Raw genomic sequence first — 72,089 nt, forward strand, 5'->3', positions numbered from 1 at the left:
AGTGTGGGAATAGAGGCAAAACCATGGCCTGAGATACAATTGAATATTGTTCATCATTGTAGGTTGAAACAAGCGAAGGACAGAGAGAAAGTTGAGGAAAGAAGGATAGAGGAAGCAAAGCTGGTGCAAAATAAAGTATCAAAATTGACAATAGAGGGGGTGGGTTAAATGTAGAAGAAAATAATGCAGTGCAAGAGGTACAACAGAGGCAGCCAGGCCCAAATGGAAATTCTGCAGAAAGGGGAGAATATAACTATTATCCCCAGGGACGAGGGTTCACACCCAGAGGCAAAGGGTTTGGACTCCCAGAACAACAAGAGGAGTGTTTAATGGGCGCAACCACAATTTGGAGGACCACCACAACAACAGTATTGGACATGCGGGAAAATGGGGCACAGTTCATGTGTATACAGAAGTAGCGGAGGGATGCAACAGAATTGGCAACCAGTAGACACAAGAGGGGGGGCCAACATATCTCCGACGATATAGTGCAGAGCCACCAACATATTATGCCCAAATTCAAATGCAGTATGAGGCACAAGCACCGCAAATACAGCAGACACAACAGGGGAAGCCACCCCAAACACAGCATGTAGCAATGCAAACAAGGCAAGCACCAATGCAAATACAACAAGCGCTGATGCACTCAAAGACACCAGCACAATGGAACGCAGTAGCACCATGGACCACAACATATTGCCACAGGCACCAACAACTAGAATAGGGTGTGTGACAGTAGTGGGAGGGTATCCCTTTACATGGACAGGACTGAATATCTACCCACAATAGGACAGCCCACAGACAAACTTGATGTGTCCCATCCTATCTATCATATGAGACCCACAAGAGGTACCACAGGTTGACGCGACAATAGGTGAAATTTATTCCTTTTTAGTAGATACGGGAGCTACACGATCCTGTGTTAGAGAGCGAAAATTATTAATGTCAGGTATATCCTTGCATGCACAAGAATTTTCAGGGGCGACAACAAAGTTTCCTTTTACAGACAGCTTACCCTTAACCATAGGAGAACACAACATGGCTATGCCATTTTTATATTCCTGTCAGACATCAATGAACATATTGGGCGAGACTTGATCAGCCTTTTGTGGTCAGAAAGCACAGAGGGGGATGCTACTCAACCCAGAAGTGTTCGTTTATGGAGTACACATATTGTTACCATGGCCTCCAAGAATACAAGATAAAATATTGTGGTTACCAGCAGAGTTTGTGTTTTACCCAGACATACTCATGGACGTGGAAGAAGGGTAGATAATTGCAATTGAGCTAGAAGCAGCAATAATAAGGGAAGACAGATTAATTTGACATGGAATAGACAAAAGGGTAAATTGATGCACAGTAATAGCGCTCAACAAGGTGCATAGACTGACTGACTTGACAAAGGAAACATTATTTACAGACAAGGTCTGATGACACAGGGATATTTAGCATTTGTCTCATATACCAGCTGCAAATTGAGAACAGGGAAATTCCCCAGAGAATGTCATTAGTAAAGAAGGTACCGCCCTTTCTGCAAGGAGATTTGGTGTATGTAACAAGCTCAATCTAGAGCAGCAGTCCATATGATGTTGGGCTATTAAAAGGAGTAGGGGACAGTAAAAAGTAAACTAAAGAAAGGGGCTATTTTACCACGCGTAAGAAAGTATCCCATGTCAAAGGAAGATGACAAGGGTATCTCTGAAACCACTGCCGCCTTAGTGTGACAGGGAATATTAGTGCCTTCAGAGTCCACATGCAACATGGCTGTGTACCCAATCAAAAAAGGGACAGGAGGATTGTGGAGATTTATACAGGATTTATGTCCCCTGAACACTATGGTTGAGGTAGAATTCCTTACTGCTAAATGCAGCCACCATATTATGTAAGATCTTGTCCAAAGCAAAATATTTTACAGTGATCGATTTAAAAAATGTGTTCTTTTCAATTCCCTTGCATCCTGATTCACAATAGTTGACGGTGTTTACTTACAGCGGGACTCGACAACAACATACCTATTTAGCCGAGGGGTACTGTGAATCACCCCTGGTCTTCAACCAAGTGTTGCAGATGGACTTAAAAAATATGAAACTTGGTGGTGCGGTCATCCAGTTCGTGGATGAAATATTGATGTGCAGCAACACGGTGGAAGAGTGCAGGAGCGGCTCAGTGAAGCTGATGATAGTATTGGCAGAGAAAGGGTATAAAGTGGACAAAGAGAAAATGCAATATTGTCAGAAAAAGTACTATACATAGGTCACCTGATTTCAAAAGAAGGAAAGCGATTGACACCTGAAAGAGCAAAAGCAATCTTGCAAACATAACATGCAGGCCAGAGACAGCAAAAGAATTACAGAAGTTCCTAGGCCTTTGTAATTACTGTAGGGCAGGTATCTTTGACTACAGCATATATGTCAGACCTCTTTTAAAAGGACTGAACGAAGCGCAGAAATACAAATGTGACATAGCCTGGACAGGAGAAATGATAGACACCTTTGATGAATTGAAGCTAGCAATAAGCACAGCTCCAGTGTTAGTGATCCCTGATTACAATAACAGCTTTTTTTGTTTTCCCATTCAAATGGAGCAGTGATGATGGCTGTCTACCATTAGCATTCTACAGTGTGATGTTAGACCCAGTAATAAGAGGCCACTATCCATGTGAGCAAGCATTGGCTGCAGCAGCTTTTGCAATTGAGAAGTCAGACAGCATAATTATGGGCTGTTCAGTAACATTATATGTTGAGCATGCCTTTTTCGCCATCCTTGAAAAACCCAAAAGCACAATGACCACTGTCACAAATCAACCTGCGGGGTACCAGTGGTCCAGGGATGAATATCAGTTTCTAAACCATCAGTCAGCCCCCCACCTCTAGTACACCAGTATGGATCCGAACAGATTGGAACACAAGTAAATTATAAACCTCCATGTCTAATTTTGGTAACGTGGACCAAACACCAGGCTAATCTCCTCAAGGATGTGGATCACTGATTAGTTGCAACACAGTGAACATATAATTATTACCCAATGATAAAAGGGACTGTCCAGTTAAGGTTGGATACAAATATCTACTTAATTATTATTACAACAGACACTGATACTGACAGGAGTGTAGTCGGTAAAGCAATCAGTCTTAACTGTTCAAGGTTATTTGGTTTCAGCATTAAGGGAGGAAGGGGTTGTAAATGTCACTAGGCACCTTCGGAGAAGGACCAGGGGGACAGAACCACAATGTACCTGTTGCTTGAGATGATCTTAATTCTCGACAGCATCAAGTCAGGTTCCTGGATGCTTTACAGCTCCTGTGACAGAGTTCATGATGGGAAACAGCTGCGGGTATCAGGCAGCAAGTAGTTCGACAAGCGAGGCTAGACAGACAGCTGCAGGCTGCCCTACACAGTGGCTCCGGGTCCAGAATCGTTGTCCCATGCTGGTTGGCGGATCTGGAAAGCTGGTTGAGGCATCTCGGATGGGTTTATTTCCTGTAGCGTGACAACAGTCAGTGGTGCAGCAGGTCACTGTTTGAGGGCTTGACTGTCTCAAAAATGTCCTTAAAAGATGGACTCTGGTTGATGATTGTTGTAGCCCTCTGCCTAGTTTCTTCACAGAGCTTGTGTCATCCATTAAGGTAGACGGCTGTAAGGATCACCTGTTAGCAACAGTAAAGACAGACACAAGTGATCACAGTTCAAGGGTGTGTATTGAACTTTAAAATGGGTGAGATAAATGCCTAACCTAAACCTAAATCTAAGATGAGAGCAAGCTAAAACCATCAAAAAATAATAAGGCAGTCCTAGTGGTGTCTTGTCAAATAAAAAGGGCACATACTAAAAAAACAACCATTATCAATTCCTTACTGCTAAATTACAAAAAGAGTGTGGGATAATGTTCACCAGAAAAGAAAGTGTTCACAAAATGAAAAGTCAAGACGGCATGGTTGGGCCTCCCTTCGCCACGTTTGAAGCACAGGACAATGCTGGACTCTCGAGCACAGCACACTCCTTGGCCTCATCAGCATGAGGTTCCCAGTTCAGTTCAGCGATATCAAAAACCTTCTGAGTCTCCTTCTTGCAAAAGTCTCTTACCTTAGAAGGCTGCCTGAGTCAAAGAAACAAACAGATAAACAAAAAGTTACTTTGGTACTCTTTTACCTTGAGGGATTGCTCTTCAGCCCTTGGATCTCCTTCCACCGGACTCGGATCCTTCTTGCAACTTGGGCCTCCCCCCGTCGGGTTCCCTACAGCCTTTCAAACTTTGCCTGCATGAGTCAAATGTTGTTTTAAACAATTCCCCACTGTGGGTAACCCTCGACCGGGTTTACTCTGGTCGGCACAATGTTCACAGGTGTATAACTCTTGATTCAAATTAATGAAATAAACAAACGTTCTCTCTGTGAATTGCACCTCAGGCAATTGCCTTTCGCCCCTATGATCTTCCTCTGTCGGGCTCGGATCCTCCTTGTAGTTTGGGCCTCCTTCCTCCAGGTTCACTACGGTCTTTCTTTAACACAGTTAATGCATTGCTCATTTTCATCAGAAAGCAAGGTTTTCCTTCTCCTAGCTGTCTTTCAGCATCCGTCTGTCCGGTTTACACTTGCCTTATTTCACACTTCACTATGTTATCAGAAAGTGGGTTTCCCTTCCCCTAGCTTTCCTTTGGCAACGGGTCAAAGACTTTCAATTGTATAATGGATTTCACATAACCCCTATAGGACCACTTTGACGCCTCACGCCACCCCTTCCTATGGCTTCTGGTTCTTGTAGTTTCAAAGAAAGTTTCAAAGAATAGATCTCCCCGTAAGAGTCTTTCGAATTAGCGCCCACGTGGTGCCGGACCCCTCTGCACCTGGGCTTTCTCTAAAGTTCAACAAATACACAAGTTCTTTGTCTTTCAGATTCTTTGCGTTAAAAAATGTTGCCACTTGCAACCTTGGGCTCAACACAGTTCGCTTTACTATCAGATTCTTCCGACTCACCGGCTGTGCAGAACCCGTGGGCTACTTTGTTCTCTGGAGTCAAGGATAGTACCATGGAAGGCAGCTTGCCTCTCCGCCTGCGTTATCAAAGTGGGAGGCCCCCGTGTACCATTGACGTCTGCTGCTTTGTATGCCAGCTGTAGCGCCCGGTCTTACGATTTCCCTTTCTGAGGCTTTGCGGTTCTGCATTGAAAAAGATAAGGGCGATTCCTCCTTCGTCATCCTTCCAGGTCTCACCGCCTTTCTTCTCTGTTTGAACTGTTAGTTTGATGTAGCTGTCTCCTCGTGCGTACAACCTTGCTCGAAGTGTGCTTTCGGGCTCCACCTTTTATCCCTGTGTGGAAAGCAAAGGTTTGTCAGGTGTATGTGATTGTCAATTGCCTGGTTCAGTCTGGCCCTTGGCTTAGGACATGTCAGGTAAACAGTTTAAGTATTAGTCCATTGTTTGTCACATTGTAAGAGAGGGTTTGTGTTAGAAAAGGAGGGGGGTGTGGTGTTTTGTCAAAGAAGCCTGGGAATTTGGGAAATAATAATCAGAGGGACGGGGAGAAAAATAACTGGGAGTATTCTGACACACAATGGGAAAACAGGGATTTTAGGAGATGTAGTTTCCCACTGTAAGATTATACCGGTTCCTACTGGGTTTCATAAACAAGGAAGGGTTGTTGGATTCTGATAAGGGAGAGTGCCTGTGGGGGAGCGGTTTTACTTTGGAATAGCCTATAAAGGTCTCCAGGACTTTGTCCTCCTCTGTGGTGTAATACTGCGCCTCAAATGAGGCATTTACCTGAGCAAAATCCCAGGTTCCCCATCCAGGTGATCCTCCTTTGCTTGACTGCCCCCAGGCTTGGGAATTGAGATTGCCAGCCGTTCCCTGGCCACCTGAATAAGGGATTCTCAGGCTCTGGTCAGGAGAATACCCTCAGGTTTTTCACAAACCCTTCCCCTATGCTGGTTGGACTGCAGTGTTTCGCCTGGAGATTCCACGGTGGAACACCCAGGTTGTTGGTCCAAGCATTCCAACATATAACTGGGACTGCCACTGTTGGGACTTTCCCCCCTTTCCTGGTCAATTAGCGCTTGTGAAGGAGATAATTTCAATAGTTATCTCACCTTTCTTTCTCTTTCCATCATCCTTTCCCTGTCTTGAGCTGCCATCAGCTCTTCCTCTGGGATGTCAGGGCAGTTTCCATAACATGGCCCCACTCACCATGAAATAAACATTGTTCAAGCTTAGAGGCTTTTGAGTCATTTAGAGATATAGTAGTTGTTGATCCTCTCTTATCCTTTTTCAGGGGGCTAAAATATTTTATGGTGACATGCCCATCTTCCGAGTTTTGACCTTTCTCGTTAATATAGGATTCTCCTTGCATCTCCCAGTTTAGGTTTCTCATCTCTTCTCTTATTTGCTTGCCCCTTTTTATTCCCTAGAAAGGATGGGTTTCTGGGACTTTGTTTTCTGTAGAGGGGGTCTCTAGAGCTCCTCCTGATGTTTCATGAGATGATATTTTCCACAAGGTCTCATATATTGGGTTCTCTTTGGGTATTTAATTTTTTATATTCCCCAAATATTCATCTTCCTCTGCCCTAAAGAGGTGCGTACTTGTACTATTTCCTACACCTTTTCTTTTTCCCCGGAATGAATTTGCAAGTAATTTCTCTTACGACAGGGTTTTATACTTCCTATGCCAAGGGAGATGGTGCGTCATTAGAGCTTTCAATTCCTACTTCACGGAATTGGATCTTCTGGGGAGAGGAAGGGATGGTCTATCTGAGACTCATCAAACCCTCCTGGGTTTGTGGTAGTTCCCTTGGATGGAGGATTCCACATGATCTGGTATATAAGGGTTCCCAGTATTTCACCTTGAAAAATATTTTTAGGGGTGGGAGAAAGGTTGAGCAAAACACATTTTTCATCTCCACAAGATAGAAAGGGAAATATCTCTATACCTGTTTTCTGGTGGAGTACCACATAGATAGCTGAGGTGGCAGAACGACCCATCTGTAAGTCCAGAGAGCCCCCCGATTTTATCTCTCCCTGGTATCAGATAGCTTTGGGGACATCGGAGGTAATAACTATTGTCTTCTACTGTTTTCCGTTCGGGTGGAACTGCCTGGGGCTTTAAAGGATGAAAGGTAACACATACTCCAAGAATTGAGCCCTTGTGAGGCTGATTGATTTCCTCAAGGTTAGTTTTATGGAACTCGGGTCTCCAATGTGATAGGGTCCCCGATTTATTTCAGTTGAGCCAGGTCCCACCCCTGACTCCATTTGTAAGGAACTCATGGTGGCAACCGTAAAGTCAGACATAAGTGATCACAGTTTAAGGGTGTTTGTCGAACTTTATAATGGGTGAGAGAAATGGCTAATCTAAATCTAAATCTAAGATGGGAGCAAGCTATGACCATAAAATAATAATAAGACAGTCTTAGTGGCGTTTTGTGAAATAAAAAGGGCACATACTAAAAAAAAAAAAACGATTACCGATTCCTTACTGCTAAATTACAGAAAGAGTGTGGGATAATTTTCACCAGGAAAAAAAGAAGTGTTCACAAAAAGAAAAGTCAGGATGGTATGGCTGGGTCTCCCTTCCCCATGTCTGAAGCACGGGACAAGGCTGGACACTCAAGCACAGCACGCTCCTTGGCCTCATCAGCACAAGGTTCCAAGTTCAGTTCAACAATGGGCCTCATTACGACCCAGGCGGTAACTTACCGCCTGGGTCGTACCTTTACCACCATGGCGTAAACTACGTTTATGCCATGGTGGTTGGCGGACTTACCGCCCCATTCCGAGGTTGGCGGGGCGGTAAGTCCCCAATCCCCATTTACCCTTCCCCATTCCCATTTTTGCCCCATAGGGCATAATGGGAGTGGGGAAGGCGTTAATTACGCCACCGTAAATTACGGTGGCGTAATTAACATCAAGGTCCCTTAGCGCCATGGATTTTAACACCTGCTAAAAGCAGGTGTTAAAACCTCCATGGCGCTAAGGGACCTCGGAATCAGACGGTAAGGGTCGGCGCTGTTTACGCCGCCGTAAACCCCTTACCGCTTGAGTCGTAATGAGGCCCAATATCACAAACCTTCAAAGGCTAAGTCTCCTTCTTGCAAATGTCTCTTGCCTTAGAATGCTGGCTGATTCAAAGAAACAAACAGATAAACAAAAAGTTACCTTGGTACTCGCGTACCTTGGGCGATTGTTCTTCACAACTTGGATCTCCCTCCACTGGGCTCTGATCCTTCTTGCAACTTGGGCCTCCCTCTGTCGGGTTCAATACAGCCTTTCAAATGTTGCCTATATGTGTCAAATGATCTTTTATACAACCCTGCAGACAACCCTCGACCGGCTTTCCTTTGGTCGACACAACGTTCACGGGTGTATGACTCTTGATACAAATTAATCAAATAAACAAAAGTTCTCTCTGTGATCTTGCATCTATTTCTCGATAGAGATGGCAGTTTGTATCTAGACTGGTGATAGGGCAAGTTTTTCTCTGTCTATCCCCTCACCCTAGACAGGCGGAGCAACCAGCACATCCTAGGATTAGAAAGACACAGGGTTTAGCGGAGTATGGTTGAAGGGCAAGAAAGACTAGGGTAACACAAGTTGGTGAAAGCAAATTATAGAAATCATTGACCTGTGGTTTTCTTGGATGCAAAGCTGCCAGGCATGGGGCACGTAAGGGCAGTGTTGAGGGGGTTGAGGGTGCTGTTGTCAACTGGGTAGAGGGTCTGGTAGTCTTTGGGATTCAGGAAAGACTAGGCCGCCAGTCTCAATGGCAGTGGGGTGATTAGCACAGAAGGGAAAGAGGGAAAGAGGCAGAGAAAAGCAGAGTTTTAAAATGTTTCCAGAACTTAAGAACGACAGGCTGGAGTCGGAAAGAGGCAGGGAGGCTGTTCCAAAGAGAGGCACCAGCTGAGGAGCGAGACCTGCCCCCCACTCTCTGCTCTCTGCTTGGAGAAGCGCTTGAGAAGCAGAGATTTGGAGTTAGAAGAGCTGTGGGCTCTTGCAGGGACGTAGTTAGGAAGGGATAGTTGGACAAAGCGTGGTCTCAGGCCCCAGAAAGCCTTGTGGATGATGCAGAAGGTCTTGAATTGGATACTTGCTGCCACAGGGAGCCAATGGAGTGATTTTAGGCCCTGAGAAACACGGTCCCTGGGCTTGAGGTCAAGGATCTGCCCTATTCTGGATTAGCTGAAGGGGGCATAGAGAGGAAAAGGGGAGACTGAGTTAGAGACTGTTGCAGTAGTCCAGCCTAGATAGGACCAGGGCGTGAGATGTTGAGCATCTGCGAAAAGTAAAGAAAGGGAAAATGCCTCTAAGAAGGTGAAGCTGGAAGTGGGCGTTCTTGGCAAGGTCCAAGATGTGAGGGGTGAAGGAGAGAGCAGAGTCAAATATGACCCCAAGATTTTTGGCCTCACAGGATGGGACGGTAGAGGGCCCAAGGAGGGCGGCCAGAGGGTGGGAGATAAACACGGTGCAGGTGTCCCAATGAGAAGGATCTCTGACTTACTGTGATTAAGACAGAGATCATTAGCCGCACACCATGACTGGATGGCAGTCAGACAATCTGAGATGAGAGAGGAGGAGGAGGAGGTGGTGGAGGGAAGTTTGAAGGAAATCTGTGTGAAATCAGCATAACACTGGAAATGAGGGTGTCGGAGAGCCATTTTATTAGGATAAAGTGGTTGGCCATTTCAAAGGCAGAGGAGAGATTGAAGAGAATGAGAACACCAGGAGAGTTAGAGTCAAGATTTGCAAGCATGTCAGGAGAGCAGTTTCTGTGCCTCTGGATGCTCAGAATCTAGGTTGGTGGTCATGGAGGCAACCAACAAGTTCAGTGTGAAGGTTCAGGTGGGTAGGAACAACTTCTCCAAGGGTTTGCCCAGGAAGGGGATAATGGAGATAGCGGGGCAGGAGGGGAAGCAGACAGCTTTTTTTGGAGAGGGTCCATAAGGGAGTGCTTGAGGGAAAGAAGGAACGAGCCAGGGAGTAGTTGCAGAAATTGGCAAGAGCCGGGGCGAGAGAGGAGATGTTGTCCTTAATGGTTATAGAAGAGAAGGGTTGCACCTGTTTGGATGAGACCTTAATAGAGCAAAGAACTTTAGAGACCTCATCGGGTGTTATGGGTAGGAGGGAGGAAAGTGGGGAGAGTGGAGGGAGGGGGGCAATGGAGGCTGGTGAGCTAGAGTGGCAAGCGAATTAGGGAGTGAAGACAGGATGCCCAGAGGTTTAGATGAGAAGTGGGTGACCAGAGCAGTCCAGAGGAAGGAAGGAAGGAAGGAGGAAAAGAGGTAGAGATTGTGGCTGGATTGGCGTGTTGCTTGCAGATTCTGAAAAGTTCAGCCATGTTGTTAGTAGCTCTAGAAATGCAGGCATGGATGTGGTCCCATTTCTTGGAGTGGATAGAGAAATCATATTGCCTTTGGAGCAGGTGACAGGCCAGTTTGTCAGTGGGTGAACCCGAGTTCTGCGACTTCCGTTCAGCAATACTGCACTTGCATTTCAGGGATGCTAGATCAGAGTTATACCAGCTGTTGCATTTGGAGGCAGGTTTCAGGTGGATCCTTATGACAGGGCAAGGATTTCAGGGGTGTTGGAGATGGAGAGGTGGATTTTAGCAAGGAAAGACTCGGGGGGAGTCAGACGCCGGGGAGAGAGGGGGAAGAATGTGGAAGCAAAGGCTGTGACTGATAATCACTTCCTCGGTCGAGTGTTGGTGAAGGAGGCTGGCAGTCTAGGGGGAGGCTCAGACAGAGGGCCAAGAAGCTTCAAGAGGGGGGACAGGAGAGAGTGGTCAGACCAGGAGAGGGGGGTGGTGACTGGATTGGAGATAGGGATGACTTCAGAGATTAAGGCATCAAGAGTGTGTCCCGCTGAGTGGGTCAGACTGGAAGGAAGAATAGTGAGAGAGAGCGAGTAACAGAGGTAACCGAACTGTGAGGTGGCTGATTCTGGGGAGTCGATGTGGATATTGAAGTCCCTGAGTAGGAGGAGTTTGGAAGAAGAGGTCAAGAGGGAGGAGGTGAGTTCAGCCCATTCAGATAGGAAGAGGGCAATAGGGCCGGGTGGACTTTAGATGGTAGCGGAGGTGAGAGGGAGAGTATGCGAGACCCCAAGCCTGCAGACGCGACATTCGAAGGAAGAGTATGATTGAGTAGGTATGATAGAGGCAGCAACTCATTCAAGGAAAATCAGGGCCTCTCTGCCTGTGGGCAGGTTGGACCTGCATTTGGAGAAGATTTTGTAGCCCTCATGAAGGAGAGTGTTAAATGCAGTGACAGAGCTGGCATTGAACCACGGCTCAGTAAGGGCGAGGATGTTGAGGTCAAAGTCTTCAAGGAGGAGACATATGTCAGAGGAGTGTTTGACAGCAGAACAATCATTCAGAGTAGCTAAGTGAAGCTGATTGCCACCTTTAAAAGTTTTCCGAGGAGGGGTACAGGGGCCTGGTACTCCATTGAGAACCTTGGGCTATGATAGTGCCATTGTGGTAGACATTAATGATGCACCTAGAGGATGAGAAGTATGCCAGGAGTACTTCCCACCTAGTGCCACCATTAATGGGTAAGGAGGAGAAAGGGGAAATGATGGAGACCAGATGCGTGGTCCATAGGTCAGGGGAGGAACAGAAAAGAGGATGTCATTAATAGCCTGCCTTGATGTAGCATTGACGTAGGTGTCAGCAATAGGTAGGCCTTAGTTAGAGGACAGGAGAGCTTTTAGCAGCTTTTTTCTTCCAGACCTATTGAGAGGAATAGGATATGTGATAGAGTAGCAGTTAGAATAGATAGGGGAGGTAGATAGTGCCATGGGAGTAGCAGAGGAGAGAGAAAGAGAGAGAGAGAGAGAGAGAGAGAGAGAGAGAGAGAGAGAGAGAGAGACAGACAGCTACACAATGCACAAATAACTCACCAGGTGGCTTAGCAGCCAGGCAGGCACAGATGAAGGAGGTGTGCTGTGGAAGACAAAATGCACAGATTTAAAAGCACACCTAAATTCGAATTTCAAGCAAGGCACTAAAAAAGCAGTACTAATTGGTAAATGCGCAGATTTAAAAGCACCCCTAAATTCGAATTTCAAACAAGGCACTAAAATGCAGCAAAAAACAATTAATGTATGGGTTTGAAGCAGAGCAAGCTACACATTTCAAGTGTAGTTACAGTAGAGAGGCTTTGTGAGTCTGAGTCAGCATTCAGAACATATACAGTGACTTGCAGTTAAGATAGAGGGGAAAGGGCAGAGTGCCCAGGGGAGGGATATAGTCCAGTGGGCACAAGATTTGAGTAAATGATTCATGTGGAGGAGCAGGGTGATCAGAGGTGCTTACCGATGCAAGGAAAAGGCAGTTTTTTCAGTTTTTTCATGGTCATTGAATGTCGTTCCACTGCCAGTTTGCACTTTGAAGAGCGTAGCCTAGGGACAAGTTGATGGAATGGCGGCATGGAGAGGGGCTCCCGCCAGTTCCGGACAGGGCCAGAAAGGGGCCTTAGTCAGGGGGCCGGGTCAGCCTGCCGTCTCCTTAGATTGGCCTTTGAAGAAAACTGAAACCCAATCATGGCTTCATTGGGCTTGCTGATGTGGCACTCCAGTGCCCAAAGTGGTGTCAGCCATATTGAAGAGGGGTCCACCTCTGAATACTGAATTATCCAACTGGGAAGTGGGCTGCTTGCAGTGCACCCAAAGAAGTAATTAGGGCAGAGTACACAAGTGCGGATAATAAGTAGCCCCACTGGGCAAATTATGGAGTGGAAGTCTGCATCGTCAATCAGATAGAAAGGATAGCAGAGAGTCAAGTAGAAAGCAGATAAAGCCCAGATGGGTTTACCTTTGTTGTGAGGGGCTCCTGCCGTGATGTTGAGCCTCATGGCGCGATGCTTTTTGAAGCTGCATCCTGCATCCGATGCCGGCAAGGGAGAGTTTGTTGCCACCATGCAAATTATTTTTCAGAAAATGTCCTTACTCATTGCAGTGTCATGGTTAAAAAGTTGTCCTCTTCAGATACTTTGCTCAGCTGGCAAATTGATTAATGAGCAATATAATTGAACCATGTGCCTATGTTTCTGTCCTAGAGAAAATTGTCATCTTCTGTTCCTTTGCACAGCTGTAATTCCATAACAGACACGTAAGTGGCATGCATACTCAACTTTCCCTTATTAAATAATTTGCATATGCTGCTTTTTGCACGGGTGAGATTTGTTTGATGTCACAATGCATTATATTCAACCGAAATATTAATTTTAGTGTCAGCAAACACTACACTGTCAGCATTTGATACTCTGCCTCACATGTGGATGATGGGTAGATAATATTCAAATCCAATTAAGTTACTACGTTTTAAGTAACAAGTCAATTAATTCAAATACAAAGTTAACTACACAACATCTCTCTATAACGTGCTCTTCAAAGGATCAAACGTATGACCAATGTCTGCCACAAAATATCTTAGAAAATCCCTTTTGGGGAGGGAAGAGGCACCAAATACGTCAGAAAAATATTGGTTATTCCTAACCACTTTTTCAGCACCAGGTGCTTTAAAATGCACTATTTGCCAGTACATGTCAAAAGAATTCTTATGAGGTAAACCCCAAAGCCTTAATGAAGTGACCTGTAAATCCTTCTATATTCTGACCAGTATTACTAGTCTTCTATGCATAGGAATGTACCACTAAAGATAAAAAAAATGTTCGTTGGGCAGAACCCCAAATTATACCTGAATACCATTTGCACTAAATTTCTTGAAAATATTTTGAGGGAGAACCCCGAACCCTTTAGTTCTACCATATTGTTGCACAACTTGACTAGCCCCATCTGTCTAAACATGTCCTACTTGACACTTAATTTCCTGAATATTTCCTGTAAACAACCACTTAGAAGCTTATGTTGAGCTGGTCGTAACGTGCATGAGGCTTTAGGCATTTCATTCACACCATGGCCCATTTTCTTTAATATGTATAGTGGGGAAGAGGGGCGGATCGCAACTCTGATTCCGCCACCCCCTTCCTCTCCACCATGCAAATACTACAACATTTGCGCCAGTATGCATTTTCAAGCTCGTGCAATTGCTGGGGATTCCTATATAGTATGCCTACTTTTTGTGCAAAAATCAGGCAGACATGATAGGAAGCCACTGTAAACGTTCTCTGCCATCGGTGCCAGGCAGCATTTTCTCAATTTGCAGAGAAGAGCACAAAAGGGTAGCATAGAAACATGCACACTTTTTTACCATCCCTTTTGCACTCTGCCATGCAATTGAGGAACAGTAGACAGCAAGGACCTGCTCACACAAAAGTTTCAATGTAAAAGGCCCCTTCCACCTAATTACAACACAGTTCAAAATGCACTCAGTGTCAAATGAAGCTAAAAACCATTGCAAATGTCCTGGTCTAGAATTGTACATGGTCTAGATAATTGTCAGGTACTGAAAATGACTATGTTCTATTAAGTTATAGGTTGTGTTTCAATCATATGTTCTGTGGAAGAATGGGGGTTGTTCACCATTTCATTTGATATGCTAATTTTGCTCATTCCACGCAAAAGGATGGGGACCTCTGCTTTTGGGGATAACTCACACATCACACATTCTCATCTACTTATCACCCACAAGCAAACAACATTTGTGAGCACCTCAACAGACTCATAAAAGAGTGACTTGCCAAACTAAAAGAGAGCCTGAAAAAGAGTTGGTTAGATTGCCCCTTCTAGCCCTATTCACCCTACATAATCAACCGAGCTCTGACCATCATCTGACTCCACATGAGCTGGTGACGGGGCACAGAATGCCTATGCCATTTGTTCCTCCCATACGGGCACATACTGATGCTTTGAATGCTTCTTCTGTATTAGGGAAAGAGATGCACCATTATTTGACAGCTATGAAATAATCTCTTGAATGTATGTCTCGACAGGTGCAGACGCAGCAGGGGGGTACAAGAAACACAGATGAAAATAACAAACGGACCCGGACAATTTTCTAAGATCATCCCTCCTACTGTATCCTGGTAACAGAGTGCTGTATCGTAACTTTATTAGGAAGTGGCAAAAGCCACGCTTGGAAGGCCTGTACATCGTAGAAGTTGTCAGTCCATCTGTGGTCAAGGTTGAAGGAAGAAGAGCCTGGATTCAACTCCACAACGTCATACTGTATCGAGGTGAGAACCGCCCTGTCTGCAGATACTGTACCCGAAGGAAAAGAAGTTGTTCAGCGACCTCAGACGTGAGTGATGACCAGTGCCAATCAGCAGCAGCAGTAACCACAAGAATAAAAGCAACAGAACTAAACTTTCCATCACAAGAACATTTTTCATTTAACATTAGTCAAAAGAGGCACATGCACTTTTGTTTTTTGGACCCTCTAGTTTTTCTTGAAAGCGCATTAATTTTAAGAACTTGGAACATCAGACCAACAGTCCTATTGTTTGAAATCAAGAGCATCTATCATTCTAGAAAAACAAATTTCTTGCACACTTAACTGAAATTTCCCTTTCAAGCACTTATTATTTTAAAGAGAAGGCAAAAATATTTTCTTTGATAGAACAATGCGTGCTTTAGATACAATTAGATATTCTCTCTTAGCACGTAGGGGGAATTATGCTCCTAGTTATCTGCAAAAGGAAGACTTGTTAGCAATCATGATAATAGTGATGCTTTATTTACATTTGTGGTCTTTATTTTATTATTGTTGCTCCACTAATAGAGCTGATCGTTTATGATACAACTAGACCAGTAAACATGAGCACAATCCTGGTGGCTATGACACATAAAATAACTCTAGAACAATCCCCTGCAGTGAGCACAAAGATTAAAAGATTGAAAAGGAGTGTGCTAGATGACTCAAGGCAAATGAGAAAGTATATTGATGATTCTCTGTGTCCAATAATCTGTGGTACAAGCATATGAGCCAGGTGGGGAGAGAGATGTCTGATGGGAGTTGTTTTGTGTGTTCCCTCATCCCCTATGCCATGAGTGCCTCCAAAATATTTATAGCAACAGAGATACCCACAAGAACAGCACATTGACGAACACAGCTTGCACTATGTATGACCCGAGGGCAATTCCAGGGTGAGACAAGTAGTGTGGGTGACAAAATCAGATTCCCTACGGGAAGATAACTTTATAAAGCAAATAAATATGATTATACACGCAAAAACACAACACGAGGTGATGACCTATGCACCAGTAGAGATGAGCGGGGGAGGAATTAGAATAGAATATCACAAAAAGCTGCAGTGTAATGATGCACAAGGAAAATAAATACTCGGGTGCTGGAATAAAGGCCAGTTACACATGAAAGGAAGTGTACTTACTGCTGATGGATGGACTGAAGAATTGACAGGGTGCAAAGCATTAGCACTCCTACAACAGACTAAAGAGGTGGTTCAGAATGCAAACACCCAGTGTCTTAAAGAATGGCCTGTATACACAAAAAGGTTAACCTGGTTAGAAGTTGAGAGGGGACCAGGGCCAATAAACCTACTAAAGACCGCAACCCTATGCTTTCAGAATGAGGGTGCAGTGAACGTGGGTCTGAATACAGTACATGGGTGCATCTTTGACGTACCTAGCGTGAAAGTAGGTACAGCAGTAATATTGGTCCATTATTGGGCCTGTGGTTCAAGGGCCTGCATGCGGCTTCCCCAAATTGGGAGGCCTGTGCTCCCTGATGGTGATAAGCTCACAGGCTTTAGTAGTACCCCAAAGTGAAGTTTAGATTGGTGATTTTCCCCGGATGAACACACACCTAAGAAATAAAAGATCCTTTCCCCTTAAAGGCACCAAAAGCAGTAATTACATATCAGCAAACGCTGTAATGGCACATAACAACATATCAGAAGAGCAGGAATTGTTCATCAAAACAGAAACATTCTTTACATTCGTCTTTTCTCCTAGGTTTCATGCCCATATGAATGTCAAATGGCTGCAAATAACCTGATTGGAGCTGTTACAGACAATTGATACAACTGTAAAAGGCTTTAATGACATGAGGGAAGAGCTGAGCGCAATCAGGCTCATGACTCTTCGAAACAGGTACGTCCTCGATCTGATAACAGCTATGGAAGGTGGTGTATGTGCAAAATATGGGGCCATCGTCCTGCACAAAGACACCCTCTAATGATGAGGAAAATGGGATCCTCACAGAAGTGGTAACCACATTGACTGAATTGCACACAAAAATGGTGGAGGAGGTGGGAGACATTGTGGATTATGGTTGATTTAACTATCTGTTCTCATGGCTACCCTCCTGGTTGGCTAACACATTCAAAGTAATACTGGCTATACTAGTACTGGTCCTATTGGCTTTCTTTAACCTGAGAATAGCAATAAGCCAATGCAAAAAGAGTGCCAAAAAGGCAGTGGGAATGAAAATAATGATACATATGGATATTCACGTGCATGAGTATTCTCAAATAGATGCCTTCCTCCATACCCAAGCAGTAGATAGCTCTATAGCTCCTCCAGGGTCAAAATTTTAATGTCCTCCAGATGCCCTGGAGTGTGCAACTACATGTCATGGAGAATTGACAAACATGTGAGACGTAGAGGCAGTCTGAGGGGGATGAGCAAAATATGGGTACCCAAAGAGCCCTATCTGGGGGAAGGCAGAAGGAAGAGTGTGGTTGAAATTTCAACCAGAGGGGGAATGTTGGGAGGCAGATGCATATGTCATCCAAAGCTTCTGCCCTGCCCCTGATCCAATACCACACAGTTGAGAAACATTACTCACTAAGGCAACCACACCACCCTTATCCCAGGCAAGTACAACAGGACATAGAGACAATCTAAGCTGAATATGGCAAAAGCAGTCTAGCAGATGTTGCAACAGTAACTAGCGCATACATCAGACATGAAGTAGATATGTACTCCACATGAAGAACACGTATACTAGGTCATATTAACATAGAATCCACAAGACATCAAGAAGTGGAATGCAACATGAATGACACATGAGTACAGCTCACTAACATAGAAACCAGAGTGTAATTGGGCAGACATCTTCTTGAAAATGGAAGCTGCATTATGCATTTAAATAGACAAAGGCCTCAAGAGTTTGAGAGAACTCAAAAGGATGAATCCACAGAAATACAGAACTGTGCAGAGCTCAGACAGTAGCTGGCAATTAGTGCCAAGGTTAGAATGAGATAGGGAGGATGGGAACGGCTGAACAAAGGCACGAGATAGCAATTCTAAAGATGCAAGCGGGATACTCCTAGATTTATTAAAGGTGTATGAGAATACAACCAGTATTTGTTAAACAGATACAGTAAAATAACAAGTTAAAAAACTCCATGACCAATTACCCGAGTGAAAAGATGGCACACACATTAATATTTGCTAAAATCCCAATAAATTGGAGCTAATTCCATTTCATTCACCTTTCTCTAACACATGACTTATAATTGGAGAACACTGGCTACTGCCTATTCATTTGGAGCCAGCATGTGATAAGACACCTGCAAGTCTAAAAGTACACACAGACACAGGCCGCCTTGCAAGGTCAAGTACAAATGGATTGCCCGGTCTCATGGCCTGAGGATGAGGGAGAGTATTTTCTTTAAATGCACAAAGACAGTCCATAGGCCTCTCTCCCCTACATCCCATTTGGCTCATACATTGATGACCTGTCAAGTGTCCAAGGTTGGTTAGCAAGATGCCAACCTATCAAAATCCATAGTGTCATGCCGGACATCAAATTATATGACAACCAATCCTGTAAGGTAGAGATGATGTGTTTTTACCTTTATCGAATTACGGATGGTCTCAGTGGAGCCATCAGATATGTCTAACCCAATCAGATGTTTAACCCCTATATGATCTATATGTAGCCATACCCATTAACCAATGCCCAATCCTACTAGGTTTTTGTAACTGTGGTTGTGTTATGACGTCTGTGATGATGTGGTTGGTGTACTTAAATGATTGTTTTGTATTAGCTCTCTGAAAGACGCACAATTTTAATGCTTGTATGCTGTGCCTGCTTTATTTGGATGATAATAATGCTGGGTTTTAACTTGCAATGTTATCTATTTCATCATTGAGTCTGGTTTAGATTGACTCCAGTTCCTCTGGTACATTTGGGACTTTTGGGCCCACCTTAACATTTTCAAAACCAAAAGGCAATTCATTTGTCTTTTGCTGAATTGCATTCTGGTATTCGTAGTCTCCCTGTGAAGATGGGGACAATAATGCCACAATCGTACACTTTTTGCCTAACATATTTCTATAAGGATTTATATATTTGAGTGAGTACTTTCCTATGGTATGTGTACGTTTCAATTAATCTTTCTAAATCAGAGTATTGTTGAAAGCCAGACATGGGGTTGAGGAGGGGAAATGATGAGAGGGCAAATAAGTCATGAATATTTGCCCAGGATGTGGCAAGAGAGGTTGCAATCCTGGAGAGTGGTGTAGGTATTTGGCTCTGATTGTGACCATGTGCTGCAGGAATAGGAAAAAAAGCCATATGATTTACAGGAAGGTATAAACATATAACACCTCACAACAGTCTCTTAAAATGCTGAGTTGCCTCTGCAATAGTCTGCTATAGGATCCCCTGCTATTCCTGCACTTGACACACAGTTCTGGCCTGCTCACCCCCTGCAATCAAGGCTCAAGTGGTACATTAATGAGACTCCCTTCTCATGTTGTAGTGAGCAGCACTTGATAAACACAGTTATCTGCTTGGAGTTTATTTCTTTTGACAGTCAAAATAATCCTTTTCTGTAGCTTCTGAAATAAAAGCCTATTGCTAATTTGGCCAATATGAACGAATATACACACAATAAAAAGAAAAACAATTGTGAAACTTCTGCAAACACAACAGTTAGTTTCAGTTAGCAAAACACAATCACCATATTTTTAGCAATGCCTTTCAAAGTCAGATAGTGTTTCCAAACCACCGTTTCAAAAAGACCTTTGCAAACAGTATTTCTTCTAATTACAAAGAGATGTGTGCAAGTTCCTAACTTGCATTCTGCTCTCAAATCCCGGCATTGCCACTTATCCAAAGTGAGTACTCCTAGGCAAACCCCTTTATCACAATATGGCCCTCATTGCAAATTTCCTATTACTAATCTGGTAGTACCGTTACGGGCTACTGGCATGGCGGAATCGCCAGCTTATCATAACTCTGTGGGTGCGCGCATCCAGCAGATCCAAAAACGGTAACACCGCCAACCTGGCAATAGGGGTAAAAGTGAGAAATGACAGTGCCACCGAAATAAAATATGCCTGTAACAGCGGATCCACTGGCGCCACTAACACCAGCACCGTAAACAGCATCATCGCAGGAACTGGAAGTAGGGCGGTGGCCATTTTGGAAAACCCAATCCAATTTAAATGGGGCAGTTCTTGTAGATATTCACAACCAGAAACAGTGCCAGGATGTCCGGATGCAGCAAAAGCAGGCTACCAGAAGTCCGTCCCTGGAAGCCCCACATTGTGTAAGCCGAATTGACAGCCCTAACAAGCCACATTGTAGACAATGCAGACACACTGTTTGGCCCAGCCACCCGCCGCACCAGCCAGTGCTGCAAGATGGCTATATGGCTGGAGGTGGCCAGTAGAGTCAAAGCCGTGGGGTCCATCCCCAGAACCTAAGGGGCTGCCGCAAGAAGTGGGATGACTTGCGTCTGCGAGTGCTCACACCATGGGAATCCGAGGGAATTGGAAAGGGAAGAGTATTTAAAAGTGTTTGTTATGTTGTTATGTTATGTTACTTGGCATTTATATAGCGCCTTATGTATCATTGGTATGACCTCAAAGCGCTGGTAGATTGAACGCCCTTGGGAACCACTGTTCAAGTCAGTAGAGAGAGAGTATCATATGGTGCGTGGGCGCACCGGATATGTGCGCAGCTGGTGTGGTTGTTGCATGATAGCTGCTTCTTCGTGGTAGGTGTGGTGCTGAGGAAATCAGTTGGATGTGTTCAGTCTGGAGGGTGGACACCCAGACTGAGTTCTGGCTGTGTTAGGGCTGAGATGCCTAAGCTAGCTGGTATGTGCTCAGCTAGATGTGTTTTATTAGGATGATATGGTGTTCGTGGGGTCATGTTAGTATGAGAACAGCTAGGCCGAATGTGTCATAGTATAGCTGTGTTCTAGTTGAATGATGGTGCATTGGAGAGAGTAAGCGTAGTAGTGTGATCTGGTGGTTATCAGTAAAGTGCCTGCGACCAAGCATAAGAGCAGGACATGGGGTGTACGTAGCGGCACACGTATATAAAGCGACAGGATGGATAGGGTAAACATGTGATACAGATAACATGGGGATACAGGTACATAGCATATACATAGCATAAATAGGAGATACAGAGATATACAGAGATATATCCACTCCATCCACTCTGTCCTTTCCATCCACTCCATTTACTCTATCCTTTCCATTCACTCCATCCACATTTTCCATCCGTTCCATCCGCTCCATCCGACCATCCGTTCCATCTGTTCCATCCACCCCATCTGCTTCATCCACTAAATCTGTTTCATCCACTCCATCCGTTTCATGCACTCCATCCGTTTCATCTGCTCCATCCGCTCCATCCACGCCATCCGTTTCATCCGCTTCATCCATTCCATCCGTTTCATCCACTCCATCCGTTCCATCCACTCTATCCGTTCCATCTACTCTATTCCTTCCATCTACTCTATCCGTTTCATCTACTCGATCTGTTCCATCTACTCTATCTGTTACATCTATTCCATCCATTTCACTTACTCTATCCGTTTAACTCTGTCTATCCGTTTTAGTTACACTATCTGTTTTAGTATTTCTATATGTTCCCTTTGCTCTTTTATTTTCTTTGTTCAAACAACCTTGGATTTCTGTTTGTTGTGGCTATTCATTCCATTTGCTCTAAGTGTCGATTCTTTAAGGGAAGAGCCATGTTTTCAGTAATTTGCGAAATGACAGGTGGTCTTCAGTGTGTCGAATGTGGGGTGGAAGCGAGTTAATGATGATACTCCTAACCTGACTGAGTTGGTGTTTGGTATCACTAAAAGGAGGGTGGAGCTTGATCTTAGAGTGCGCAGTGGGTGGTAGGGTTTTAGTTTGTCCTGTGGGTATAGAGGGCCCGTTTTATTCACTGCTCGGTGGAAGATGTATAAGGTTTTGAAAATCGCCCTTTGTCCAACCGGGAGCCAGTGGACAGTTTTGGGAGCTGGAGAGGTGTGGCCTCTTGGGCCAAGTGCTAGAAGCAATTGGGCTGGAATCCGAGTGATTTGCCTGCGTCTGAAAGTACTGCAGGAAAATCGTTTGCATGAGAATGGTGCGAACTACCAAAAGTTCACACATTTCTCATGCGAACACACATACATTCTCACACCCACACACACACGCAACACATCCACAACACACCCACAACACACCCATAACACACTCCCCACCCACACTCTCAGCACACCCCCACCCACTCCCCAACATGAAGAAACCCCACTTACTTTCATCTTCACGCTGGTTCCCTGTAGCGCCAGTTGCCTTTCACTTCTGTGATTGGGAACCGGCGCTGCAGGGTCCTTTTCATTTCTTTTCTTTTGTAACGGAAGGCTACAGGGGTGTCCCCCACAGCCCCCGCTCTCTATACCATAAAGTATAGTGAGCGGGGCGATGCGGGGGACACCCCCGCAGCCCCCATTTTTTTTTTTAAATGGAAGACTGCGGGGGTGTCCCTCGCAACCCCCGCTCACTGTACAATGAAGTATAGTGAGCGGGGCGATGCGGGGGACACCCCAGCAGCCCCCATTTTTTTCCTCAATGCTACCACCAAAGGTTCAAACTTTTGCTGTTCGAACCTTTGGTGGTAGCATTTTCAGAACCTTTGGTCAATGCAACCATTTTTTTTAGGTAATTTCGACCCAAACCATTTTGCTGCAGCATTTTGTGCTCTTTGTAGTTTAATGAGGTGGTATGCTTGGACCCCGAGGGAGAGGGAGTTGGCATTGTCCAGTCTCGATATTACAACAGATTGGACAGGGTCGAGTCTGTTGGGAAAGGAGAGGTACGAAAAGATGCATCTAAGAATTTTTAGATGGTAATGGCAGGACTTAGAGATGTTGATTTGGCGAGAGAGGGTTAGGTCGAGAGTGCATCCAAGGGTTTTACTAGGTGGTGGTTGGATTGCCCATGGATGGTGGCGATGGTAGAGGATGGGGGAGAAGCTCGGTGTTGCCGCATACCATGATTTCGGTTTTAGTGGGGTTTAAGATGAGGTGGTTTGTGGTCATCCAGCGATTAATGTCAAAGAGGCAGGCTGCGAGGTCGAGCTGACAGTTGGGTTTTGAGTTGAGGAGTTTTAGGATTAATTGGGTGTCATCAGCCTAGTTATAGCACAGGATATTGTGTGGGTGGATTATTCCTGGGAGGGTGGACATATAAAGGTTGAACAGGAGGGCTAATAGGCATGCTCCTTGTGGAACTCCGGTAATGACTGGTCGGGTGGCGGAAGCAAAGGTGAAGAGGAAGGTTATTTGTTTCCTATTGTTGAGGAAGGATGCTATCCACTTGAGAGCTTTTCCACGGATTCCTAGGGAGTGGAGGCGGTCGAGGAGGATTGAGTGGTTGATTGTGTCAAAGGCGTCAGAGAGGTCTAGAAGAATTAGTGCAGCGCATCCCGCAGAGTCTGCAGTGATTTTAAGGTCATCCCAGATTGAGGTCAGAGTGGCTTTGGTTCCGTGTCGAGGTCTGAAGCCTGATTGTGCAGGGTCTAGGAGATTGTTGGATTCGACAAAGGCATTTAGTTTGGAGTATGCGGTTCGATCGATGAGTTTACAAAAGGAACCTGTTGTTTGAGAAGGGAGAGTAGTTTTTGGGGTCGAGAGGGTCGAAGGAAGGTTTTTTTAGAAGCGGCTTGACAAGTTTTGAAGGCGTCGGGGAAGATTCCTGAGGTGAGGGAGTCATTTATGATGGTTCTTGCGTACTCTCCTGCGCAGGTGGATGATAATATTTCTTTGAGGATTGGGGCAGGGGTTTAGGGGGGAGCCAGATGGTTTCCGGGCAGAGAGAAGTTTGAGAAATTGGTCTCTTGATATTGGTGTGAACGAGTGGAAGGTGGGTTGGAATGTAGTTGCTGTGGCAGGCGGGGGGTGACTGGTAGGGCGGGTGGATTACGTGGCGGGGACATGAGGGACAGTTTGTTGTTGAGAGAATATGTTCTGTCGAGAGCAGCAGTGTAGAAGTGGAGAGAGAGAGTGAGTCTCAGAGTGACTGAGATGTCAATTGGGTGGTGGTACATTTTGGTTTGGTGAATTCAGAAATGATTTTGTGGAGTTCCTTGCTGGGGTTTTCACAGTTGAGAATTCGAGAGTTGTAGTGGGCTTTTATTGCTTTTCGGATTTCGGCTGTGTAGTGGCAATGGTGCCGGGCCAGGGTGTATCTACTCAGGTTGGTTTTATCTTTCCACCATTTGCGTTCAATGGATTTATACAGTTGTTTTGAGGTCTTCAGTTCTGGTATAAACCATCTGGAATAAGGGCCACAGCAAGCAGAGGATTGGCAAGTGGGGGTGAACGTGATTAATGAGATATTTAGCCACGAGTCAAAGGAGTCAGTGGTTAAGGGTTCATTACTTGGGGTGGTTGAGGGAGGAGTTTGAAGTAGCACATCAGCTAGGTCAGGGAGGAATTTTAGATTCTTCCAGCATTTGCATTGATTTGGGGGTTCTGGTTCAAGTATGGGGAGAGGGCCGGGCAAGCGAATGGTGAAAGGCACAATAAAGTGATCAGACCAGATGATCGGAGTAGGGGGGCTTAGATGTATCTGGTCGTGGGAGCTAAAGATGGCATCACGGGTGTGTCCTTTAGAGTTAGTTGGGCCGTTCATGTGAAGGCGGAGGTTAAGCGCATCTAGGCAGTCGACCAGTGAGTGGGTCATGGGGTTGGTGGGAATGTCATAAATAAAGAGGAGTCGCTGTTGGGATCCATGTCAATTCACTCTGGTGTCTGTGTCTATTAGTCATCTAAGAACTCGGGGTGTAGCCCATCTCCTGTTTTTAGTGATTTTATATGGCAGGTGCAGCACCCCTCCCTATCCAACTGGACTAGTGGGTCGGGGTGGTGGTATCCACGGGCACTGTCCCTGCTCTGAGAAAGGGCAGGGCACACCCTTGCATGGACCAGCCAAAAAGCCAGGCGTTACACTCTGCCATCTCCTCATCCTGAGCATCTCTTAATAATTGAGTACACAGTAGATCGGCCCGCCCTTCCTCCCAATCACCCCTCTTTCTTTTCTCCCATAATTTGTTATTTAAATCCTTTCCATCCTTTCAATCCCTAATTTTGGAGGCATTCTGTTTCTCTGATTACTCTTCATACCAGTCTGAATAAGTTCCCCGATGTATTGGACACATGTTCACTTTCCTTAATTCTAGCATGTGCTTTAAGTTTGTTAATTGGTCAAGATGAAAGGAACCTGTTAGAGTGGGCTAGTTATGCTGATTCTAATGCATTAGGTTGTGCCATTCTTGTAAATACTTAACACATCCTGCTGTTGTATTTAGTATGCATATAGTGTGACGGCGAGCCCCTAGGTGCTATAAGAACTTCTTCAGACTGTTCAGTTCCCATGTTTTTTCTTTTTATTTGATGTAAATCTGATCATTTTATTATATGACATTTCACTGTCACTAACACTCATTCATAAAGTTACACTCCTGTGAGGCCGTGGGGAGGAAGGAGATTTGGGTGCAATAGACTCAGCTAAGTGGAGAAGAAAGAAATCACAATCGTACCTCATTCATAACCCCTAACATGATTTCAATTCCAGTTTACCAGATATATTGTTGATTTAAGGGGCCTTTCATTTTACCAGACCCAGCCAGAATAGTATAGAAAACTGTTAACGAAATTTCTCGTATTTTTATAATTTGAGGTTTAATTTTACCATTTCCCTACATCAGGGGTCTGCAACCTGTAGCTCTACAGACGGTTTGGACTACAAATCCCATGTTCCTTCATCATTGACTATGTTCACTAGGACTGATGGAAATTGTAGTACAAACATGTGGTGAGCAAAAGGTTGCAGAACCCTGCCCAACATATTGAACTGAAGAGCTGGCAAAAGAAGGATTGGTAGTAAGAGGGCATTCCTAAGACTTGTGCATACTAAGCGAAGATGTTTCATGTGTGTGTCCAAATTTGGCATGTGGAGGACAATATTGCCCATTGAAGCTCTAGCATATTCTTGATTCACCCTTAAGAGATGTTTCATCAAATGTTGAAATGTACTCTGGTCCCATGTAGACCTAGGATTACCACAGATATATGATATATGATGAGTGAAAAGGGATATCATCAGATGTTCCTGCCAATGTTGTTCCTGTCCCGGGAGGATAGCTCAGTGGCAACGTGCTCGCCTTGGAAGCAAGACGACATGAAGCAATGCAGGTTCGATCCCTGGGTCGTGCTTAGAAACCACTGGGTATTTAAGCATGTTATAAATAAGCAACTAAGACAAATAACTACGCAACTAAAACAAACAATTCCTGTAACAGCGCCTCGATGAATCTCCACAGTCTTACATGGTCTCTGATGAATGACTTTACTGGGTGGTGTTTTAATTTGATGTGCCACAGCGTTAGCTCTTCCTGGTTTCTGAGAAAATAAGCAATTAAATAGATCACCTGGTAATTTGGGCTGACATTGTCTTGTTGGCTCCCATAGCCTTCCTATAGGTTTTCTTGTGTGATAATATATGAAACAGTTTTCTCAATTTCGGTTCACTTCAATTTTTTAGTAAGTTGATGTGATACACTGCATGCTTCTTTGTTTCGTCTGGTTGACCAACTTGGTAAATACGTTTCCCTAACACGTCAATGATAATTTATGTTGCAAGCTATTGGACCCAGGATTCCTACCTAGTGAGTGCTTCCGTAATGAGTTTGGGTGCTTCAAATAAATGTTGTTCTGAGCAATTAATTGTGCTTAGATGAAGACTAGGACTGTATGATAGAATTTACTGATGTTTTTGACTATGAAAAACATCCAATAAAAGCCTGTACTATGGTGGCCCAGCAAATGGATGTCGATTGCTTTGGATAGTTGTCAGAATGATAAGATGTAGATCCCGCTAGAAGGCCAGAAAAACACCATGTGATATCTGACAGAATTCAATGTTATGGTATGAAATATATCTATAGTAAAAGTTTGACATGCATATTGAAATAGCAGACTTCTACAGGGAAGTGGCGCTATCTCACTTGGTGACATTTTAGATGGAATTGAACTCCCTTCTCTGTCAGATGATCATAAAGTACTGTCACAGTTGTCTGCAATACATTTATGGGGCGTTATTTCATCTCTGCTCAGGGGCAAAGCCGCAGGGCCTGATGGCTTTACTAATGACCTTTAGAAAGCCGTTGGACAAGGACTGTCACCTTTTATGACATATACATGCAACAATAATGAAGCTTGGAAGTGGTTCCCTTTTCCTATGAAGGAATCACACATGATTGCTCTTCACGAGGAGGGTTGGGATTCTCTTTTGTGCACCAACTATTGAGCTACTATTGAGCTACTAGTTTCATGAATGGTGACGTTCAGATCTTGACTACACCGTGTGTTAAGAGGATGAGGATTTTGCTCCAATTCTAATACCCAAAGATCAGAGTGGTTTTATGAAGGGAAGATAAGGGTGGTGCAGTTCCCACCTCTTGCTGAGCGCATTGAAACTATTTTGAGAACTAAGCTACTTTAAAGTTTGAGTGCTAAGACAACTTTGGCCTGCATACAATGGTTCCACATGTTGTAGGTTTTACGGGAAGGACACTTGGACAAGACTATTGTGGAGCTCTTGAATGTTTATATGAGGGCCCTTCAGCCAAAATGTGTACCAACGGTTGGTCCTCTTTATTACTTTGGACATTTATTAAGCACACACCTACATTCCGGAAGTAACAGTGTGCTGACAATGAGAAGGGGTTACAGGCATGCATTAAATGGTCTCATGGGTACAGTACCTATACCATAGTATTTATTACTGGGATATAAGTTAGGGCAGCAGGGACTGGTTACATTTTGCAATTATTGGAGAACATCTAACGCTACCACTACCGAAAGGGGTTGTGGAAGTCATTGCCAGCTGTCTGTTTATCCAAAAGCAACAAGCAGAATATCCTCTCTCACTGCTCCTGTTTGACTTTGCTTTTGAACTGATAGATATTGCGATACAGTCCAACTTGTACGTGGGACATAAAGATCGAAGACTCGACTGTAGGTTGTTCCTTTCATGCTGCGTGATATTTCTTTTTAAAAAAAATAAAATATGGTCTGCTGTTCTGCCCCATAGGATCATTTCAGCATGCAGACATTGCAATGCATAGGTTGTCATCATCCACATTCTCCCTGTGACGGAATGCCACCTGCGAGGGTGTGAAAGCCTTGGCTTTTTTGACTTTCAAGTAATAATATCATGCAGGCAATTCTGTTTCTGAAAGGGAGGTCTGATAATCATACCTCCCTTTCATAATGCTCCTTATCAAAACGATAGAACACTCATGTGCTCATTTGCTGAGCAAGTTTATAAAATTATTTATTTTTTGTTTGTATAGCACGCACAAGCCCTCATGCATCAGGGCGCAGGGGTGATCCGGTTACAAGAGGTCCTTAGGAAAAATAGGTAGTATACATATTTACATTTGCCTGGGTGCAATCCTTTTTAGCCAATCGCACGATGAGAGTTTTATCTACCTCTCTTGCACCGATCCCATCCAAATCTCCTGCGGAGTCCCACAGGGATCCTGTGTCTAACCAACGATGTATAACATCTTCACTAAACCACTATTCGACAAGTTGGACAGACTGGGTGTCACCTACACTAATTATGCAGATGACACCCAGATCCTCATACCCCTTTCGGGAAACTATGAACAGGACTTGGCTATGGTGAACAAAATATATGGTGGAAAAAATCACTAGGAAAATCGCCGCCAGACCACTGAGATCTGCCAATACCTTCCTGCTCCACATTCCCAGATTTAAACTCACCACGGCTGGAGGAACTAGCTTCCCAGGCAAAGCTGCACAAGTATGGAACACACTCCCCACTGACCTTAGACGCCCCCTCCCGTACACCAGATTCAGAATTAACGCCCTCAAATGGCTTCGCTCAAATGACCTATAACATCTCTCTCTCCTGACTTGCACAATCCAAATGCTTATGACGCACTTTCCCTGCTCTCACAAGTGTAACCGTAGGCCACCCATCTGATGTTTTCACTTCACTTTCTGCAGCATACTCTCTCTATAAGAACTGTCTTTACTAATCTTGCACTGTATTTTTCTCTCATACTGTAATGTAATCCATGCACGTACCAACTATGTAACACTGTAACTAAGCTTCGAGTATTCTTGTACCACTGCGCCCGGCTGCCCATGGGCTTGGTGCGCAATATCAAATAAACAAACGAACGAACAAACAAACAAACAGTGTTACATACAGTCACAGAAGTACATGCGTTACAGTCAAAGGAGTACATGCATGAGGCTACAGAGTCAGGGTGCAGTTGGATGCATGAATTAGGGAGGGTTAATTGAAGAGTCATGTTTTGAGGGCTTTGCGGAAAGCCCAGTAGGAGTCCTCTGATCTGAGTTTAAGTGGGAGGGAGTTCCATTGCTTCGCTGCTATAAATGGGAAGCTTGAGCCACCTGCTTTAGCTCGTTTGAATTTCCGTTGAACTAGTCTTTGTGTGAATGGTGTTCTAATGGGTCTGGTTGAGTGTGATTTGGAGAATCTTTAGGACAGGTAGGGCGGAGCTGACTTGAAAATGCATCTATAGGTGATGCAAGGGTCTTGAAAAGTATTCTTTCCCGAATGGGGAACCACTGTACCGCCTTTTGGGCAGCTGATATATGTTCAGATCTGGGGAGGTTGAGGGCAGCTCACAGGGGGTTATTTTGGATGGTTTGGAATTTTTTAGATTATGGCTGAGGTGCCGGCAAAAAGAGCATTGCAGTAGTTGTAACCTTGTGCCCACCACAGCGCAAGCGATTGTCAGGCAGCTGGAGATAAAAAAGGGTCTTGAGGCATTTGAGAGTCTGGTGGAGTATGCTGCCGAGGAGGTGATGGCATTGACTTGTCTGGTTCGTGCTGGTGAGGCATCCAGTTAAACTCCAAGGGTTTTGACAGAAGGCGAGACTGGGATTGGGATTGGGATGCTGTTGATGACGATAGTCGAGTATTCAGGGTTTCGTTTATTTAGTGCCATTGTGTGTCCTATGATAAGCAGCTCCGTTTTGTCATCGTTCAGGCAGAGGCAATGGGAGGCCATCCATCCTTGAATGATGGCAAAGGTAGAGTTTAGCATGCTGCGTCTACTGAATATGTGCCAGACAACGGGATGAACATTTGTGTGTCATCTGCATAGTTTGTGTATGCGATATCGAGGGAGTCTAGGAGGTTGAAAAGGGGCTTCGTGAAGATGTTATAGAGGGTTGGGGAGATGCAGGAGCCTTGGGGGACTCTGTAGTTGATTGGTAAGGGTGTTGCACTTGCGTTCTCTGAGAAGACTTTAATTCTTCTATCTTCTAGGAAGGAGGCGATCCAAGACATTGCTTCTGGTGAGAAGGATGCTGCTTGGGTGAGGTGTCGGCAGAGTATGCAGTGTTTGACTAAGTCGAATGCTGTGGACAGAACAAGTAGCAGCAAGAGGGCGAGATTGTCCCTGATATCATCCATCTGATTTTTTAAGTCATGGAGAGCAGATTCGGTTCCATGCCCTGGGCGGAATCCAGATTGGCGAATACCGATACATGATTTACTTTGAGGTGCCGCTGTATTTGGACATAGGCTGCTCTGTTGAGCATTTTTCGCAGGAAGGGGACGGACGTGTGGGGTGGTAGTTGTTGGGTCAAGGGTAGTTTTATTAGGAGCGGGTAAGACCCATGCTTCTTTGGTGCTGGCAGGTACCACGCTTGTAGTGAAGGAGGAGTATATGACTGCCGTGATAAATGGGGCCAGTGCTTCAGCACAGTCTTTGATCATGGGGGCTGGGCATATATCTCCTTTGCATGCTGAGGGCTTTAGGCTTTTCAGGATGTGCAGGGTTTATTGGGCAGAGATTGTGTTGAATCTAAATAATGGTGGGGTGTTGTGCACAGTGGAGTGGAGATTCCCGGAGGCCGTGATGGTATCAATCACAGTAGTTTGTTTTGTATGGTTGAAAGTGGCTTGTTTGTCAATGATTTATTTTTTGGAGTAAGCTAATTTTATTCAGCATAGCACTCTGGATACTGTTGCACCAGGTGCGGTCTTCTGTCAGCGGAGATGGTGGGGTGACTAAGGCTTCAAGTTCTCCAAAGGATGGAGAATAATTCTCTGGTATTAGAGGTTACGTTGGTGGTTCTGGAATTGAACGTATTGGCTTTGGCTTCGATGACTGCATTTCTGTATTGTTTAGACAGGTTCATGAACTCTTATTTGAGTGTGTCAAAGGCAGGTTTCTCCAGGAGTTTTTGGATTGTCTCTTTTTTGTTTTCAGTTCTGTGAGGTTCTGGGTGTACCAGGAATTCATGTGCGCTAGTGATTTGGCTTTTTTGGGAGCTAGTGGGGCTATCAATTCAATTGCATTTGCTAGTGGTTTGGTGTATAGGTCCACAATATTGTTTGTGTCAAGCCGGTCTGTGATGTCTGGGTTGAGGGCATCCAGAAAAGGCAGAAGATTTTCTTTAGTTAGCTTATGGGCACTGTGGGCTGGGAAGGGGGGCATCGTGTTGATGGGTGTTTTGGTTTGTAGACCGAGGGGAATGGTGAACAGGATAACATGGTGATCAGAGCATGGGCATGGGGTATTTGATATGATAGAAATGTGGCAGTTTAAGTCGGCTATCCAGTTTAAGGAGCAGCCTTTGTTATGTGTGCAGCTATGGATACGATGACTAACGCCAATGGCGGATAGTGAATTTGCTTGTAAAATGGCTGTTAAGTTATTAGGATCATTAAGGCCTACGTTCAGGTCCCCCAGGAATATTTGTGAGGATGGTTTTGTGTTCTCTTGTAGGATTTGCAGAAACGTCTTCTTCAAATGTGAGGATGGGGCTGGAGGGGGCGGTAGACTAGGTGGGTAGTGATCGTATAGGAAGGTGATATAGACATGTTGAGAGATAGGATGTCGCAGTTGTCATTCAGTGAGGTGTTTGCTTGTCTAATGCATAGGTGTTCATTACTGATAACGGCAACTCTGCTACCTTTGGTGTTCAGTCCATCATTCCTAAGGATAGTGTATCCTAGTGGTGTGGCAAGGGAGAGAGCTGGCCCTACGGCAGCGTGGAACCATGTTTCTGTGATTGGGAGGGCCTCTAGGTTATTGGCTGTTAGGAGGTCATGGATGTCTAGCACGTGGGCTGGCAGAGATCGAGCGTTGATTAGGGCTAGCTTGAGAGGTGGGCTCTGGGGGCATCTGGTTCTCTGTTGTAGGTGGTTGTATGTGGGTGGGAGAGCAAGGTATTCGTGATAATGGAGGGCACACAGGCATTGGCGCTGGGAGGACAGGTGCTAACATTGGTCCAGGCCCTGGCATTAGGCAAATAGGCCTTAGTTGTGAGAGGACAGGTAGTCACTGTAGGCAAACAAGCACTGTCATTGGGTATGCATGCAGCAGGCGTTTGGACATTAGCATTGGTCGTGGCATTGGGCCCATCACAATTGGGCAGGCAGGCATTGGTATTAGGCATACAAGTAATAGTCGTATAGGTGCTAACATTGGTCAAGGCACTGGCATTGGGCAAATAGGCATTAGTAGTAGGAGGACAGCAAATCACAATAGGCAGACAGGCAATGTAATTGGGCATACGGGTAATCACAATAGACGACAGGCATTGACATTGGGCATATAGGCACTAGATGTTTGGGCACTAACATTGGTCAAGGCATTGGCATTGGGCCCATCACAATTGGACAGGCACGCATAAATGTTAGGCATACATGTAATAGTCATGCAGGTGGTGACATCAGTCAAGGCACTGCCATTGGGCTGGCATTGGGTGCATAGGCACTGCTCGAGGACGTGTGAGCGACATCAGAAGACATATAGGCACTGGAAGTGGGAGAAAGGGTGTAGAAGGGCAAAGATTTCACAGAGGTATTGGAGCGTACAGTGGAGGCTGTGCGTGAGTCAGGGGTATGTTACCTCTTTTCGTGTATCTTTGTAGATGTTGAGTGCGGTGTGGGAAGGTTCTGGAGCCAATCCTATAATTGCATATTCGAGTGGACACAGGGCAGCTGATGCCAGGGGAAAGGGCAGAGAGCAGTAGGTTTCTGGAGGGGGAGGCAGGGTTTCGAGGGGCAGGTGGTCGGTGTGGTTGTGGAGCTGCTTGGGGCGCTCAGGGTGTGGAAAGTTTTCCAGAACAGTTGGAAGGGAGGCAAGAAGTTGGAGGGTGGGACAGTGGAATGTGGAGGCAATGAGATCACCATGCAAAGGGAGAGGGTACGATTACCACTTTCTCTACACAGAGAGTGAACGTACCATATAAATCCGGCGGGCGGATATGGGCGGCCATCTTGGCCTGTTGTAAGTCTGCATCTATTGTAAGCAGGGCCTTTCCTTCTCTCAGGGTCCTGATAACCCTTGCACCGCTAGCACCCCTATCTCTCATGTCTCCTGATACCCCTAGCACTAAGCATGCAGTGTCAGAAGGGCAGGTTCAGAGGTCAACTGTCCATTCCTGATAGCTTCTGGAACAAAAAGCTTCCAACAGTAAAAGGTGGCATTTCTATCACCTGTGCCTCTGAGTCAAACTATAATCATTGTTTATCCTAGTGAGCTTGGTGACAAATTAACCTGTAAATATAAATTGCGCCTGGTAATGACCTAGTGGCTACTGGGGTGACTCAATGATACATCTCTCAGCCCACTTCTTGCAACCAAAACGCTATGCGCCCAATGTCAGAAGGCATAGGCCACTTGTTACAGCAGCCTAGATTGGACACCCTGACAACAGCCTTCCTTTGGACCATCCCCTGTAACATGTTGCCTTTATAATGGAAGAAAATCCTTTTCTTTTTTGATTCATCTTCAGACTCACAGAAGAAAGATTCACTGGAAAGCTACTGGGAATATATTATATTGCAAAGTCCTCAGACACAAAGGTGAATACAGAGTGCTCCAAGGCATAGGAAATCTCTGACCTCTAACTATCCCCTGGGAACATTGGGAGTGACAATGCTGGGTACCAATGACCCAATGCAGATGCCAGACAGACTTCCTGAAGTGGAAGTGCAGACCTAAGGACTCACCTTGTTCCTGCAGACCACCTTGAGACATCTTTGAGTTGGGTCAACCTTGTGTGACTCACTTCAAGCTGCTACAAGACGTGCTTTCCTGCTTTTGGCACTCTAAAGATTTGCAATTGCGTACCTACTTCTTTGATGTATCTTGGCGCTAACCCGTTCCAGTGACGCACATCCCCTTCGCGACTCAACCACCAAATTGCTGCTGTGGAAGCACCTATATCACCACTATCTAAGCACCAGCTCAACCCAACAGAAGCTTTGTTTCATCCCAACTCAAAAGTCGATTTGACCCGCTGGTAGCCATCCTTTCCCCGAGCGCCAACTCCACTAAGTGGATGCATCATTTTGAGCCGACTCTAGTGCTCATTCGAGCTGTTAAAGCCCATTTACTTGAATCATCTTGAGCACTGATTTGATCTACGAAGAGCTCTGTCTTGAAGCCAGCTGGACACCGACTCGCCACTGGACCAACACGATTCGTCTGTCTCGACATCGACCCAACTGCAGAAAGGCACCCAGAAACATGGGTCAACGATGTTCAGTGCCCAAGATGAAGAAATAGAGGTATTTCAAGATGTGAAGCTCTGTGGTCCATCTTAAAGGATCACCATCACTTTCAAGACCCCCTTCTTGCCTTTTAAAGACATATCCTTGAACATTGACATTGCTGCTGAATTCCTTTTCCTTAACATCCCTGCTTATCAGCCCTTGTTTTTGAAAGTCTGTATTCTCTGCGTTTCCACGAGAAGGCTGAGACGTAAGTGTTTTTTAATTAGTTGTATGCATTGATAGTTTTTATTAAAGACCCTTTTTTGTAGAACCTTGATTGGTCATTGTTGTATTTTGGTACCACCATACTATTGTTGTTTGTGTTGCAACTGTATCAACTCACTCCCCTCAGGAATATGAGGAGAATGAGGTACACCTTTTAGGCTGCGCCTGATTTACCTTTATTATTGGGATCACTGCAGGTTTAGTAATAGTGTGGGGCTGAGTAGGCATTTTAGACACTACTCATCTCTTTATTTCTGCAGAGCAGTAGTCATTTCGACACAATCCCAAGTACTCACACTGGCCATGCAAGCATTATTAGGACATTTATTGTTATGCATCAACTTACTTTGGGACCAATTGACTGCACATTTGTTAGATCCAAACTTTATGTTGATGTAGATCTTTCAAATGTTTTTTGTACTCTACACTTCACACACATGACACCAGTGCACCCCAAACCAAGGGAACAGATGGCCAACTCCAGTAAAAGGCAACACATCATTAATCTGCATTGAAATTATAATAACCACCACCACAACCATATTACATCAAAAACTCCACTACATCCTGTTTAGGATCACCATTACCACATTCCACTGTAAATCCCTATTACTACTGTGTTTGCATTACAGTTCACTGCTACCACATTTACATTACTAATAGTACCACGGCACAACTGCTGGATGAATCCATCCCTCTCTGCTCATCCTTGGGAAGACCAGCCTCTGTCACCAGAGGTCCCATAGTTGGTTCCCTACAGCCTTCTGTCTTCTCCCAAGTACATGGTGGAATGTGTAGATACTATCTGACACCCAAGAGCATGCAGGTAAACCCTCCATCCCCATGCCCACAGCCCCAATGGTTGGCATTGCCCATGGTCCTTCCCTGTTTGGGACCATGCAGGCCTGAACAGACACAATGGAGAGGACAGCCACCCTCAACCAAGATGACCAAGAGATGACACATGACTGGAATCCAGACAACAGACTCATAGCCTCCTGGCTTGGCCCTAATGTGATGATGTATATGGTCAACTCTGATTAGCACTCCACACAGTTAAGCAAAACTTACAATCCTATCAGTGTTGTTCTATGTAGAGTATCTCCCTCATCGATCTCTACTGCCTGCTTTTTAGGCGCAATGTTCTCCTTGCTTTGGCCTGCCTTGCGTTGTTGTGCCATGCTTAATTTGCAGTGTTTTGTAATTTCATACTATTGTCATGACGTTGTGTTTTGACTATAACATCATGCTATGTTTGGGACTTTTTGCAATATCTGTGCCTATTCTGTGACTCACAACTAACTCTCAGTCTTGTACGCCTTGCCTTGCCACTCTCTCCCTTAAAAGACAAGTCAGTACCACAGCCTCAACCACAGCTTATACCAACAAACTTATCAATGCCTGCAAACCATTCATGTCTACTAACAGCTGCTACAGCTCCTTGCACTCGCCAGGGCATTGATGTTATCCAAGATGGACTACTCCAACACCTTAATCTTAGGTTCCACCGAATGCAATCTGAATAAACTTTTAAGTTCTCCAGGACAATGCTCTCAGATCTGCCTTAAATATCCCACGTTCCAATCACATCTCAGCTACTAGACGGGATTTACACTGGCTCCCAGTGCGTGATAGAATTTCACTGAAAACGCTAGTCATCACACATAAGTGCCTCTCAAATACAGCACCTAAATATTTGGCTGACAAATTCTCCAGGAACCAACAATCAGACCCAAAAGATCCATCTGCTCACACTCTCTCAACATCCCCGAGTACAAACTGAAATCTGCAGGCGGATCTAGCTTCCCTGTGCTAGCTGCAAAGTGCTGGAACTCCCTCCCTACAGCCCTCAGGGCTGAACCGTCCTTCTGGTCCCTTAGAGCCAAAGTGAAAGCCTGGCTCCAGGCCCAGCAACATTAAATCTTTCCATCAGCGCACCCTCCCTTCCTTGTCACCAACCTCTCTTCCCTGGTGCCGGAGTCCCAAGTCTCATTTGTATCCTATTATTGTGGCTCTACCTCCTTTGCAGGCCTGTTGATCTCTCTGCAACCATGACTTACCATTATGTAACCATAGGCTTATGGTGCTTTTTTGCAACCCTTGTCGACCTTTAGGTAACCATGTAGGTGCGTGGGCCTTCTGGTAACTGCCTTTGACCACCTGCTCGGCCAATGGTGAATTTTATCCTCAGCTGTTGCTGCCCTTCTGTATTTATTTTTGATGTTGGTACGTTGACCAATTTGTAACCCGTGTCAACAAGCCACTTGTCTTTATTTGTTTGTTTTACAAAGGTAGCGGGCGCCCCTCTCTCGCAAGAACAGACATGATAACCTGTTCAGTGGTTATTAACCACTTGAGAGTTCGCAGCCACTGCTTTTACTCACTGTGCCTTTCACAGATGGGAAATATCCATTTGCATTTCAGTCTTTGTCCTGCCCAGGGGCAGTCCAGCACCGAAATACAATGGCAATTCCAATCTGAACGAGAGTACCACCAGCAACCCCATACACGTGTTTCACCCTTGTTGGGGATCATCAGTGAGGTGAAGCTGATGCCTCTCTAAGCACAGTGAGGGGGAGATCACGTCTGGTTGCCCCCAGGAGACCTAGGGTTACCAATCCCAGGTTCCTTAAAAAATAGTTTTACAAAGGTAGCGGGCGCCCCTATCTCGCAAGAACAGACATGATAACCTGTTCAGTGGTTATTAACCACTTGAGAGTTCGCAGCCACTGCTTTTACTCACTGTGCCTTTCACAGATGGGAAATATCCATTTGCATATCAGTCTTTGTCCTGCCCAGGGGCAGTCCAGCACCGAAATACAATGGCAATTCCAATCTGAACGAGAGTACCACCAGCAACCCCATACACGTGTTTCACCCTTGTTGGGGATGATCAGTGAGGTGAAGCTGATGCCTCTCTAAGCACAGTGAGAGGGAGATCACGTCTGGTTGCCCCCAGGAGACCTAGGGTTACCAATCCCAGGGTCCTTAAAAAATAGTTTTACAAAGGTAGCGGGCGCCCCTCTCTCGCAAGAACAGACATGATAACCTGTTCAGTGGTTATTAACCACTTGAGAGTTCGCAGCCACTGCTTTTACTCACTGTGCCTTTCACAGATGGGAAATATCCATTTGCATATCAGTCTTTGTCCTGCCCAGGGGCAGTCCAGCACCGAAATACAATGGCAATTCCAATCTGAACGAGAGTACCACCAGCAACCCCATACACGTGTTTCACCCTTGTTGAGGATCATCAGTGAGGTGAAGCTGATGCCTCTCTAAGCACAGTGAGAGGGAGACCACGTCTGGTTGCCCCCAGGAGACCTAGGGTTACTAATCCCAGGTTCCTTAAAAAATAGTTTTACAAAGGTAGCGGGCGCCCCTCTCTCGCAAGAACAGACATGATAACCTGTTCAGTGGTTATTAACCACTTGAGAGTTCGCAGCCACTGCTTTTACTCACTGTGCCTTTCACAGATGGGAAATATCCATTTGCATATCAGTCTTTGTCCTGCCCAGGGGCAGTCCAGCACCGAAATACAATGGCAATTCCAATCTGAACGAGAGTACCACCAGCAACCCCATACACATGTTTCACCCTTGTTGGGGATCATCAGTGAGGTGAAGCTGATGCCTCTCTAAGCACAGTGAGAGGGAGACCACGTCTGGTTGCCCCCAGGAGACCTAGGGTTACCAATCCCAGGTTCCTTAAAAAATAGTTTTACAAAGGTAGCGGGCGCCCCTCTCTCGCAAGAACAGACATGATAAACTGTTCAGTTGTTATTAACCACTTGAGAGTTCGCAGCCACTGCTTTTACTCACTGTGCCTTTCAGAGATGGGAAATATCCATTTGCATATTAGTCTTTGTCCTGCCCAGGGTACCTGTAACAATCTCCTATGTTCAAGCGCCCAGATACCCCAGGGTTAGGTGCGCTCTACAAATAATAAACTAAACTACACTAAACTACGCCAACTGATACCCTTGTACCTCCTTGTGCCTCCACACGAGGACTTACCACCTGCCTAATGCTCTCAGTCCATTAAAGTTCCCTCTCACACCGTCATCATCCCCTCAACCATTTTACCACATACTCACCAACACGCCAAAAGCCACTCCTGTAATAGACGCACACAGACCAAGACGATATATGCGGATGCCTGTCAGCAGCAACCGACCCAACCCCCCATGAACTTACCTCTGCAACAAACACACCATCACATATTCCTAAACACTGGACACAACGCTTCAGCAGAGCACAGTCTGCCCAGTCAGCCTCGCATAGTATCACTACTTCAGTAACACACACCATGTGGATACTAGCCAACACTCTCGTCACATCCATGCCACTAGCCCCCCACGTCCTGATTCTCTGAAAAGCCCAAGAGGGCATGCACATGTCAGAAATCATGCTATGGACGCCCCAATACCACAGCCAACATGGTGAAAACAAGATTAGATCATCGATCAGCAGAGAACCACTTATTTGGAAGCAATGCAGTGCTGAGAGTTTGGCCGTGGAGCCCACAGCTCAGCCTGTCAGCCCTACACGGTTATAATTATAGGCTGGTGTCTGCATGATTCTCCGGTCTCAGTAAGAAAAGGTCACTGCGCATCCGAGATGCAGCGCCAGACTTCACACATTTTGGCGTTTTGTTAAATGTGCTGGCGAGGGCAGCCTGTTCCTACAAGGGTATTAATTCCGTGCTATGGCACATATGCTACGTGACTGTAAATCGCTGCATTGAGAACATTTTACCGCTTTTAATGAACGCAGGGAACATTTTGGCAACAATTTATAGTTTGAGATGTAGGTTGAGAAAGCAAGCACATCCCATCTTTAAATCTGTATTGGAAACCCAATTTCTTTCTTTAAATAAAACAGATTGCAGACGGATGTTAAGGTTTAGTTTAATAATGTGCACTTAAGTTTGATGCTTATTACCCAAACTCTACAAAAAGCAAGTGACTGCATATTGCGAAAAAGGCGTACGCGATTGACAATTCTGAGATTAAGTGGTAGAAATAATTTCTGATATTCAGTAGATTAATGATATTGGAGATTAGAGATGTGCTTTAAGAACACAATGGGCTCTTTACGACCTTGCCTGGCGGTAAATCCGCCAGGATACTGGTAAATGAAATTTCTGTTACCGGCACTTGGTCCAGCGGTATTACCGCCAGATCACGCGTGCTGGTATGCAGTGTTAGTGCCCATTCCATGAAGTCCCAGGACTCCATTGGGGACTTTGCTGGTATTACCGGCACTGGTATTACCGGTGCCGGTAATACTGGTGATTTTTATCAGGTCCTCCACCCCACCAAACGTTCCGTTATACGTTAATACTGGCACGTTAATTCCACACTGGCCAATTTGTAATGAGGCCTTAATATATCTTATATCATATATCTTATATATAAGATGCTCAACTAATACCCTCTTTTGTTGTCTTTTTTTCTTGCTTATTTAATTTATGATTATGGTTACAGATGTTGGCCCTGATGAAGCTCACAGAGGTAAAAACATTAATTGATTCCGAAACCCGCATGGTGAAACACGTGTTGGCAGTTTTGCTTGAAATTTGAGGATGGATTCATTTATTTTTTATTGTTGAGAATTGTTGAGGCAAGGAGGAAGCTGGATATGATGTACTTTTACTTTACTATAATTAGATTATTTGACATGGAATAAATTTCTATATTTTTATACTCAGGGCAAAGAAATATTGCTCCAATGTTTGTTGTTAAACTGTTTCCAGACACTAGTAGGTGTAGGGTGGAGGTACTCTATTTGTTTCTTTGCTGCACAAAGGTTACTCCACGTTGAATGTTCCAAAGTAGTTTTGTTGTAATTGAACACAACCTGTCCTTTACAAAAGCACCTCGCCATCATATTAGATCATTTTAATACCCCATTCCTCTTCCAAATCAAATTGTATTCTGGCTGTCTTTCTTTCGTTCCTCTTCTAGGGCTTTAGTTATGACACCTGTCTCGGGGCCTCCTGTAGTTTCCAATCATTTTTCTCATGGTTGTCCCCAGAACACCTTCCTGAATTTCACTTTCCTTTTGAAAATCGCCCAGATGTCCCATGCGTGCCAAGTGTGAGTATTCAAGGGCCTCATCACAAGTTCGGCTGTATCCTGGTGCTAATTGCGCCGGGATACCAGACAACGCAATTTACGTTACCTCAACTCGGTCTGGCATAATTTATGATGGATCCCAAGTAGCAGGCGGAGCAGTAAGTCCCCATTCCCATTGGGTCCATTGGACCCAATGGGGATGGTGATGCTATTACTGCTGGCGGTAATAGTGCCTATGGTAATTGCACCAAAAACATGCGGAAATCGGAGCTGGAGGTAATACTCCCATTTTCCACCCCATTGAGCGGAGTGGTAAATGCAGCAGTAATAGCATTACCACCACATTTTACCTCTCAGCCCAACTTGTGATGAGGCCCCTGTCTTGACACAGCTTGTGCTCTTGAATAGTGACAGAGACCTAGGTGGGTATTCTGCATTTGGTTTGCAAGATCCCCGTGAACACTCCCTGGAGGTGCTGATTGTGTAATTCAGAGGAAGACATATTTTGCAACATCTGTAGACTGCAAGAGCTCCATTTTATGACATAGCTGCCGCTATCGCCCGTGGTTTAGGAATACAGGTACATGACCTGCTAAGGTCTGAGACAGGCTGCAACTCTTGCCTTTCATTATTTATATGTCTAACCTGTTTGCAGTGCCATTTCCAGGAACACTCAATTTGGCTCTTGTCATCTCTCGCACATGTAAGTGCAAGGGGCGTTGTGATTAATCACTAGCTCACACAGTTCTTTTACTTTGAGCCTTGGTTGATCTGCCCTAAGTATTTATTGTGATACTAGTGTACACGGGCCCCAGGGTTTGAGAAGAAACTTTCAGAGTGTTAATATTCCTAAGGCAACAGCTCCCTCTAATGGTGACAACAGGCGAAGCGAGCAGTCTCTATGTGCATGACTGCATCGAATAAACATACGTCTGGCCTTTTATTATATTGTATGATTTAGTTTCATAGTGTGAAAGATGGACAGCTAGTACCAAGCTGTCAAAGTGTTCTTGGTGACATGGAGCTGGGAGGCAGGATCTATGCCATTGATGACTCTTGGGACTATGTGTTTGCTGGGAATTGGTTCGTGGATCCATCCAGCCTTATGTCGCGGTACCAGTACTGAATCTAGGCTTGTCTTGGGTTGTTTGTGATGAAGATAAATTTGGTCTGTGTCTTGACATCAATGCTTGGATATGGATAAGGCAGTCTTTTTTTGTTGTTGTTGGAAATCCTCGATTGTGGTGACTTGCGGCCAAGATGAGCATTGTCAGCGTACTGCTAAACCCTGAGTCTGCGGTTCCTGAGTTGTCCCCCGACTGGCTCTATGTACATATTAAAGATCACAGAGGAAAAGGAAGATCATTGAAGAACAACTCAAGTTACTGGTCTCCTCTGGGATCTAGACAATATAGAATAAACTGAGTGTGAGCGCACACCTTACATTCAAAAATGATAGTAGAACAACAATTAACATATCTGGTGTGCAGAGGGGGTAGCACAACCTTGACACGAGGTTTGAAAGACAAGGGAACCCAAATGAGTATCCATGGAAATTGGATTGTCCCATTCCCTGCATCTTCTCTTGTATCTCTTTGAGACCGATAAGTACCGCTTGGAATGCATTTTTTTCAGTTGATACCCCTACAAATTCTACATCAATATTGTGATCCACATTTAGGAACGTTTTCACACTTGAAGAAGAGGTAATGATATTTTTGTGTTTTTCTTGCCTCTTTTTACAATCTCATTTGTTAAATGTTTGGCTGATGCATGTCTACTACATCATGTATATTTGATTGCACTTACTTACCAATCTGGGATATAATTAACTTATACATACAGCAAATAACACATTGTTTTTCACCATACTTACATGAATATATATCATATTGCATTGCAGATATACTGAATTGCACCTGATGACGGGTCATCGAATCCTGCAACGCGTTGTGGAGACGGCACTGAATATAAAGATTTTTTTACTACATACCAGACCATTGTGGAATGAATCATTCTATGTTTTTTTCTATGAAATCCATTATTGTGATATTCGAAATTGGAACTCCATTTTGATTTGCAGTATTTCGAACTATATTGGCTGATTTCCAGCACAAAGGTGTGCAGGGGATGGGAGTTTCAAATTTCCATGGATACTCATTTTTGTTCCCTCCCCCCCTCTGGGAACTAGGAAAGTTGCTGTTGGTTAGCGACGTAGAAGAAGAACCATTATAGTATAGTATCGTTTCTTTGAATTCCATGTTTGTAAAGAAACTGTGGGTGAAGGCGTAATGTTTGACAGTCTAGAAGGCTGCCAAAAGTCTGAGCAGGGCTCGTCAGCGATGTCCATTATGTGCTGACCAGAATCTCTTCTTAGTCAGCTGGTGCCTTGTATCACATTCCTCTTCCCAAGTAGAGTTCGGTATGTGATAGGTTGACACTTGACAGGCCATCTGGTTCATTGGAATGATTCCTCTAAAGCTGAGGAACCTGTCCTATTTTGAGGGTGAGGTTAACTGATTAGAGCGAGCTAGGCCTTCACTGCGTTGAGGAGTGTAGTGCGTGCTTTTCCACATGTTTTATAAAGCCCTGTTGTGTTGCATTTCAGACAGCTTGTATCAGCAAGGACAGGAGGGACCTTGCTGATTCTCCGCCCCACCAGAATACAGATATATACATACCTATGTCACTTCTGCGTGTTTTTCTTCCTCAGGTACCATTTTCAGGGAGTGCACTTTCCTCAAGTTGCTATACATTAAATGTACTCCTGCAAATGATTTCATGTTGCCCTAACCCTTCCCTTTGAACGGTTCACCTGCTTCCTTTCACCGTACCCTTATCTCTTAACTACTTACGCCTAGCCTGGCTTTGCCCCAACTCATTCATTAGCCCTTAACAATGACTCTTCCAACTTACCCCCCTCCCTTAACTTCAACCCTTCACCCCTAACCACTTACACCTAGCCCTTTGACTCGAGCCCATTCATCCCTAAGCTCCTTACACTGAATATTCCAATTTAACCTAAAGCCATTAACTTCAACCTTTCACCCCTAATCTATTACCTTTGTTCTGTTTGTAAAAACAAACTTGGTATGAAAATACTTTAAGTGTTAAACATTACTTAATTAAAAGCACTCCATGAGTAAGCTGCTGAAGGAAAATGCTATGAAATAAACCTGCTGCCCTCAACTTATATAGCTAGAACCAGTACCACAGCATGTACAACATGAACTCACATGCTACAAAGGGATCAGGCCCCTGTAGAGGGCAGGTGAATGCTGCTGGTAAAGACATCTGCAGTGACATTCCAGCTCTTTCTGATTCTATAAGCTGAGGGGGTCGACTGAGCCCTTCTTATCCCTGCCAAAGCCTAATAAGGAACATCTGCAACTGCGTTATCACCAGCAGCCTTCCATTGGCATCAGAATGACACAGCTTCCAGTCTATCAACTCATTAGCACATTGTTTCTCCAACAAATCATTTTGCAAATGAGGCAATATTATAACTCTGCCTAAGCCCCATATGTATGTAATTTCACTCACTTGACATATTCCTGAAGTTTGTGTCTCTTTCCACTTCAAGCACTACTGTCAGTGGGCAGCTCTGTCTCTCCTACAGTAAGTGATGCACAGAGACAGTCCCCACCCACTAGCAGTACAGATCCCTTGGAACAGAAGCTCAGCTTCACATGAGGTGTCCACCCTCAATGCATGGCCATTGTCAACTGAAAACTCAGTGTGAGGCCTCCCTGTGCAGCCCTTACTGAGTGTAAGTCACCCTTTGTCCTTACACTATGCTCACCTAGGCTATTCAGGGTAGGGATCTCCAAGCATCTCCTCCTCCGGGGATGCTCTCAACTTTCCAGCTATTTCAAAGATTCTACCTGGCCTCCCAGGGTCTGCTGCGCTCCTCCTACCTGCCCTCCGCAAGTGTGATAGAGACTCAATGGGCTGGTCGCCTTTAAAGCCTGTTTCCTCCTCCCCTTAAATGGTGCTTTAGAGAATGACTTGTACCTGTGTGATAGGGGTTGAACCGTCTCCTGATTGTGTCATGTGGTCAGGGTCATGTGAGGGCTGTATTTGCGTGGATCTTGTGAACCACGTGAAACCTGCTAACTGTAACAAATAATTCCTACAGTTGCATTGCCAGGGATACATTTAACAGTCCCAGTGGCACTGCTCTCACAATGCTGCAACTTTGTCCCCTTAAAGGGAACACATTTATTGTCCCCTGTGCAGGTTTGTGTTTGCATTGAGGGCCCTTTCTGCTCCCTCCACCCTTTTGTTTTTTTTTGCCCCTGAATCCTCCTGACTCCAATGGCTCTGAGGGTCATAGAACAAAGGAGAGTTCTAGGGCCACAATGTGACTGTGCCCTGACCACAGATAGGGAGCTTTGTCACAACAGTGAATTTGGATTTGGAATCTGCATATAGGCTTGCCATGTTTTACGATGCCACAGTTGAATGCTGCAGTGGATTTGAAACTGAATATTTAAATCTTGTCGAATTAAGTAATTTCTTTAATATGATTTCTCTCTGTTTCCCAAAAATGACACTTCTCAAACAAACGTAAAGAGCAGAAGTGTGGTTAGCGATTTATAACTTGCAAACTGGATCAGTGGACTGTAAATGGTGAAGGTATGTGTTGAAGTTACAGGATTAGAAGGTAGAATCCTTGATTGCAGGCTCTGGGTAAAGACAATGCTGAGATAATCAGAAGTAGGCTGTCTTGACCCTAGTGCTCTTAAAATGGGGCTCTCTGGGGGCTGGAGTGAAAGTGTAGCCAGCTGGAACTTGATATTTAAACTGATATGGCTGGGAGGAGATCAGGGCCCCTGTAGCTGCCAAGTGCATGCACACAATGCCCATGAACATGCTGCCTACAACCAGTGGAAGGTAGTCCTTTGAGTATACCATATTTTATTCTATTATATTGCATCTTGTAGCGTGCATGTACACAGTGGGGCAACACAAAATGTGGGCCCCCCCCTGCGAGCCATGCTGAGGGCCCCCACCAACTCGGCAACAAATCACGGGTTGTGCCACACTCTGGCCCGGCCTAGATTATCACGCTTGCACAATACGCACAAACGTGCTGCTGAAGGGGTAAGTCACGCAACGTACTAAGAGAAAGATATAAATAAGTGTTTTCATGCAATATACAGTGCATTTTCTGAGAATAATTGGCATAAAAGCCAGAGTGTTTGGAATTGTTTTGTTGCGTAACACCAATCCAATACATGCAAGTCACCAACACTGCACAGGAACATTAATGCTTTGCTATTAAAAATGCCATGCCAAAATGAAAACATGTCCAACTCGCTGCACAATGTAGACCAGTGTAGAGAAGTAATAACATTACAGTAAAGCATCCCAGGCCACATTTAGACATACCTAGACTGGTTGCACCAAAATGCCAGTCAAAGCAATAACAATCATCAAGAAGAGACCACAAATTCAAGCCGGGTCTCTGCAGCCAAACTCCTTAAAATCTGCAAGGAACTGGTCAATCTTGTTGCAGTCTCTACCTCTCCTGTTCCCTCCCAGGCCCTCTGTATGGCTCTGCCATTCACTTCTCTGTTAAAACTCAGGACATCATGTCCGCTATCAGCTCTTCCGCTTCCTCTCTCGGCCCCCATTTGGCCATCTCTACCTCTCCTCCTCCTTTCTCCTCTTTCTCTCTGACAACACCTGGCAAGGTTTCTAGACAAGTCCGATCTATGAAAGTGTCGTCCAAACAGGTGCTCCCCTGCTCCTCCAGAACCATCAAGGACCATACTGACACCCTCGCTCCAGCCTCAGCCGATTTCTGTAATCACTCTATCACCATTGGAATATTCCCCTCTCTCCTTAAGCACTCCCTTGTGCATCCACTCTTCAAGAAGTCATCTGCTGATCCTACCTGCCCGGCAAACTATCACCCAATCTCCATCACCCCTTTCCTGGGGAAACTGTGGAAAAGCTGACCATCTCCCAGCTTAATCTCCACACTGAATCTGTGGTCTACATTACAATCAGTCTGGCTCCAGAGTTGCCAGAAGCACAGAAACTGCTCTCCTGAACACCCGTGAAGATCTGCTCTCCAACTTTGATTCCAGCATTCCTTTTGGCCCACCTGCCCTTCTCAAACTTGAGCTGACTACCTGAAGTTTCAGAAGCAGCTCAAAACGTTCCTCTTCTCCTCTGCTTTCTCTCTCTCACTCCCCTGCTGACCTACCGGATCTACCTGTCTGCTGTACTGACTGGTTGCTTGGCCACCCTCAGAGTCTCACTGTGTCCAGGCTCTTTCTTGATCAGTCACCCTTGCACTACCTCCGGGCCTACCATGCGCTTAGGGGCAGTAACTGCAACCCTACAGTCATTTGTTCTCCTTGCACTACCCAGAGCCACGCTGCCCTGGCTGCACTTACTCAGAGCATTACTGCCCTGTTTTCCCCTCCCCTCTTTGTTGCACTTCCCCCTCCCTTTCCCCTTGCATTTCTCATTCTCACACGTACACGATCTGAATGACACGAGGCGTAGTAAGATCGTTTGTCTTGTCCTCCCTGTATCTTCCCTCCCTTGTCTTGTCGCGCCTAGAAACACTTGTGTCCATGCATTTTATAAATGACTTATATCATATCATAGCATTTTTATCACAGATGCCCATAAAAATATACAACGCAGCAGTAAAAAATGGCTAGACTGGTAGCACCCAAATGCCAGTCTAACCAGGTAATTTCACTTAGCAGGACGGCTTTATCAGAAATTTGCAGTTAAAAGTAGTCATATTAAACTGAGGACTGACTAGACTGGCTGCACCAAAAGGCCTCTCTAGCCACTAATACCACATATCACGCCTGCTTAGCTTGGACATGGACAACCATTATGGTTTATCGCACAATCCCGCCTCCCTCTCCCTTCTACCACCTACCCCAAACTTTAGTCCTGCTTCCTGAGAGTCCGGAGGATCTTCCTGGAGCTCAGGTCCAACTTAAACACACTCACTCGATTCCGGTGTTCCTCTACCTGGCACTCGGTTCCTGCAGCAGCAATGTAATTTTAGCCAGCTCCGAGAGGATGTGCAGATGAGCTTGTCTAGGGGTCAATGGGTCTCACCAACCCAAGGGGAGGAGTCGTCCTTTGCAGGTCTTCTCTAGTCGAGGCAAATTCAGAGCTTCAGCACAGCAGCAGGGCTTCACCGGGCAAACCAACGGTCCAGGATGCTCCTGGCCTCATAGGTAAGTACTGGGATGAGGAAGAGTGGGACTCGGTGTAATGAAGGTTACAGGTAGCTAAGTCAGGCATTAACTCCATGTACCTCTACCTCATCTCGGTACTTTTGTATGAGGCAGAGTGCCTCATACACAGGTACTGCCTCATACACAAGTACAGAGATGAGGAGGAATAGGGCTAGGCTTAATGACAATTACCATTAAGTAATCAAGGCATTAAACACAAGTAGTGGCACAACACCATTGAGTTGACAGGGTTTCAGCACTCCCCCCCCAGGTACCCACCTGAAATTTTGGGCTATGTTGACTCAACCTGGCTGACCTTCAGAGCAGTTGCCGGACAGAACAGGACACAGTTGTTAAATGGCACCTGGGTTTCGCTGTTAACAAGGGCCCAGCAATTACTAACAGAAAGCATTTCACTGTTACTACCTGCATTCAAATGGCTATTTTTTTAGCCAATTTTAATTGTGATGTGGGTTTAGTACTTGCATGCCAGGGGAATGATTGGAAGGGTAGAGAGGCAACAGGTGACTGCTCATTCTCTCAGCAGTCCATAAGTGGGTGCTTTCAGATTTAAAGGAGAGAGTTAACTGCTTGTAACATTGAAGCTGCACTAGAATAGTCTCATTAAAATATGTAAAGAAGTTAGATGCCTCCACACAAATCAGTTTGCCCCTCTCCCACCGCCCATGAAGTTATCGTCTTTCCCAACATTTGAAGGATTAGCCCCCCGAAATGTATGTTTTGTTGCGCCCCTGAACACAAGCACACACACCATTCACCACATACACACATGCACAGCCAGCCAACCATACACGCACACCAATGCAGCCATCCATACATTTAGGTGTGCAGCCTTTTTTCCATACAGGCACTCCCAAGCAGTCACCCATACATTTAAGTGTGCACCCTTTCACCATAGAGGCACACACACCCAGGCACCCACCCATACATTTAAGTGTACACCCTTTCACCGTACACACACACATGCATACCCAGCCACCCATACATTTGTGTGCATCCTCACACAGGCAGCCACCTACACATTTAAGTGTACACCCTTTCAAAATACACTGACACATGCACACGTCATGAGGTTGAGGGGAGCCCTATTACTTCAAAATGAAATTGGGCCTCACTCCGAGTCCAGTGGTTACCCTGCCGGTGTTACTGGCGGGTTGCTGCTGGACTCAGAATGATTTACCGGCGCCTGACTTCCCGGCGCCCCGGCAGCCTGGAAAGGCAGGCGCCGAAAAATTGTAGTACCCCATTCACATAGAATCCCATAGGACTGTATGGGAATGGGGAACACGGAAGCACTGGCACCATTGTTATCGGTGCAGTTGCTTCAGTGACGGTCTGCCTACTGTGGCCGCTGTGCCCGACAGGGTCCGACCTGTCGGGCACAGCGGTTCCGACAGGTAGACCTGTAGTATGCCGGTCTGGAAACAACCGTGCCTGTAAGCTTGCCGGCACCATTGTTTCCGGACCGCCATACTTATAATGATGCTCAAAGTTTCTTTTTGAAGTCACTCTGACTTCATAAAGAAATTATTTCCGTTAAGGACCTAACCATAACGGAAAGCATTTCTTAATGAATGCACAGTGACTTCAAAAATAAATTATTTATTTTTGAAGTCATAGGGCTCACCTACCTTTGAACATGGAGGCCTCCAGCCTGGAGTCTTCCATGTCATGGGGTGGGGGGAGCCCTCGTACTTCAAAAAGATAGTTTCTTTTTGAATTTACTCTGCCTTCATAAAGAAATAATTTCTGTTACAGAAATAATTTCTTTATAAAGACAGAGTAAATTCGAAAAGATTTTTTTTCAAAAATCATTTTTTTTTAACAAAGTGGGGCCCCCTCCAGGACATGTGCTAGCTGGGCCCCCCACACCACAGGGGCTGCGGGGCCCCTGTTACGCCAGTGCGTACACCACAGAGTGATTCCTTGACACTACCTTCATACAGAGGGTGAGTGTTAACATCCAAATACTTGCATAATGGACCAGGTTTTAAGTTTACGTTAAAAACAACATATAGGGCGTCATTACAGGATTGCTGGTATCCCGCTGGTAATTCCCGCAGGATACCGGCAAACGGATCTACCGTTGATGGCGCCTGGTATCCCAGTACTACCGGGATATTACAGGTGCCGGCAATGGCAGTCATTCCCCATTCCATTTAGGACTCCATGGGGGAATTGCTGGTATTCCTGGCACTGGTAATACCAGTGACAGTAATACTGGCTGTTATTTGCTTGTGGGTGCCCGATTTACCTCCAATTCTTGGCTGGAGGTAAATCAGTTCAACCCCCACCGGAAAACCTGCAGTTTGGCGGTGCAGGAAAAGTGGCAACAGAATTACTTTTATCAGCACTTTTCCTGCACCGCCAAACTTATATGAGGCCCATAGTGAACAAACACATAGCTCGAGAGGGTATGAGTTCTAGAGTGAAGGGTTAAGAACCGAAAAAGAGAGCCCACCTTTAGCAGCATAATTAAATTTCGGAACAGCTGGACATATCAGATAAGAGGCACGTAGGCTTCTAGCTGTGGAGTAAACGTACATCTGATCCTTTTAGAAATAAAGGGAAACAATAGCATTAGATAGTCAGTGATGGACAACACACATCGTTTTGAACTGCATGTCCTGTTTAGTCAGTAGCCAACAAAGATCAATAAAAGAGTGGTAATGAGCAGAGCGTCTGTAGCGTTCTGGCAGGGACACAGTCAACAGAACCTTGGAGCTCTGATGCATGGGCCAATAAGCATGCGCAAACATTGCGCATGCGCAGTAGAGAGCCCGGAAAGTGCCAGTTCGCAGCAGAAAAGGGAAAACAATTTTTACAAAATTTTAATCCTAATTTCTCTATGAATCGTAATGGTGTCTTCCATTTCTTTACAGACGAATTTAAGCATTCGGAAATGATTAGTTCGTTATTGTCTCTCTCTGCTGGCTTGTTTTTGTATGTTATTTCTGTCTCTGTCACAAGCCATTGTTTTATGAAGTATAAGTCCCAATGCAATCACCCATGAGAACTTCACGCAGCTCATTAAATGTCTCCACCAGTCTTCTTCCTCAAATGTTTTCATCTTTAGAAAATGGTGTCTCAAATAAGTTGCTCTTAGTGTTTTAGTTCCCGCGCAAGAGAGCAACAAATGTCTTACTGTTTCTATTTCTTCTCCTTCACAATGTCGACATTTGTTTGAGGACGACAGACCTCTTATGGCCAGAATTTAATTTCTCGCTAGAAGGTTTAAGCGGGCTCTCAAGAAGGTATTTCTTAGGATTTTGTTTGGGAACTTTTTCATGTATTCCAGAAGGTCGTTCACCTTTTTTCTATTGATCAAAATATTTGCGGTCTGCTTGTTGCTAAGGGCATTATCCAATGTCTTAATCCAGTGATTTTCTTCAATTTTCTTTTTGGCCTTATTTGGGTTATTCATTAGTTCTTCTTCTGTGCTGGAAATTTCGTTCAGAAGAGTTTTATTTTTCATTTGTCACTGTTTTAGCATTTGGTTTTGTCCTCCTTTGATTTCTTTGCTGCTAATGTCCAATATTTTTGGTCGGGTCAGAAGTAGTGTTTTTCTGTATAACATCAGGCTGTTACATTCAATAACAGCCTGTAGTGACGTTAAAAACAGTTCTCTCCTTATTGAGGCCATGGGCCATATTTTTGAAGGAATGTAGGGCATGGCTTCAATTTCGTAAGACATGGATGGGATAACTTTTGGCTTACAAAAGTTTACGGTTGGCATAAAAGAAAACCTTTCATATTTCTTATGCACAGCTCTTGTTTGGGCTGCCAATGATTTTGTTTTTTCAAAGAGGGTTTTTTGCGTCACCCATTCTGTCCGATTGCTACTCAGGTTTACTCCCAGATATCTAAATTCTGTCACTCTGTCTATCTGTTTTCCATCCAGGAACCATTTTAGTTTTTCACTTCTCTTGGACACTTTTTCCATTGACATTATATTCGTCTTGTCTTTATTTATTTCCAGATTGTTGTCTTTTATATACGCAGACAGAGGGGATCTGTCTAGGAGAATATGATCTCATAGGGTGGTGAGACTAGGTGTGTCCTGGCCCCATGGTTATTTAACCAGTATTTTTCTGAGGTGACAATATCACTGGCTAAAGAGGGATTGGTTGCCCCTAAGATTGGTAATTAGAAAATTGTTTGCCTAATTTATGCAGATGATGTGCTGATTTTTGATTGCACTACAGTTGGGTTACAGATCGCTAAATCACTTTGAGAACTTTGCCAATAACAACGGGCTAGTGATTAACCCAACTAAAACTAAGATTCTTGCATTAAAAATAATAAGGGATCAATTAAATTGGTGTATTCAGTGCGGTACCTGGGCTTCCATTTCTCTGCCTATAAGGGCCTTAAATCAGTGAATGAGATCCTACTACTTAAGGTGAAACATTTAGAAGCCCAGGTTATCCGTATCGATCATAAGTTTGGCAGATTCTCCCTCAAACCCTCAATGATGTTCTATGAAGGAAAAATAGTGCCTTAACTGATCTATGGCCTAGAATTAAGATCCGATAATTTCTGTAATCTCCTGAAAAGAATTGAGGGGAAAATTTGGAGGCATATTCTGGGTGTGCCTAACACGATCCCGATCTCAGCTATACGTTTTAAGCTGGGAGTGGGTTCGCTGTGGGCTTGGGTCCAATGGGCCTTGCTAATCCTTTATTCAAAAATCCTCTCCCCCATTCCTAACTCACTGTACCAACTAATGAGTCAAAACCTGGACAATTCATCTGTACTAAAGGCCTTCAGAGCCTTTGCAGATCTCATTTTAAATGAGATCGGAATGACAGTGGCAACCTTGATCTAAAACCCAGTGAGAACAAAGCGGGCCATATTTGACTATAACTTGTCACAGAAGTCTGATGTATTTCCTTCCTACCCGTCAATGAGCCATTTGGCTCATGAGCATAGACAAAGAGGAAGTCTGACTAAGATTTTGCTCCAATTCCCTATCCCGAACTACAGAGGTATACTCTTGAGGGCGAGGTGGAATCTGCTCCCTACAAGAGAAATACAACTCAGGAGATCCGTTATACTGGCAGACCAAGCCTTATGCAGGTTCTGTATGATGAAATTGGAAACTCTAAGGCACCTGGTTCTGGAATGCCCCTCCTTACAGGGCCTTAGATGTAAGTTCCTGAAATCACTAGCAATGAATCCACTTCTCTACAATGAAGATCTAATATGGAAATACTGTCTGGCAATCTTTAATACTAGAGAAGGGCTGGCGCTGGCTGGTTTTCTTAAGTCCTTGCCTCTGTAGACTGGACTAATTTATATGTTGATCTTGGATTTGCTACATCTATATGTGATATCTGGATGGTTTGTTACTTTACTCCTCTTTATGTGTTTGTTCCCTTTTTTTCTGTTAGATTGTTCTTGGGAGAAATTCTTTGTACTATTTTAGAAAGTATTTTACTTGAATTATCACTGGTTTTATTTCCTAATCTTTTGCTCTTTTATTTTCTTCTTCCTTTATTACTGGTGGTATTCTTTTATTTGAAATGAATGTATTTGTAGATTTTGATGTATTCTGATACTGTGGAATTTCTTTTTTGTAAAGGTTTTTGTAAAGGTTTGAATGAACCAAATACAATTAAAAAAATGTATACGCAGACAGATTGTCCAGTTGGCGTTGAAGAGCAGCTGTCTTATCTAGAAGGAACAAATTGTCTGCGTATAATAGGTGTGTTATTTTTATGTCACCTAATGTTGGAGGAAAATATATTATCTTCTTCTCTTCAGTCTGGAAATATCCTAGGTATGTGATAAAGAGAGCTGGGACTAACGGGCATCCGTGCTTTACTCCTCTATCTGTTGTAATCTCTGCTGACAGAGTGCCTTGCTTGTTCAAGCAGACTCTCATTGTTGTTTCAGAGTAGAGTGCATGTACTGGGTACAATATGGAGTTAGGGCATTTCCAGGTGGGCAGCTTCTTTCATAGGGTTTTGCTGTTGACGTGGTCGAATGCCTGGACTAGGTCGATGAACGCTAAAAAAAACACTTGGAATGCCTTCCATGATCTTTCCTTTTAAACTGCTCAGTAACATTATGTTCGCTGTGGTCCCCACATTTTTTATGAATCCTGCTTGAAAGACATCTGCGCAAGGAGCATTGTTAGCCCATGATTGAAAGTGAGCCAGTAAGGTTGAACCAAAGATCTTACCAATATTAGCTAATAAAGCTGTTGGTGGGTAGTTCTTGGGGTCTTCTTTGCAACCTTGAAAATCGGCACTACCGTGGGGGTCTTCCAAGAGTGCGAAATTGTTCTTGTTTCAACGCACCGCTTAAATACCAGATGTATAAAGTAGGCCCATTCCTTTTGATTTTCTTTAAGGTCTATATTGGTTATTCCTTCTGGGCCAGGTGCTCTCGAGGTTTTCAACTTCAGAATTAGTTCCTGAATGGCCTGAATATCATGTGGAATGTCCCAAGATGATGTTAGACCTCTTTGTTCAATATTGGTGTTCGTTGATGGTCGTTTGAAAAGTTCAGTGAATTGCTTCACCCATTAATTCTCCCCCACGTTGTTTTGTAGGGTATCATTAGCTGGGTTTGTTGCACTTCTTATTAGCAACCAAAGTTCTCTTGGTTTACGGCCACAGATTGTTCTGAGCATTTGTTCAGAGTCTTGCTGTTACAGTATTAATCGATGCTCATTGACCCACCACTTGTATTGATTTGCAATCAGTGCCGTTTTTTCAATGTCTTCGATCCTTTTTGTTCTTTTTGCTTTTCTCTTTTCCTTCCATACTTCCCGCCTCTTTACAACCAATATTTAATCATAGGTATAGATGTTTGGTCCTGAGAGTTTCTTGGAATTTTTCTTTTTAATTTGCCATAAGGTAAGTAAGGGGCGGTAGTCAACTGTCAGTCCACCAGTATTAATGTCTTTGAGCTTTTCCATCCACTGGTATCTTTTTGTCAGCCTCTCTATGTTGTTTGTGGTTAGTCTCAGTCAGCCTCCATGGTTGGAATCTTCAATTTGGACCATCATTTTCAATTTTGGGTTCTTCTGTGTTTCCCATGAGACTGTTAGCAAATTATGGTCGCTGTTTCTGGTCCTTATAACTTCAAAGGTACTTGTGAGTGAAAGCAGGTCTCTTGACACAAATATGTGGTCTTATATTGCTTGAGCACCTTCCCGTTCCCATGCTGGTATTGGCGGTTTGTCTTGGTTTTGTGTAAGGTGCAAGTTGTGTAGTTCTCTGGAGGACATTAATGCTGTCCATTGATTACCTCTTTCAACCGCTGGAGACTTTTTTCTCTCCCCCTTATGACCTCTTACTCCGTTTAGGCATGTAGCATTCAAGTTGCCGCAAATAAGTAGTTATTTAACTTGGTAGTCTATATAAGCCTTGTCAATCGTTATGACTTCGGGTTTTCCAGTCTTTTCCCCTGCAACTTGGTAATATCAGAGTGCTTGGATGGCTATTTACGAGATTGATTTGCAAGAGCCTTTGGTATTTAAGGCCCATGTTTGTTTTTCTCTTTCTTTTTGTCTTTCTTCCTCTGCTTCATTCGGTTCTGAAGTTAAGTCTTGTTCAAAGGATACTTTCATTCTTGCAAATGGTCCATGTGGTACCCGGCCTATATTCAACTGATCTTCAAAGAGTTTCTTTTCCTTTTTGTTTGATCTAACCTTTCATTCCTAGTGCCGTTGTCAATTTGGAGATAGATATATGAATGTTTTCTCCTTTATTTTTTTCTCTCTTTGGTATTCGTCTAGGAATAGCCCAGAAGTCTGTTTACTTCCTGTTTGACATTGCCTGAGGGTTCCAATAGGTGTTTATTATTATCATTGAGTCTCCTCCCTCCTATTCTCCTGTCAATGTTGAATTGATCCAATGTAGAAGCAGGACTTGCGGAAATGGGCTAGAAGTAAGAGTTTTTAGATGATGTAGACCAATTCCAGAATGGAGAGCAGTGAATAGCCCTGAGGTTGGTCTACCTTTTTCTCCTTTTTGTGCCAGTGAGATAAAGAACTCTTAACTGTCTAAATAGGGTTTTTCTACCCACCAGGTCTCCTGGAAGCATAATATGTCAAAGTTTCCCAGGTTTACGTCGCTGGGGGTCGTTAAATTATAAAAAAAACTTTTTGTGTTCCAGGAACCTAGTTTCAGCACACTAGGTTATGACTTCGGGTTTTCCAGTCTTTTCCCCTGCAACTTGGTAATATCAGAGTGCTTGGATGGCTATTTACGCGATTGATTTGCAAGAGCCTTTGATATTTAAGGCCCATGTTTGTTTTTCTCTTTCTTTTTGTCTTTCTTCCTCTGCTTCATTCGGTTCTGAAGTTAAGTCTTGTTCAAAGGATACTTTCATTCTTGCAAATGGTCCATGTGGTACCCGGCCTATATTCAACTGATCTTCAAAGAGTTTCTTTTCCTTTTTGTTTGATCTAACCTTTCATTCCTAGTGCCGTTGTAAATTTGGAGATAGATATATGAATGTTTTCTCCTTTATTTTTTTCTCTCTTTGGTATTCGTCTAGGAATAGCCCAGAAGTCTGTTTACTTCCTGTTTGACATTGCCTGAGGGTTCCAATAGGTGTTTATTATTATCATTGAGTCTCCTCCCTCCTATTCTCCTGTCAATGTTGAATTGATCCAATGTAGAAGCAGGACTTGCGGAAATGGGCTAGAAGTAAGAGTTTTTAGATGATGTAGACCAATTCCAGAATGGAGAGCAGTGAATAGCCCTGAGGTTGGTCTACCTTTTTCTCCTTTTTGTGCCAGTGAGATAAAGAACTCTTAACTGTCTAAATAGGGTTTTTCTACCCACCAGGTCTCCTGGAAGCATAATATGTCAAAGTTTCCCAGGTTTACGTCGCTGGGGTCGTTAAATTATAAAAAAAACTTTTTGTGTTCCAGGAACCTAGTTTCAGCACACTAGGTTATGACTTCGGGTTTTCCAGTCTTTTCCCCTGCAACTTGGTAATATCAGAGTGCTTGGATGGCTATTTACGCGATTGATTTGCAAGAGCCTTTGATATTTAAGGCCCATGTTTGTTTTTCTCTTTCTTTTTGTCTTTCTTCCTCTGCTTCATTCGGTTCTGAAGTTAAGTCTTGTTCAAAGGATACTTTCATTCTTGCAAATGGTCCATGTGGTACCCGGCCTATATTCAACTGATCTTCAAAGAGTTTCTTTTCCTTTTTGTTTGATCTAACTTTTCATTCCTAGTGCCGTTGTCAATTTGGAGATAGATATATGGATGTTTTCTCCTTTATTTTTTTCTCTCTTTGGTATTCGTCTAAGAATAGCCCAGAAGTCTGTTTACTTCCTGTTTCACTTTGCTTCTCGCTTGTTCACGAGCGTGAAATAAATAAAAAATCATTTCATTTCATTTCTTCTTGAGATTTCTTTCTGTAATCCGATGATCTTCCAATGTGTCTGTTTGGGAACTCCATTTTTCCAATCTGTTTTGATTCTGTCCCAGCATTAATATGCTTTCTGCATTGTCCATTAACATGCCTTTTACCACTGGCAAAGTTATATGTAATATGAACTTGCCTTGCGACCTTCATGTCAAGGTTCGACGATTTTTAGGTCTTCACACAGCAGGTGGTGTATGTTCGGTATGCAATGTAAAAGACTCATTATTGTTTTCCTGTTCAGTGTCACCTTTGCTCCAGTTTGCGAAATTTATTCTATTTTAAACATACTGTTTCTTTTGTCCTTCTCTATTCTAGGTTGGTGTTCTTTTACTCGCTATTAGCGGCATGGCTACCCCCTTACCGGCTACCGGGTCTGGGTTCCTCGAATGAGGAATTACCGGGCCATTCCAATCTTGGAGGGCGCAGTAATTTCTCATTCAAGGAACCCGGACCCGGTACATCCCCCTTCCCATTCGAGCCCCCATAGAGCTTAATGGGAATGTGGAGGGTGCTAATAAGCATCTTAGCATCCTGGTCTGCTCACGGGACCCGCTAAGGACGTCTGGTTTAGCAGAACTCATAATTAGGCGGTAAGGGATTGACCGCTCCGGCACCTTTACCGGCACTGTTAACTCCTTGCCACCTAACTCGTAATGACCCCCAAGGTGCTTGTCTGTAGGAGGCAGGAAAGGAAGCCTGACTAGAGATTTGATCCAGACTACCTAACAGTATCCCACGACAATGGTGACTGCCCAATCCCAAACCAAGGTGGTAACTCGAAATGTTTGCCAGTTCAAGCTGTACAAGGAAGAGGGTCAAGAACATGATGAGAGAGACACTGACCTCACTGACCTCAGGTAATGAGCCAGTGAGAGGAGAGACTGAAGAAGAGCAGAAGGATGTCGAGCAAGGCCGGCCAGATGCATCAGAAGATCTGTGCATCTAACTGAATAAATGTAAAGACAAAACTGTTAGTGACTTTTGTTTGATCGACAGGGGGAGATGTAGTATCCTGGCAAGGACACCATTAACGGAACCTTGGAGCTCCTACAGGTGGGCCAATAAGCATGGGTGGACATTGCACATGCGCAGTAGAGAGCCCGGGAAGTGGCAGTTCACCACAGGGAGGGAATAAAGGAGGTTTAACCTACCAAAGGCTCCTGTCTACATTGCAGGCCTGGGCCTGTTACATCTATATGTGTGCCTGCATGTTCCCACTGTCTTCCAGTGAGAATTGGAGCTGAAAGACTCCACAGGAACTTGACAGCATCAAGGCCCATAAACAAGATAGGCACTAGAATTTTGAAGAATGTGGAGTCATTGCAACTGCGAACCAGACTAATGATAGAGAGACTCTGAATATTCTAGATGTGGTTGTAGAAGTAATAGAGAGGCAGAGTTGTTGGACAAGTGGGAAAGAACAGGAAGATGGGAAATGACTGAGATGAAGGGGAAAAGTATGCAACACTTCCAATTTGAAACCAAAGTTTTTTACTGTGGGGACACCTGTAGGACTTGCACCAAGAGAAGGATAGCACTGCAGATTAAAGGGTTAGCAAAGACAATGACCTCCTCCTTGTATGGGATTAATAGAGCCTGACACAGAGGTTAACACGTAACTCACTCTTCTAATCTTGCCCCTCACCAATGGGAGGAAGTGGCACAGAGACTTTAGTCTGGGCTAAACTAACAGAAAATATGGATTTTATTTCTTTTACTGGGCGAAGCAAATACGAACTATAGGGCTGTTCAAAGGCCATTTCCAGGGAACGGCAGGCTGTGGCCGCAGCAACTCTTTCAGAAAACAATTTGAGGCAGATAATAATTTCTAGGTGAGGGGGTTTCACAAGCCACATGAAATGAGGTTAACAAAGTGGGTACTCTGCACAAGTTTTTTAAAGCTGGAGCTCCAGCTAAAGCTGACTTGATGGTCACAAATTCATCTTCACATTCCCTCGTCCATGCAAAAATGCCTTTCCCTTTGATGAGTTCACGCATGTACATTGTGTGCTCTGCAAAGTTTTGAATACATTTTCGAGTAGTCCTCGGCCATGCTTATAAAAGTGTGTGCACCTCATCCTTTGAAATGGGCCTGGGCATCTTTTCTATGGCATCAGTTAAATGTTTCTTGGGACGTACTCCCTCTGCTGAAATGATGTGACCAAAGTATTCAATTTCAGTCCTGTTAATTCTACACTTTTCTTTGATCAGGGTTATACCTGCAATATAGAGTTTATTAAACACATATTCCAACCTTTCATTGTGAAGTCTGAGATTTTCAGCATGTTCAAGTATATCGTATTGGAAGCATATGATTCCATCTACACCATCAAACAATTTATGCATGATCTTTCGGAAGACTGAGGCTGCAGAAACGAGTCCAAAAGGCATCCTCTTGTATTGGAATAATCCATCTGGGGTAATGAACGCAGTGAGTGCTCTTGATTCTCGATGTACCTTAACTTGATGATACGCCGACATCAAATCTAATGTGGAGAAAAATTTGCTTGGGCCAATAGTGGACACTATGTTCTGAATATTAGGTAATGGGTGCCTCTCCGGGATCACACATTTGTTGAGCTCCCGCATATCGATGCATATTCTGAGTTTCCCTGTCTTCTTCCTTAAGACCGCCATGGGTGAAACCCATTCACTGGCATCTATTCTCTCAATAATGACCTGTTGCTCCAATTTCTTTAATTCTGCCTTTACCTCATCTCTCATAGATAGGGGAATACTTCAGAACTTTTGCTGGTCAATGATCTTTCTTCATTTGGATTCTGTGAACAAATCCACGCAGACATCCTATTTCATCACGAAAGACACTTTCCTTCGCCTATTGCATTGCATTGGCACTTCTTTGTGTGCTGTAATTCTCCACAGCAAACACTGATTCTATTTCATTGGGGTTGAGTCTCACTCTGAGTTTCTGCTGATTATTCCAACTCAATAAAGGGGGTCTTCCCTTTATGTGTTACATAGATCTTACCCTTAGCTGTTCTCTCCTTGAATTTTAAAATGCCCCAAAACCATCCTATTATGTCAATCGCCACACCACCATACGCCCTGGGGTTGATGTCTGTTTCGTGGTGAATCTCGTGCTCGGATTGATCCCAATTCTTTTGCGGCAGCAGTGTGTATTTTGCACCAGAATCTATCATCATGTTTATCTTTGTGCCATCTATGAATATTGGGGATTTTGCACTTTCACACACACTCTTCCGCTTCTCCTTCACTGTTGTTCATCACCAATATAGTTAGTGGACATTTTCTTTACTTTGCAACACTTTGATAAGTGTCATTTCCCCTTGCACAACTTGCAAATAATTCTCAGAGCAGGACATCCAGGATCATTTGCCCAATGACATATGTTATCGCATCTGTAACATCTACTTGGACTGTTTCTGTTGGGACTGTTCGTCCTTCATCCATGAAATGACATTATTCCTCTCCTGCCATTCCTTTGACCTGCTTTATGCCCCTATCATGGTATCGTCTTTTCCTGAAGGTATCTTCAACCGGCGTGACATTCTCACTGACACAGGGAGAATTTGCATGTGAGACATTCGTCTTGGCCTCATCGTTACTGATATGAGTGCTCTTCTCTCTACTCTCTAGCATCTTGACACACATATCTGTGTGCTCCACTTCTTTTGCCACTCGTAGAACTACGTCCAATGATGGGTCATCCTCCGACCACAATCTTTCTATTACTTTGGGATTACTGCATTCCAGCATAAACTGGTCCCTGAGTCAGTCATCCAGTTGTTCCTTGAAATTACATGTTCTTGCCAACTTCCTTAGATCAGTAATGTATTGCTCCACAGTCTCACCCTCTTCTTGTATCCTCTTCTCAAATTTATAGCGTTCAAGAATGGTACTGAGTTTCTTTTCATAGTGCTTGGTGATTCTTTCCACTGTTTTTTCATATTCATTAAGATCCTCTCCTCCATTTTCTGGAAGTTCTGGTAAATTGTCAAATTTTTCCTGTCCTGCTGAACACAGGCAGTGTAAAAGAAGAGATTTAATTCTCTCCACACTGCACTTTTGTGCACAGACCACATTTGCATAATGTTCAAACAACTTTATCCACCTTTTCCATGGTATAGTGGGTTTACCCACTTCGGGCAAGAAAAATGCAGGTGGCGGCACACTGCTAAATGCCATGTTGATTTATGGTGCTGCAGAGGTTGCTTGAATGATGATAGAATGTATAATTGACTGGGGGAAGTTTTGTAATTAAATTTAGATATATGTGTGTGTACACACTGTAATTTGTATTCCTTGTGGCGTTAAAATAGGCTAAAATAGCGGTTTGCCCCTCTAATCCATGGTATTGGGTATTTCTTTCATGATGCAATGCGCATCTATAACATGCACGTGGCTTTTCCCATTCGGGTATGCTAATGTTCAAAGTTGACGTGAGTTCAAGATGTAACGAAATGTTTTGCAGCAGTGAAAGAGAAACACGCTGGCATGTATAGTTCGGTCGCGGTGCAGTGGGGCTATCAGTCCGGGTCCTCATCGCCACTTGTGATATAAACAAGTGAGCCGACTGAGTAAGTATTGGGGAAAGCTTTATTGCTATATAAACTGAATATATATTTAAAGGAAGTGATAAAAGGTAGGATGATATTAGCCCCACTGACGGCAGCCTCCTTCCTCAGCTCTCTCCGCCAACCGCCCTTGCAGCTCTTGTTTTCGTTCAAAGCTGCTGCTCTGCCTCATGCTCCAGCCTCGAGTCACCAGCCCGTCTGTGCTCTGGAACACTGTGATTCGAAGCCAATGCTACAACAGCACACGATTTTTGGGTGGTGACAGGAGAGGCCTCGGCTGTTGTGAGATTCACAAACCTGATGATTATGATGACTGATGGCTGGGATGGTTTGGATGAATCAAAAACCACTGTCATCGCTCTGGGCAACCTTCTAGAGCATACTTGTTCAGCTTTCCATGACATTACAGAAAAAGACAGGCCCAGGGACGTCAAGTCACCAAAAATGGCAGAGGTAGTGGAAGTGACATCCCACAACTATTGACATCAAAGTAAGTGGCATCACAAGACCTTTCGACCCCCCCTGGTGTCATCGGAATGGATGTTATGAGGCCAGTAACCTTAATGAAATTAAAGTTACTTGAGTAGAAACGTGGTTATTTGAGTTAGCAAATATATATTAACTGAAGTTATGTTGGTAGTGGCACAGATATTATTTGTCAAAATCACATACACCAGAGGCCAGAATCACTGGCTTCATACACGAGTATGGCCTCACATAGGCAGCTTATGTCATCCAATGTCATCTATCCACATCTATTTGGTCTAAGCAAGGCACAGCTTTGTATTCTGAGGTTGTGCCATCATATGGTCAGCTCCACTTCAAGCATCAAAACACTTTATACCCATTGTAGCCTAATCTGCCAGGTACAGTCCGATGTGCTTAGATACTGCTTTCATATACTACATATGCTAAGTGCAGCCTTAGCATCTCAAATACGACCAGCCTATGTCTAGGTGTTGCCATTATATAGCAAGTGCAGCCTTAAATGCAATAGAGATTTCATCTTACGCTAGGTAATACCCCATTATTCAGGTATAGTCATTTTATGCCTGGTGCATATTTTCTGGCTCAGTTGCAGTGATCACATGCTAGGTTCAGATTCTAATGCCCATATCCATGCCCTGCTATCACAACAATTGCATGCAAGGTAGCAAAGATATCCTGGCCCCACCACATGCCAGGTATTGGCAAAATGTACTAAGTGGTATACAGTTTGAACGTATTTATGTATTTATGTATTGTTTGCTTGTTAGGCGCTTATACAAGCAATAATATCGATAACCATGGGCGTTTATGATAATTTAGTGAGCAGTAATGCTGGGCAAAAGCTCTGTATTTAAATAAGTTTCTTCTTAATTTCAACACTGAATAAAGCACGATGAATACATATCTAATCCTTGGTTGCTTATTGGTCAGCAAAACCATAATTTTTAGTTTTGGCTAGTATGAAATGATATGATATGATACGTCATTTATAACACACCTGTACACAAGTGTTTCTAACACAACAAGACAAGGAGGGGGAAGCAGAAGGACAAAGCAACAATCTTACTAGGCCTTGTGTCATTCAAATCGCTTAAGTGCGGAGAGAAGGGAGGGGAGAAGTGCCAGGAGGGAGGGGGGGACGACCTGCCGGTTAACTCAATAAGGGCTGCCAGATGGTGGCTCATAAGTTTAGAGAGAAGGGACTTTAGAGTTGCAGATACAGACCCTTAAATGATGGGGGAGCCCGGAGGCAGTGCAAGGGCAACTAAACATGCAGGAGCCTGAGTTCAGTGAGTGGCCAGGTAACCAGTGCGCGGAGCAGACAGGGACATCAGCGGGGGTGAGGAAGAGAGAAATCAGAAGCAAAAAGGAAGGACTTGAGTTGCTTCTGGAACCGGAGGTGGTTCTGCTCAAGTTTGAGAAAGGCAGGGAGGCTGTTCGAGAGGGAGAACCCACCCGAGGAAAGAGATCTGCCCCCACTCTCTGCTTGTAGAAACGACTGACCCTCAGAGAGTTGGAGGTGGATGAGCAGAGAGCTCGAGAAGGAAGATGTTTAGGAAGAGAACGTTGGAGGTAGTGTGATCGCAGGCCCCAGAAAGCCTTGTGGATGATACAAAGGGTTTTGAACTTGCTCCCTGCAGCAACGGGGAGCCAATGAAGAGATTTCAGAGCTGGAGAGATGCAATCCCTGGGCTTGAGGCCAAGGACAAGTCTCACAGTCCTGTTCTGGATAAGTTGCAAAGGTCGAAGTGTAGAGACAAGCAGATTTATAAAGAGGCTGTTTCAATAGTCCAGCCTAGAGAGGACCAGGGCTCTGGAGACAGTGATTTTCTGGGAGAAAGGGAGAAAAGGTACAATACCTCTGAGGAGGTGCAGCTGATAGTGTGACTTCTTAGAGACATCAGAGATGTGAGGAGAGAAGGAGAGTGTTGGAGTCGAAGATGACACCAAGGTTCTTAGCCTGACAGGAAGGAGCAGGAAGAGGGACCAAGGTGGGCAGCCAGAGAGAGAGAGGAAAGGGGGGGCCCTGATGAGGAGGATCTCAGTTTTACTGGCATTAAGGCAGAGATCATTGGTGGCACACCATTCCTGAATTCGGCCTGACAGTCTGGTATAAAAGAAGGAGCAGATATGACTGAGGATAGCCTGAAGGAGAGCTGGGTGTCATCCACATAACACTAAAAGTTAGAGCAGAAATTTGAGATGCGGTGGGCCGGAGGTGCCAGGTAGTGGTTGAAAAGTCAGGTAGAAAGGTTAGACCCCTGGGGAACACTACAAGTAGAAAGAGAGATAGAAGAGAGAAAAAAAACACAGTTGGACCTGGTCAGTGAGAAAGGAGGTTAACCAGGCCAGGGCCTGACCAGTGATACCCAGGTTGTCCCAGAAGCAATTGAGCAGGATGGCATGGTTGGCCATACCAAAGGCAGAGGATAGATCAAGGAGAATGAGGACAGAAGGAAGATTAGAGTCAAGATTAGAGAGCAAGTCCTCACGGGTGTTCAGGAGAGCAGTTTCCGTGCTTCTGGCAGCTCTGAAGCTAGACTGGTGGTCATGGAGTCAACCAACAGATTCAGTATGCAGATTAAGCTGGGGGATGGCCAGCCTTTCCAGGAGTTTGCCCAGAAAAGGAGTGATGGAGATTGGGCAATAGTTAGCCGGAGAGGAAGGATCGGCAGAGGGTTTATTTAGAAGGCAGTTCACAAGGGAGTGCTTAAAGGTGAGAGGAAGGTTCCATGGCAAAGGAGTGATTACAGAAATCGGCCAAGGCTGGAGCCTGGGTGTCGATGTGGTCCTTGAAGGTTCTGGATGAGCAGGGGAGAAACTGCTTTGACAATACTTTCATAGATCGGACTTGATTAGAAACATTGTTTGGGATGAACAGGGGAAAGAGGAGGAAGGAGGAGGAGAAGCGGCTGAAGACTGGCCAGGGGTGGTAGAGGAGGAGGTAGAGGAAGAGAGAGTGTACAGTATGTCCTGAGTTTTAGTTGTGAAATGAGAAGCCAGGGCTGTGCAGAGGACCTGGGAGGGAACGGGAGAGGTAGAGACTACAGTAGGATTGGACAGCTCCTTGAAGATTTTGAAAAGTTCAGGCGGAGCTGTTAGATGCTGCAGGGATGCAGGCTTGCTTGGATGTAGAGAGTTTGTACTGCCTTTGGAGCAGGCGGCAGGCCAGTTTGTCAGAGAGTGCACCTGATGCCCCCCACTTCCTGTCTGCTGCCCTATACGTGTGTTTAAGGGTGGCGAGGTTGGACTCATACCAAGAGTTGCACTTGGATGTGGGCTTCAAACGGATCCTCATGACAGGAGCAAAGACCTCCAGAGTGTTAGAGATAGAGAGATGAAGGTTAGAGAGGGCTGTGTCAGAGTGTGTGTCAGCCAAAGGTGTAGGAAGAGAAGTGAATGCAGCGGTGAAAGCCTCAACTGACACATGCTTCATGGGCTGGATGACCGAGAAGGTAGGTAGCAGAGCGACGGCTTCACCTGAGGGGTAGAGGGTGAGAGGTGGGAGGAAAGGAGAAAGTGGTTGCTCTAAGAGAGAGGGGTAGTAAGAGGGTTAGAAAGTGGGAGGTCTGAGGAGATCAGAACATCCAGGGTGTGCCCTGCAGAGTGAGCCGGGCCAGATGGAAGAATGGAGAGAGAGAGAGAGAGATAGAGAGGGGGGGAGAGTCGCAGAGGTTGCAAAAGAGCCCCCCCAGAGGGAAGCATGGAGAGAGAGAGTTGGCACTAAAGCCCCACTTATAAGCCAAAACTATTGCATTAGAGTACAGCTAATGTGAAATGACATATGATGAGGGACACAAAACTGGTAGGTGTTGTTTGGTTATTTACCCACCCATTGACTACTCACGTCTATGCTAATTCCTATGGCCATTTCCACCCACTTCCTTCCTCCCTCCACCCAAAACACATCCTACTGGGATCTCTTTGAGCTAGCCTTATGAAGCTTTACCATCAAACTTTATGCACTATAAGTATTAGGGATGTGTATGGCACTCGCACCATTTTTCAGGTGCTACCTTTCAAGGTAGCACCTGAAAAACTCATGACCATTAAATACTACTACGGCAGTGCCTCCTGGCAAATGCATTTCCCATGCCTACACCAAAGCCAAATCTGTTGCCATTGCTAATGCTTGTTTATATTATACTTACATGTGTGTATACGTAATATTGTTCAAAATTGTGACTTTAACACTTCCATGAACTTAGGCAGTACATACAAAGGAAAAAATAAACATCCTTGTTTTTGGTAGTGATGTACTGGGCAGTCCAGCGGATCTGTACATTTAATGTATGCAGAACCAAGGAATAATCTCTGCATACATGCACTAGTCCTGATGCCATTGGCACTGGATCTCTGGCCTGAGGTAGCAGCGGTAGCGGCAATGTTTGCAAGGGGAATACCTGTTACCCAGGTGACCCCTTAAGAACGTCCATAGAAAGACCATACAGACATCAGACTTTGTCTCTCCGACCCCCAAAAGGGGGCAAATGCAGCACAATGTTTAGGAATTCGTGTGCCAGCCACCAGATATGACTTTGAGAAATTGAAGGCAACACCTCAGAGACTTGTAATACATTGAAACAACGCTAGATTTTGGGTGCAACTGTCCCAGGCTAGTGTATGTGAATTGTCATGTTTTTGGAGGGTTTGCCATCAACCCCTCTGCACTGGAAACAACTTTCTGAACTTTTGAGGCTCTCTGTATTAAGGGTTTATTCTGGATGACACCTGATTGATAGTGAGATAAAAGCTAGAAAGGTGAGCAGCTCCGTGGAGTGCTGAAGAATCCATAAACCATTTTTAAAGTGGCCTTTTCAAATAAAAATGCATTTATCTATTCACTTTCAGGGCTTCATAATGTACTACATACATGCTTAGTCTCTCCAGAAGGGAATTAGTAGAGATAAGGGAAGGGAAAGAGATCAAGGGTGCAGGTACCAGACATTGGGTCGCATTTCCTGGATAACTGAAAACATTGAAAAAACCTGTTATGTCCACTCTTTGAGGTTTCTTCTCTATCAGACTATGGGAGGGCCGAAAGGTTGGCCGGTATACTGGTATCTTCTATGCCAAAAACCCTATGTCTATCTAAAGGAGACCATAAGTGTGCTCAACACGTACTTGCTGTTATCGATAAAAGGGATCTGCCCTAGATCTAATCCTCTTCAAAAGAAGAAGTAATGGATCCTCCCCTCGTGCGGGTGCGGAAATAGCGATTACATCTGCAAAGAGAGGGACAAGAGCTAGGTTGAGGAATCTGGGAGGCAGTCAACCGGCACTAAGCTCCACATCAGAACTGGAAGCCACCATCAGTAAAGGGACCTGCCATTCATTGCCTCTATCAGCAACCTAAACAGGATGAGGTAATTAGGAACTTCAAGATGGCTGACGTAGTTCCTGACATTAAAGTCCAGCAGACACTGGAGACCCACCCTCATGGCCAGAGAACTATGGTGCCAAGCCCCCATATAACAAGACTGCACACCTGAGTACCCTTACAACGAAGAGAGGCTGGAAGGTGCGGTCAAGACCCTTTAAGAAATACAAGTGCTCAGTTAGTCAGGGTGGGAGTTAAGAGAATGGTGATTGGAGCAGGAGACAGAAGGACTTTGGGGAGAGCTGGAAGAAGAGCAAAAGGAGATGGAAGGAGTTTGGATAAGGAGATATGAGAGGAGGGGCTGTTAAGCCAGAGGAAAGAGACTGCCCTGGTGGAGAATGGTGATAGTAAGGAGGTGGAGGTTGAAGTTACATCGTGGGAGGTGGGGAAACAGGTATATTGTGTTGGGTAGATTGGAAAGGAGCTGGTGAAAGATCAAGTAGAAGTGTCAATAGATTCCAAGGATGAGGCAGAGGTGGGCCACATAGTTGGTGGTAAAGATATTAAGGAGGAGACTTCCTTCTCAGCGCCTGATGAACAGAGGATCCTTCGTGCATCCCCCACATGAGGCTGCTGGGGGGCTTCCTGCACATTCTTCTAGGCCTAGCCTTGTGGAGATATAAGCCCAGTGGGAGCTTGGCACTTTACTGTCTGCAATGCGAGCGCAGTGAAAATGCGCTCTTATAATGTTTATCTGCCATTGTGTGATACTGCGGTCACACTAAATTATCTGCCTACGACCTGGGGACTGCTTCTCCTGCCTAACTGGGGTCACTGCCACGAGGTGCTCACCACCATTGCAATGTCCATCATGGCCGCCATTGTTTACATCTAGCACTATCTGGTGCAGCCTGCCCTGCCTTCTCACTTGATTGGCCACTCTCTAAACATCTTGGCTAATCGGAAGCCGGATGGCATAAGCCTGGCCCCAACTCAAAGACCCACATTCAAAGGCCCTGTCTGTGCCTGTCCAGGATGAGGAGGGCCTTGAGAGCCATAGATTTAAACCTCTAGCTATGATCCGTCCAAAGGACTAATTCCTGGACTGCTTCACTGCTACTGGTCCAAAGGCCACCTATGATCCCAGCAGTCATGAAAGTGAGTTAGGTTGTGCACCAAGTGCATTGTTTGCTGCCTTTATTTAAAGTCGAATTTGTGGTGCGCTTTTAAAATCGAATTTGGGTGTTTTGCATTACCTGTGCACCATCCGCATTGTTTTCTGCGTTCATTTAGAGTAGAATTTGGGGTGTGCTTTTAAAAATGAAAATCTATTGTATGTGTATAGTTTCATCTCTGTACCACTCTTCCAATGTAATTCTATTCCTGCTGGGTTTCACTAATTCTCCCCGACTCAATCTACTAGGCCTCCTAGTGAGTTTAGTGAGAACTGGCAGTGCTGCCACTTCTCCCTCATTCTTTGGCTAAAACCTCTGCCCTCCTATGGCTCGCTCCATCTCTCCCATATTCTCTAACTGCTACACTATGACCTATCCCCCATCTCTCTCCAGGTCTGGCAGGAAAAAGCACAAAAAAGATATCCTGAGAGCAAACCCTGCACTTCCCATTGCAGACACTTATGTCAGTGCTTCCTCTAGAGAGGTTTTCACTGATATCCTTTTCTCTGTCCCCTCTCCTGATCTCTGGACTCTCCATCTCATCTCCACTCTCTCTCCCTCCTCACACTCCTCTATTAACGGTGGCACCAAGTGGGACACCCTCTTGGCTGGTTTCACGTCCTATCGTTGCTTTGTTAATGTCTATCACGCTGGCACCATTCTGGTATGGTGTCCACAAGCCCACCTCCTTCTCTTTGCCCCATCTTGCCTTCTCTCATTAACTTCCTTACTTCGCCTGCATCTCCCCCTTCTCTCTCTCTCCCTCCTCTGAATGGTGTACCGCACCCCGGTACCCCACCTCAGAAAACCTTCAAAAACGCTGACCACCTCCATCTGGTGACTCTTGAAAATATATGATATGATATGGCATTTATAACGTGCCTATACACACAAGAGTTTGAAGGCGCGACGAGGCAAAGGAGGGGAGCCACAGGGAGGACAGAAAGACCGATCTTACTAGGCCAAGTGACATTGAGATCAAGCAAGTGCAGGGGAGATAGGAGGGGAAAAGTGCCAGGGGAGGGGAAGAGGGGCAGTTCTGTACATGGCATAACAATAACAAGAAGTGCAACGCAGCAGGTGGCAGGTGCCAGGGTAAGTGCAGACAGCTAGTGTCCAATAAGTGCAGGTAGGGGGACAGTAGGGTTACAGATACAGACCCAGGTGCAATGGTTGCCAGGAGGCAGTGCAGGTGTGCAACTGGGTGGGCAGGGACCTGGGCTCGAAATCAGAGGGTAGCCAGGTGACCAATGTAGTATCAGACAGGAGATCAGCAGGGCAGAGGAAGAGAGAAGGCCGAAGCAAAGAGGAAGGTCTTGAGGTGCTTCCAGAAGCGGAGATGGTTCACCTCAAGTTTCAGATAGGCAGGAGGGCTGTTCCAGAGGGAGGCCCCAGCCGAAGAAAGGGATTTACCCCCAACTCGTTGCTTGGAGAAGCGTCTGACCCTGAGGGAGTTGGAGGCGGAGGAGCGGAGAGCTCAGGTAGGAATGTATTTACGAAGAGTTGGATGTATTGAGGACCCAGGCCCCAAAAGGCCTTGTGGACAATGCAGAGGGTCTTGATCTTAATCCTTGCAGTCACTGGCAGCCAGTGAAGAGATTTCAGTGCTGGAGAGATACAATCTCTTAATGCCCGCTCAGCCAACAAACACTCCTCTGAGATCTGTCTCCTTCTTGAAGACATTGGGCCTCATTACAACCTGCCAGTCCGGGACCGTGCAAAATCCGTGACGGCGGTAAAAACGTTTCCGTGTCCGCAAGGTTGCGGAAAAACCGTCCGATTACACGCTGTCGGTCGCGCGCACCACACGGACTCGGAAACGTTGTTACCGCCGTCACGGAAAACCCCACGGAAATGGAAATAACGAAGCCACAAGTGGCGCTAAACCCGTTTCCGCCTCCGCCACCACGGACACGGAACCGGAAATACCATGATCGCCAAAACAGGAAACAGAGAGGCGGCCATCATATAAAAGCACAATCCATTGCCATCCAGAGCCAGCACAAGCACAATCCTAACTCTGAGAAGCCAAAAGGGACCACCAGCATGTCTGCCAGGATTCCTGCTCAGAGGCAGCGCAAACAGCGCTTCAGCGAGGCGGAGCTAACCGTCTTGGTGGAGCACATTGTGGACAATGCTGAGATGCTGTTCAGCGCCGACCAACGGCGTGCCACACAGCAGCGGAGAAAGGAGGTGTGGGCCGAAGCTGCACGCAAGTGCACCGCCGTGGGCGTGGCAGTGAGGAGCGTGAAGGACTGCCACAAGCGTTGGGACGACCTGAGGCTGAGGGTACGCAACCTCATTTCCACGCACCGCCAACGCAGCAGTGGGACAGGCGGAGGACCCCCTTCCCCACTGAGGCTGCAAGCATGGGAGGAGCGTTGCAGCAGCGTCCTCCACCTAGAGGGAATCCATGGGATCGGGCAGGCTGAGGCAGGAGTGAGCCCACCTGCAGATGCTGGTAAGTGCCCAAACATGAATGCCACATGTAAATATGCAGTTGTGAGTACTGGGCCAAAGGACCCATTAACAACCCCCCCCCCCCCCAGGCAGTGCATGTGTGGGCCAAAGGACCCATTAACAACCCCCCCCCCAGGCAGTGCATGTGTGAGCCAAAGGACCCATCATGATCCGTATGGCAACCAATATCACTGAATGCAGACACCAGCAATCAGATGCATGTGACTAACACTATTCAATGTACAATCTTAATGACGCATGTGATGCACCCATCTGCCACCACAACAACACTAATTGCATGCCCTTTGTGTCCCCACAGCCGTTTCAAGTGACAGTGATACTGCACAACAGGCCAGCCAATCTGCATCGGCAAGTACACTAGCCACTGCCACCACACAGGAGGATGCT

Source organism: Ambystoma mexicanum, chromosome 6p (genome assembly GCF_040938575.1).
Source record: "Ambystoma mexicanum isolate Mex_15411 chromosome 6p, UKY_AmexF1_1, whole genome shotgun sequence".
NCBI lineage: Eukaryota > Metazoa > Chordata > Amphibia > Caudata > Ambystomatidae > Ambystoma > Ambystoma mexicanum.